General features: G+C 46.8%; 1 protein-coding gene and 1 long non-coding RNA gene across 4 annotated transcripts; one reads left to right on the top strand and one right to left on the bottom strand.

Moving 5' to 3' along the window:
* Nucleotides 1–23,049: 23,049 nt before the first annotated feature.
* Nucleotides 23,050–47,335, bottom strand: TRIB2 (tribbles pseudokinase 2). The gene is made up of 4 exons (XM_032497050.1): nucleotides 46,682–47,335; nucleotides 45,790–46,522; nucleotides 40,621–40,913; nucleotides 23,050–25,551 (listed from the first exon to the last, which is right to left on the bottom strand). Exons 2-4 carry the CDS (start codon nucleotides 46,057–46,059, stop codon nucleotides 25,083–25,085), a joined length of 1,032 nt encoding a protein of 343 aa, XP_032352941.1. The 5' UTR covers nucleotides 46,060–46,522; nucleotides 46,682–47,335; the 3' UTR covers nucleotides 23,050–25,082.
* On the top strand, nucleotides 47,096–58,093 carry LOC116668891. 3 transcript variants are annotated; one of them, XR_004326121.1, is made up of 4 exons: nucleotides 47,096–47,232; nucleotides 52,017–52,102; nucleotides 55,463–55,673; nucleotides 55,914–58,093. It is a non-coding gene; the product is annotated as an uncharacterized LOC116668891 (long non-coding RNA). The 3 variants fall into 3 exon arrangements; XR_004326122.1 differs by lacking the exon at nucleotides 47,096–47,232 and adding an exon at nucleotides 47,345–47,838; XR_004326123.1 differs by lacking the exon at nucleotides 55,463–55,673.
* The last annotated feature ends 13,481 nt before the right edge of the window (nucleotides 58,094–71,574 follow it).

The following is a 71,574-nucleotide window of genomic DNA, read 5'->3' as shown; positions in this document are numbered from 1 at the left end:
CTCTTTTCGAATCCATACTTGGAGCTCTTGGTTTGGGGATCAAGAAGGCTGAATGTGAATACTGGCTGGGTTTTATAAGAGAAATGTGATCCTGAGCAAAACATCACGACGCTGTGCCTCAGTGTTCTCATCTGTGAAATCGGAATAATAGGATCTGCGTTGTAGGCTTAGGGGATGGTTCTAAGGTCGCGTGGCAAGATGGTGGCCGAGTGTGAGCCCCTCCCTCCTGGCCTGTTGTCTATTCTGTGTGTGTGTGTGTGTGTGTGTCCACATCCATGTGTGCAGTTGTGTGAAACCCCCTTCAGACAACTCTCCCATATGAAACAGCAGCTTCACACCCCGGATGACGGGTGAGAGTTTTGTTCTCCAGATCTCCATCCCTGCCTGCTTACCTGAGCACGTAAAACATGAAATTTCTTATCACAAAGCACTCTCTTCTACTTCTTAAGACTAGGGCCAGATGGTAGGAACAGCTGAATCTCCCCAGAGAAATGGTTAAGAAAAGGCAGGAAATAGACGAATACAAAAATACATTTCTAACTTTCAGAGAGGAAACAAAAATTGGGCAAAAGAGAGTGAAAATGCTGCATTCGGGAGACAAATGATTGGAGTTCAGCTTGATGGGGATGTGGCTGAGAAGCTGTCAGGGACACTGCCTGGGGTACCAGGGCAAGTGACAAAGCTGGCACCAGGGCTGGTACACGGTACTGAGATCCCGTCAGCCTCTTTGTGGGTGAGGGAACATGATGGCGACGCCTCGGTTCCTGAGTATCACCGTTTCCTTCTGAATATATTTGCCGTATAGAATCTCCTTCCACTATTTAAATAAATGACCGTTTTTCTAGCAATTCCCATGTTTGGGTGCCCATAATGGGATGGAAATATGAAGAAGGAAGTGCAGTCAGACGCTTGAAGGGCTTGGGAGCCAGCATTTGCCAAACACCTGCTGAATGCCAGGCCACACACCAGGAAGCAATCAGAACTTCTCTCATCCTCTCATTCTCACAAATTCAACAGGTACCACCTCCATTGTACAGATAGGAAGACTGAGCCTCTGAAAGGTAAATGACAGGCTCAAGATACAAAGATGAAGTAGAACTTGTCTCTGGGGTCATATGATGCCACAGCTCAGGATTCATTTATTTCAAAAGAGGTTGATTTCATCATTTTAAACACAGTTGATAAAGATGATTCCGAGGGAACGATGCCCAGGGCTCTGCTTTCTTCCTTCTCAAAACTGTCTCCACCTCACCGTTTCACTGCTTTGCTTAGTCTCTTCGGGCTCCTCACAGCCGTGGGAAGTCTGCCTGGAGGGCCCACTTCCAGCATCATCCTCCCATGTCACTTCCACCTTTGCTGAGAAGTTCAAATGCACAGACAAGCCCTCAGGTGGTACACCAGGTCAGCAATCCATCAGCCAAACTGTATTCCAGCAGCCTGTTTCCCTGGTACAGCACTGGCACGGGAACAAGTGCTAATTATTCCACTTCCAGCATCCTTCAGAAACAGTGACGGTGCTGAAAACCAGCCAGGGCAGCCTGATCAGCCCCATGGCTACAGCAGCGCCTTCTCAGAGGAAGTCACGGCGGGCGGATGCCTGTGTGTGTGGTGGGCGGCAGGACTGCCGCCTGGAAACGCGTCCTCTAGGGGCACATCCGGCTCTCTGATTTCCTTTCTTCTCTCTCTGCTCTTGTCCCTTTTTTCCCTCTTTGTTTTCTCTTTTCTCTTCCCTCTTTCTCCTCTTTGCATCTTTTATTTACAGCTTCCTTATATCCCTCTCCACAAGCTTCTCTTTCTCCCTACTTCCCTCCCTCCCCATCCCCACTTCCTGCCTTCCTTCCTTCCCTCTTTCCTCCTTTTCTACCTTTATGCTTGCTTTCTTGCCTTCTGAATCCCCACAACTAGAGTGTTCTGCACAACACATTATATGGTTTTACAAAGAAAAAACAAACAAACAAAAACAGAAGACTCAACCGTGTATGTATTTTTTTATATCCTAAGATCTTGGTTTCTTAGATGCCATGTCCTGCTCTCTCTCCTGATTCTGGAAAACATTTAGATCTCTCCATCTCAGAATTAGGGGAGGTCTCCAAGAACATCTGGTTCAATTCCCAATGGATGCAGGAGGAGTCACATCGGCAACACACTCAACAGACGTTCTCCCAGTAGTGGTCAGGACCTCCCATCTGGTAGAAAAGAATGGAGAAGTGAGGGGCCAGGCAGCTCAGCACAGCACCCAGGTCATCCTGGAAGAGTGGAGATTCTCCCGAAAGCAGCCAGCTCCAAGATGGGCACCATTGGTCAACAGCTACGGGTGGGTGGGGGGGTCCGTGGGGCAAGCTGGGGTCTGGAAGTCAGCATGTAGAGTGAGCTGTGCACATTGAGTGGTCCGGGGCTTCTGCAGGATGCCGTGGGGGTTGGACAAGACTCCAGCCGCCCTCGTGTGAAGTGGTGAGACATTTGATAACTCACAGTTATTGCAGGAGGAGGCATCTGCATCTCAAGATGTCTAGGCCTGGATGGATGCTTAGAGGTCATCTACCCCAGTACACGTTTCAGTGGAGAACCAGAGCCCAGAGTGGGAAGTGACCTGCCCAACGCCACACATCGTTTAATGGTGAATCTGAACTAAAAACGAAGCCTGTCTCTCATGCTGGGCTCAGAGCGCCGACCACTGGGTGAGGCACGTACATCTCAGACGTCATGGTGCTTAGGAATTGCCCGGGGATCTTATTAAAATATAGATTCGACTTGGGTAGGTGTGGGTGGGACCTGAAATTCTGCCATTTTAACCAGCTCCTCAGTGCTCCCAGGTCCACGGACTGAACTTCAAGCAGTGAGGCCTTAGACCATGACTTCCCTCCGTGTTTAGTAAATGCTGGTTTCCTGTAGTCATTTCCCCTCCTCCCCGCCTTGCTCCCTCCTTTTCTTCCTTCTCATCAGATTAAAATAATTTATAAGCAGTTAATGCTCATTTTCCTGGGATTTTTTCCAAATTTGGCTAGATTTATAGATCTATAATTTTCTCTTTCCATTCATGTCTATAAATGCACTTGAAGGGGTTCTGAGATCCTTTCTCTGGCTCTCTTTCCTGCCCGCCCCAGACGGGGTGGGGGAGAACCTAAACAAATGACTTCTGAGGTCTTCTTCAAACCCTGACGGGCTCCCCAGGGCTCCCCGCAGGCTGGAAGGAGCTCAAAGGAGCCAGACACCCCTGCAACTGCTGCAGCCCCCCGCGCCGCTGGCATGGTGTGGATGTGCTTCTGAGGAAGAACAGGGCAGGCAGAGAGGGGCCAAGGAGGCTGGAGGAGGCAGGAAGAGAAGTTCCCCGTCCTCAGTGTCTCCGTCGTGCTGTGTGACTAGGAAATGTGCATTGCATCTGTCAAAGACAAAGCAGTAACATCTACCTACAAATTCCAGAGTATTGAAGCCGTGTAAACCTCAGTGCTGGACCAAGGAGAGCAACCATCTTCTTGTCTCCCTCTGGAGATGACATCTGGAGGATCTTTTCCTCTGGGGACTCGGGGAGGGGAGCGGGAAGGAAATAGCAAGTAGGGGGGTCCAGAGAGTGAAACACAGGGCCTTGAGGTCAGGAAGACCCGATTCCCACCCAACTCTGTCACCCACCGGCTGAGTGACTCTAGCATCGGCAGTCAACTGGCTTTAGTGCCCCAGGTCCTCTGCTCACAACTAGGTGGCCCTGGGTAAGCTGCTTAATCGTGGTGACCCTCCATTTCTTCACAGATGTCATAAGCAGCGTTGTGATGGATATTCAAAACGATTGGCACAGAGAACAGAATCAGTGCAGCTGTCCCGGCTCTGACTGTGCTCACCGGAGAAGAGAAAGGCAGGGCGATTTCAAACAGTCCTCAGCTTCAGTGGGATTCCTCTGGGCAGGACTCTCTTGCAGGCCAGTCAGCAATGGCAGAGTGAGATCTTAGCTGCAGCCTCAGAGCTCGCTGTGTTTGAGTTGTGTGTCTGGAGTGAAGCACGCAGAATGCTCACCAGATGGGTGTTGTATAAATAGCACATTTACCGAGCTGTTGTTACCGCCCAGATTCCCTTACCAAGGACGAGATTGTGTCTGCACGTCTTGGTGCCCCTGCCTCTCCCCCTGGCTGGCATCGTCCCTGGTCATCCTTGGACATGTCCCTGCCTAGGGGTCTGGGGACCCCATGAGCAGTGGCAGCTCCTGGAAGCTGCCTCCTCAGCCATCAATTCAATCAAAAGAGAGCAGCACCCAGGGTCCGGCAGCAACCAGAGCGCCGTCCAGGCTCCCAGGCGCGTCTCCATCTGGTCGAGTGTCTTCTGTCTGGGACGCGACCACCCACGCCATCTCTTTGCATCCAACAGACGGGCTCGCAGTGATTCAGCTCCTGTGTCTGCTCTGCGGGGTCCATGCTGCTCTGAGGGCTGGACGGCCTGTGCGATGAGTGAGCAGGAAGTGGGGGCCGGGCAGCACGCCCACCTGAGGCTCCGGGAGCGCCTACTCACATCCGGGATGCTGAGGGAGCTTCTCTCCTGTCATTATTTTTAGCCTTATTAGCTTTGCATTATCTTTGGGAGACGAAGCGCAGGGAGGCACAGAAAGAGGGAGTCACACAGCTTGGCTTCTGGTTCTGATTTGTCCCTAGGAACTGTGTGAACTCGGTTCATTTTTCCCTCTCGGGACTCAGTTTCCTCATAGGCACAAAGAAATGTAGCTCCTCCTCAGCTTCTGATGGGGTCACATCCTGACAAGCCTACCATAAGCTGAAAATATCCTAAGTCAAAAATGCATTAAGGGGGGTTGAGTATAGCTCAGTGGTAGAGCACGTGCTTAGCATGCACGAGGTCCTGGGTTCAATCCCCAGCACCGCCATTAAACAAACAAACAAACCTAATTACCCCCCAAGAAAATAAGAAAAAATGCATTTAATACACCTGACCTAGGAAACATCACAGCATCACCTAGCCTACCTTACTTGTGCTCAGACATTTACCTTCACCGACAATTGGGTAAAATCGTCTAGCACAAAGCCTATTTTGTACTAAAGTGCTGAGCACCTCACATAATTTATTGACCACTGTACTGAAAGCGAGAAACACGATGGTCGTCTGGATACAGAACAGTTGGGAGGGTACCGGTCGCTGACCTCCGTGATGGCGTGGTGCCTGGGAACCGGGGCTCACTGCCGCTGCCCAGCATTATGAGAGCGACACAGCACAGATTACCAGCCTAGGAAAGATCAACATTCAAAATTCGAAGTTCTGTTTCTACTGAAGGAGTATCACTTTTGCACCAGGTAAGGTTGAATACCACTGTCAGTCAGGGACTCTGTCTGTAACACTGTCCGCCCATCCTCTGTAGAGGGCTGTTACCAGCCTCAAAAGAGGTGATAGTGGAAGTTAAAGAGTACTGTCAACTGTAAACCAAAGTCTAATTATTATAAACTGACTAGCCTCCCACCGTCTGCAGGTTTTTATCCCCAAACTTTTCCTTTTAGACTTCACCTGCCCATGAGTTGGGGGCAGAATTGGGACAAGGGCTCAGAAGAAGAGAGAAGGCTGAAGGTCTCAGAGTAAATGGGGGATGTATTCTAAATTTGGGCAGTTTGCTAAACTAAGCCCCTTCTCTCCCATCCTTCCTGCTTCCTACTCACCCAGCATTCTTCTTCGAGGAGACACCGTGAGTGGGTCCTCTGCCAGATACGGATGCTGGAGACAATGATGTGGAATCACCAAGGAGCTGAGAGAGTGAAAGGGGAAACAGAGGCAAAAAAGGAACGGAGAATATGGTGTGTGGAGCTGTAACAGACATGGGGCAGGTGCAGGGGGCCCACGGAGGGAGTGCACTCAGCAGCTCTAAGCGAAACGATCTCCAGGCAGCCTGCTGAGAGAGATAATGCCCCCTTTATTCTACAGATGTGGAAACTGGTCCGCAGGAAGGGCTGGATGCCTTGCCTCAGGTCAAAGATCATTAAGTGGCGTAGACTGGATTCAACGCAACTGCATGTGTTTCCAAAGATCATTCTGTTTTCTTTACTCCATTTTGAGCAACTTTGGCTGCACTGGAGGAAGTGTGATGCTATTAAAACACAAACTTTTTCTTGCATCAAAATTCTTGGAGTAAGGAGGTAATGATCCTCATAACCCTCTGATTCACCATCAAAGGCCTTTTATTCCAAGACCTCCTCCCTGGTCTAAGCCTCTCTCTTCTTACATTAAGACTCTGTTACTGAGACAGCCTTCCTGATTCACCTCTTCTCTTCCTGTCCAGATAGTCTAACGCCTCCATCAGGTCGGTATCTCCAGGACACAAGGCAAGTTTTTAAGCCCCTTTCAGACTCGATCGCCCTCATTCCATTCTGCCTAACCTACCCCACCACCGCAACTTTTTCCCAAGTTCATCCAAGCAAACTTCATCTGTGCTCTTATTCACAGAGTAGCTACTAGTGCGGGGAGGAAAAAGAACACGACTTTTGGGATCACAAGATCTGGGTTCAGCTCCCAGCTCTGCCAGGAATAGTCTGCGAACTTTAGCAGGGTTTGAGCCTATGTTCCTTTGTCTCTAAAATGAGAACATTAACACTGACCCCAAAAGCTTGATGGAGGCTTAGATGATGTGATTTAGCACTGAGAGCCCAGGGAAGCGTGCTGCCTTTGACTGTTATCAACACAGAGGGCAATCTGCAGATAGGCGTCTGGTGTGGAATAAGCTCTTTTTTATAATTATGCCTTTCCAGCTTTACTGAGATATGATTGACATAGAACATTGTGTAAGTATATATTGCAAAATGATTACCACAAGAAGGTTAGTTAACGTGTCCATCACTCACTCAGTTACCGTGTGTGTGTGTGGTGAGAAATGTTAAGTTCTACTCTCTTCGTAACTTTGAAGTGCGCAACACATGACTGTTAACTGTAGTCACCATGCTGTACATTAGATCCACATAAACTTCCAATAATAAGCTCTTCTTCTGTAAAGGAAGGGCCACGTTAAATGCTTTCAGTTCTCCAGTCCTCAAATCATCTCTCTGGAAATGATCATCTTTCAGGCAGATGCTCGCGGTCCCTTGCCCTCTGAAAGTATCAATCAGTTCAGTCTCAGACCTGTCTGCTTGCAATCAGTGCATCATTTTCCTTCTCCTCCTCCTCTTTTCCCGTACAATGTGTTTCTCTTTTCTCATGAAGGTTCCCTCCTGATATTAGCTGTTTAAAGCCCAAGAATACAACATTTGGAATGAGATTCTGTGAATACATGCTGGGAAATGTGGGCCCGGGATCAAGAATGCCTCCTGCACAGTCTAGACTGTAGACCGAGGCTCCAAGGGGGAGCGCTGGAGCAAAGCTGCCTGAGTCATGACGCTCCTGGGCCGGGACCCAGGCTCGGAGCAGGCGGCTTGCGGGGAGTCAGCGATGCTCTCCAGCTGGCAGGGCCCGGCGCCGGGTGGCTCGACCAAGGCCAGCTTCCATCTCCTGTGTCTTCGAATCTTTCACCTGTATGACTTTGCAGCGAGCCATGGTTTTCTCTGCGCAGCTCCCCTGGAAGATTTAAACAAAGAGAGGGAAGCCATTTCCAGATTCTTCGTCTCACCTGCTTAGTCTTTAAGTTCTCAGCTTATAGGGAAACCTGGGAAAGAGGGAAGACACACGTCCACTCTCCTGCTAGGAGTCTGATGTCTGGCCCAGTTCACCGAACCCATCCTGGCTCCATTGTGCATCTTGGGGAGAAAGTCTGTGTAATTTCTTTTCAACATGAAGGAGTAGAGGGTCAGGAAGACAGCTTTAATTACAGTGTCTACCACCTTAGGCTTGAGACCAGACTTCCCTGAGGAAATCCATAATAATGTTGCATTTAATTGAAGCCAGCATGACATTATTTAAACACTTCTAATAAAGAAAAAAAAATGCTGCCAATTAGACTGACACTCTATTGACAATAAAATACATCCTGCGATCAGAGATGTTAAAGTGTTAAAAAGGAAAAAAAAGTGTCTTAGAACAAATGAAATGTAGCATCTATCTCAGAAGGTGCCTGTGACGATTAATTAAGATCATGCATCTAAAAGTGTTTTGAAAACTGTCAAGTACCGGAGATGCGCTGTTATGTTTAATAAAGGCAGCACGCTGCCGTGGAGAAGGCATGGGTTTTGAGGTCAGCTTCCCCTGCTTCGAATCCCAGCGACATCGCTTCCTGGCTGCGTCATCTCGGACCATTGCTTTACCCTCGTGGACCTCAGTTTCCTCTGCAGAGTGGAAGTAGTGATGCCAGCTCTGCTTCTCTCATGAGTGTAACATCACAAGTAAATACAGGACATGCTCATTCCGAAATTTTTTATCTATCTGAAATTCACATTGAACAGGGTAGCCTGCATCTTTGTTTGCTAAATCTGGCAACCCTATGGAATCTACAGGCATCAACAAATGTAAAGGGTAGAGCACTCCGGGTCAGGGGACTAAGACTTGGGAATTTTTAAAGGGTAACATTAAAGGTGAATGAATGATGATCTGAGGCTATGGAGCCTTGTAAGCGTCCTCCGGGGCTGGAGACAGCAGGAGGGGTGTTCTGAGAGATGGTGTGTGTGTTACGGGTGGGGAGCACCTGGGAGACAGCGGGAGCAAACAGACAATGTCTCTGAGGGCTGAAGGCTTGGGTGGCAAGAACATCCAGGTGGTGCTCAGATGGTGTCCTATGAAAAGCCAGGAGCAACAGTCACCAAATAAATGTCATCAAAAAAAAAAAAAAAAAAAAAAGGAAAGAAATGAAGCTAAGTGAGTAACAGCTGTAGAAAGAGAACCCGAGTTGCATTGAGTAAGAACACGGTCCAATGTTTTTCAATAAATGAAGGGAAAGCTGTAAATTATTCATTTGTTATTTTTGTCAGATTTTCAAATCTATGATTTTTTTTTTCCTGTTTTGTCTCCACAAAAATGTTTCTCCTCCTTCGTAAGTAACTTCTTTTTGCAAACGGAGTCTCAAAGCCACACCAAAATTGCAAATGCAAAGTTTGTTTCTGCTGTCTCGGGTCCCACTGGAGAGAATCCCAGGTCAGCTCTGGGCTGAATACTACCACCTTGTTCCGAGGAGAAGGCAGAGTTTGTGTGGTGCGTGGTTTATTTTGACTTTAGGAGTTGCTAAATTCAGGTCTTTGATATTTGACCATGTTTCTGAGCTATTGAAATAGACTGGGGCTTCAGTCAGTGAGGAATGAAGGGCATTTGTGTTTTCTCAGAACACACTCAGACCTGTGAATTAGGTGGACTGGGGTTGCGGTTCCTGGTTTACCAGTGGGGAGACTGAGTCCCAGGGCTGTCAAGCGGTACCCCACGCTCTCCCACTGGGCGGTGAGAGCTGAAACCAAGCCCTGTTCCCCTCCCTGCCCGCTAGCTGTCTGGTCACTTCAGTTAAACCATATGGCCCTCCATCACCTCATCTAGGAAACACGGTGAATGTTGCTCATCTGCAGGATCATTTGTGAAGCTCTTATGAAATAACATGCATGAAAGGGTACTGTAAATTGCAAAACGTATCGGTGTTAGCAATTCTTACATATTTAGTTTACTGGCAGAGCTGGGAGATTCTCACTCTTCTTAGACGGAATCTTGATTCTACATTTTCAATTTATGACCCTCATGTAGGTAAGAAGGACCAATTTTCCAATGTTAAGTCTCGCTCTTATAACAGGAATCTCTAGCCCTTTCTCTGGAGACAGGAAAAGCTAACCTTGACTTTGGGAATCCCTCTTACAAGGCACCGAACAGGTCTCTTCGGTGACTGGCAGGTCCTAGCGCATGTCATGCAGAGAAGCCACGGAGCAAAAGGGGCTCTAAGGAAACTGAGTCTTTCATTGTTTTCTGTATATTGAGGAAGAGAGTTGTTTATCAAGAGCAAAGTACTAAGAGCAAGAGAGATTCAAAATCTTTCTCTGCAACATGTAAGTTTTGTTCAGAAAAACAAGAGTGTTTTGGCAACCGGAGAGTTTACCGCCAATTAACAAGACCAGTTTTCCAAAAGCTACGTGTGGAAAACCATATTGTCACCTTATAATCAAACAGGCATCGTTTTCTGGAATCTAGAAATTACAATGCCATCTAGATATGGACATTTAGAGCCACAAGAAATCTTAGTAATCACATACACCCGTTCTTATATTTTGTAGATTTTGGAAGTGAAGCCCAAATAGGAAGGCGTTCTGACAGGGCCACATAGCAAAAAGGGACAGAGCCAGGAACGGGATCTAGATTGCAGTGGCCCTCGGGATCATTAATTTACAGGTGCGCCAAGCTCTCTTTGCCTTTCCGTAGAATCTGCATGCATCCTTCTACCTGGAAAATAGAGAGACTGCTTCTTATTTGCACCTTTGGTCCATGTAACCCGAGTGCAGCAATAAAGCCCCCAGCATCGCCACTGTAGACGTCAAAACGGAAGTGACTCCTTTGCAATGACTTTCTCAAGAGAACTGACCTAATTTACAATACTTCTCATCATTCCCATCTTCTTATTGAGACAGAAAGGAAATAATTCCCTCTGAAGAGAAGGTGATTATAGCTGATCCTTCCTGTGGCTCCGAAACATCTCAGTTGATCACTTGAACCTCAGCACAGCTATCCTTCCTCAACACTCTCCGGCTGTCTTAGTAGCAGGCTGCTCTCATTTGAATAACATCTTTAAAAGATGCTGGCTGTATGCATTTTTCACAAAAGGCTTAAAAAAAGAACCATCTAGGATTGTAGAGATTGGGTAGAAGGATTATCTGCTGTCTTGAAAAAAATGAAAAATTAACTACATGAATGTCTTACAGACAAAAGTGTCTATGACAAACCAAACTCAGATCTCAGTATCAGAAAAAAGTGTGTAACCCCTTGGCAACCAGATTCTAACATTAGATGATGAGAGTTATGCACCCACTCTTACTTTTTTTTTTCCTTATTTGCCTTGAGTGCTAGAAACTCAAAGCTAGACTTTGTTCTTAATGCATATGTCCTCTCCCAGCTAGAGCATCTAGGAATAGGGCTGCAATCACTCCATTTTGCCTTTTTCCTTGAGCTTCAAGGGTTCGAGTTTCATCTTTCCTACACATGCTTTGAATTTCCTAGAATCATCTTTATAAGTAGTAGTATTAAAAAGAAAACACCATAAGTAGAATAAAGCCATAGGTTATCAAAGAATGGATCTGTATCAACTTAAAGAGAAAGAAAAGATGTAACAGACCATGGCACCTTATTCTTGGTCTTCTCACCTGCACACCCTCATCCTTCTCTTCTAGAGACTTTTCTGCCGTTCCCTTTGATGCTGGTAGGACTGTCAGTCATAGTTCCCAGCCCTCCTCTCGGGGGTTCTCTCCTTGGAGGTTGGCGCCTGAGCGCTGGTTGACCAGTAAGATTATCCTTCTGCTCCCGGCTCCACTGATTTGTTGGACCCAAACAGAACCAATAATATTCTTTGCTGGGATGGCTCTATGGTGGAAGAAAGAGAGGAAATGTTTCTTTCTGCTAGAAGATGATAGACTGGGGCTTTCAACAGCTGTATTATCACTATTTGGAGGTAGCTTATGACTAATGAAGCCAGGCAGAGAGTGGAAAGAGAAGGAGAGAAAGGAAGGGAGAGCAGATTCTGACATTCTTATTGAAGTTCTTGGATCTGAATTTATCTGAAGCCAGACGAAGGGAGGTCACCCTGCCAATGTCTGAGCTCCCCAACCAGCTGAATCTACAACTTGATGTATCCAAAGAGTTCCAATAAATTCTATTGTTCCTGTTCTCGAGGTGATTTGAGTTGAGGTTTTGCATTTACAGCTGAAGATTTTCTGAACAAGTGAAGGACATAGTGTGAGTCAGCTGAGTGGATGCAAAGGAAGCCTATCCTGAATTGAAATCTTAGATGAAGTCCCAGTGTAGAAATAGACAAGATGGCCTCCCTAGCTGACACGGGGATGGGTGGGAGGAGGGACGTGGAGCCTAGCTTGACCTCTGTGCATCTTCGAGGAAACCTCGAGCCACCTCTGCGGGACCCCAGGGCTTCAAGTGACCAATTTTAAAACCACCTGTGTAGCAGAGAATCCAGAGAGTCCCTAGACCATAATCGCAGTGACAGCAGGAACAGTGTCCGTCTTATTCCCTTCACTATCTCAGTGTCTAGCAGTGCCTGGGGAGTAAGTGCACAGATTTTTTTATGTACACAAATAATTTTTCTTTTTTATGTAGAATGAATGATGCAATCATTTTCTGTATCTCCTCAGCTAAGTGCCGTAATCTCTTCTTAAATATGAATTTCTTCCAGGGCTGCTGAGAGGTTGGATTGAAACACCGTATGTATGGTTCTAGCATGATCCCCTTTCCCCTTATTCCCTCCAAAAATCTCTGAACGTCTGTTGCATTAAGTAGAACACACACCAGACTTGGAATCGGGAGCCCTGTGTTTTAAGCCCGGGTTCCTTATGGGGTGATTCTGTGCAAGCCCCCCCCTCCTCTTTGGGCCTCGATTTCCCCCTCAGTAAAGTGAGGGGGCTGAGCTAGCCGAGCCCTCAGCTCCCTTCCAAGTCTCCCATACCACGGCTGAGTATCGCGCAGGACACTGATGACTCACTTAGCACGATAAACAAGTTCTCTCAATGTGCCGTCTGCTAAAGTAATGAGCAATGTGCGGAACTCTTTCTAAACAGAAAAAAATTTTCACACCAGACAGAGTCCAAAACCTCTGAGGGTTAAATGAGGGGAACTATAATACTAAGCAGATGAATCCTCTAAAATAATATTGCAACACATCCTGGCATCTCTACCCCTGTTTCCATAGGATCTCTCCTGAGTGATTTAGCGGCTACGCCTGGGGACACCTGAGGTCACCTCCAGCCCTGGCCCCGCCCCACCCAGCCCAGCACACCCTTTGCACTGGGCTGCAGAAAGGCCTTCAGTATATGGAACATGTGGACTCCCTTCCAAAGGCCTCCCAGGGAGACCGTGGCCGTGGATGGACTCATCCACCACCGGTTGGTAATCACACACCCTTTCTCTCTCCTCTAAGCAAATGTTTATCCCAAAGATTCCTAAGGTTCAGAGGAAGCAAATTAAGATAGAGAGACGGAAACTGGCCACCTAATCAGAAGAAGGAGCCATTATTGCATCGTTTTGCATGTGCCATGCCAGGTGAGTATCACCACAGACGTACGAAATAGGTGACAGCATCCTCAAATTACAGATGAAGAAACTGAATCACAAAAAGTTAAGTAACTTGCTCAATGTCACATGGCTTCAAAGAGGTAGAACCCAAATTCAGACCCAAAGCCTCTTCATTTCTATGTTTTCAACCCCTGTTTGATCTATAGGCATGTGAAAGCTATGCTTTCCTTTAGTAAATGTGAGAAGATAAGCTTTGTAAAAACGAGATGAAACCATGTTCTCCAACCAGTACAGCACTGGCGGTGTCACCTGTGAGTGACGGTGAAAGCAGGTCATTTACTGTGTGAGACCTGAGACCCTGAAGGACAAAGGGCCAAGTGTGCGAAGTTCTGTTTAACAATCTGAGCAGACGGCCTGGGATGGCGTCTGCTGTATACACTCTTGCATCCATTCAGCCGGATGCGGGCTGTCCTCTGGGGTCCTTCTACAATGCAAGCATCCCAAAGCTAGAGGCAGAGGCCCACTCTCAGCAAACCTGGTAGTGAGAGTCAGTCTTAACCCCTTTTGGCAGAAATTTTAATCCAAGGAAGTCAATCAAGACTCACATCTAAAGGCATCTTTCCTGAGAGTCTTCCTAGATGAACTCCATCCCCTTGGAACTCTCTCCCTTCACTGAGCCTGTATGTTCTCTGGAGGTTGTGCCACCATTTGGACCAGCACATACTCCTTGGGACCTTCAGGGAGTAAAAATGCAATTAGGCAAAGTCTGTTATCTATGTCTGTGATAAAATTAATCCTGAAGACATTGCTTACATGGCTGTCTGCTCTTTATAACACCCAAGAAAAAAAAATTTCAGTGTCTGATGACAGAAAAAGTATGTTTTTGCTGATCAGTTCATGCATTTTATTTACACAGACATGGTGCATTTCACAACCGATAGCGTGTAGCTTTGGACAGTGGTAGTCAGAAATACACCATCGTCTCATTCCAGCGGGCTTCCTGATACTCGACCTAAAAATTCTTATCCACATTTTTGCCTCACAGATTTGTACCCATCCTTCAGGACTCAGTCTGGCCATATTCTTTCTCAGTGAGTCTTTTTCTTACCTCCCCCAGGACAGGCTCAATCAGTCCGCCAACCCCTCGCGCTTACCTCTGTCAGAGCAGTGCTCACAAAGCATTGTGGTTGTCCCGTCTCATCAGTTTCCCCATTGTGCCCTGAGCTCCTTATGGGCAGGAATTATCTGTCCTGTGAAGTCAGTGTTTCCTGCACAAAGCAGGATGCAGAAAAAGTTACCCGGAATGTTTGCTGATTTAACGTCTAACTGAAGAAATACACAAAAGAAGGGAGGGAGAGAGAGGATGGGAAAGAGGGATGGAAAAATGAAGACAAAAGGAGAGGATAAATTCACATTCAGTCTTAAAGGTGATCACCCCAGATTTTTAAACTATTTACTTTTCCCTCCTTTATTCTTTTGTTCTTTGGTTTCTATCCTTATAGTTGTGTATAATTATTCTAGTCAAGAAAGAAGCAGAGTGACATAAGGACATCTATAAAGATGTGTAAGATCTCTGTGGAGTGACTCAGCTGTGCTAATACCAAGATGACTGATAATTCTGCAAAGCCCGGCACTCCCCGCAGCACCAGACTCGGAGGGCAGTGAATTGTCAGGGCATCTGTGCAGCGGGAGGCAAATGGACCACAGGGAAACTGAGGCAACAGTCTCCATGGATCCGAACTGCCAAACTCTCTTACATCAGAGATGCAACTGAGAGCAGAGACGCCCTTCTTCCTGGGAAAGGCATTTGTAAGCCAGTGGGAATGTTGACGCCTTTGAGACAGTCCCTCGGGATAATCTGCAGCTAAGCAGCTCAAACTGAACTAAAGGCAAGGCTAGGCCATGTGTCGACCTGGCCCCCCCACCCCCCGCCCTCGGCCTCTGCAGCTTCCACCCCAACTCCTACCCAGCTAGCTCTTTCCACGGGGCGTTGGAGAAATCAGCAAGCAGCTGTCAATATTTCAGCTTTATAAATCACAGTTAGTCTCAGAGTCTAAGTGATTCAGCCAAATTCACATATTGAAAGAGTATCAGCCTTGGAAATTGGGCCATGATTTTCTCATTTCTCATTCGTCATATCACCGTTTGATTACCCAGGGTCACTGACACCCCCATGGGACTCAGTGATTCAGGTTACTGAGTCCAGGGTCTGCCCTGGTGATCTGGTGGGTGAAGGCTCACGGGAGCATTTCCCCTGGGGAATGGTGGCATCTTATTTGGGGTAGATGAAATATGCCTGGCTTAAAAAAGCGTATTTAATAACAAAGCAAGTTTATATTTAGAAAATCAGAGATACGCATTCTAAAAAATATATATTAACTACAGAAAATAAAGTTTAACAAAATTAGTCTCCTCATCATGAAATCAGCTGAATATAAGCTCTTGGGGAAAGTACCAGAAAATCCCGCTTGATGGGTGGGATGCAGAGATTTCCAAACTTATCCCCCAAAGCACACGCTATCCTTTAAAAGGTTTATCTTACCAGGATTGGCCTTGTATTTACACTGGGCTGAACAGCCAAAGGCTGTTTCTCTATGTGCCTCCGTAGATTTCATCCTGACACTGGTGACCATTGTTGAAATAATATAAAATAATCTAACTCACACTGAGACATCTAAATTACTCTCCCGAATAGCATGCCTGCCAAACGATATCAAGTTGTATTGCCTTCATGCAGATTCAACAGCCTGCTACACCTGTTACTCGTTCTTGCTGCAAATCTTTGGTGACGGCCAGATCCTATAGGAAGGTTCAAGAATACAGGTAATAAAGAAATATTTAATAATGTGTTATAATGTTAATAATATAGAATAGCATGGAATAATAATGTAATAACGAAGCAGTACCTGCTCAAGAAGTCCTATACACTAGATTTCAGTCCATTAAATGGTACAAAGAATTTAAACACTCCACCAGGTCATGGCTGTAGGACCTTGCACACTGCCCCAGCTGCCCCTGGATTCGGGATATTGAAAAGTACAAAGCCTTCTATGTAATAAAGAAAATCGTTGGTCATTGTTAGAAAGGCTGCTTCTTGAGCTCACCAGCTGTTTCTTGCTGTCCTCTTCCCCGACTCTCCTCCCAGCCTTGGCATAACCGTCTCGGCTGTGAGAGTCACATCAGACTCCTGTGCTCTGGATCACTGTGTTAGACGTGTCTCTGTGGTTTGACCCTGAGAGCAGCTCTGGTCTGTCTTCATTCAGTCAACACACATTTGATGACTCGTGACTGCCCTAGGGCCCATGTGGGCCACTGGGAACAGAGAAACAAAGCAGATGAAACCCTGCCCTCAAGGAGACCACAGTCCAGAGATGGAGCAGGGCCCCCGGGCAGTGTGGACATTCAAGCACAGGTTTCTGGAACAGATGATGTCATGAGAGCAGCTAGAACATAAAACTACATGAGGGTGACTTGACTGACTTAGGGGCACTCTCCTTGGGTGCAGGATTTACAGTCTGCTGTCAGCAGAGTAATGCCCCCCACCACAAGGTGTCCAAATCTTAATCCCTGGAATTTATGACTATGTCAGTTTACATGACAAAAGGGAATTAAGGTTGCAGATGGAATTAACATTGCTCATCAGCTGACCTTGAAATACGATGATGATCCTGGATGAGCCAAGTGGGCTCAATGTTGTTATTGACGTCTTTAAAAAGCAGAAGAGGGAGGCAAGAAAGGGTCAGAGAAAGAGAGGTGATGACGGAAGCAGAGAGATCATGTGATGCTGGAGGAAGGAAGCAACCAGCTAAGGAATGTGACTGGTCTCTAAAAGCTGGAAAAGGCAAAGAAATGGATTCACCCCAGAGTCTCCAGCAAAAGCAGCAGCGCTGCTGGCACCTTGATTTTAACCTCAGCGGGACCTGCGTTTGATGTCTAACCTCCAGAACTGTGAGATAACGAAGTTGTACAGTTGTAGAGCATTACGTTTATGATCACTTGTTACACAGCCAGAGACAACTGGGACACCACCTGAGCAAGGATCTGGGGCTGATGCACACGTGCTGTTAAGGGTACTTCCTCGAAACCTGGAGAAAGCCACGGCCAACACCGAGCCACGCCACCATGTCCGAATTAGCAGGGAAACAGCGGAGCTGCAGGGAAGACAACATGCTGGAACGGATATATTATGCGAGGCCAGGAGAGCCACCAGAGGATTGTGTCACGGTGGCTTAAAAGCCACCAAGGCCACCAAGGCCATGAGCAAAGTGCTGGTGATAGACATCACAAAGTTCAGCGGTGGCTCTTGTCAGAGGCCACAGCTAAGGAAGAGGGGCTGCCATGGAGATGACCTGCAGATAACAACGGGGGTGACGATGCCCCGAAGCAACAGAGATACGCTGTTGACAACTAATTGCCAGAAACCAAAAGGCCACAATTACCGCGATGTCTGTAATGCCCTGAAAAGGAAGCCGGAATGATAATCAAGAAACTAATGGCAATAAAAAGACTCTAAGAAAATATATATGCTTTGTCCAGTTCCAGACAGAGTAAGGAAACTGGAAATACGTTTTTGGACCCAGACCCACCGGCATTGAGGCAGCTGGTTTTGCAGGAGAAGGGGCCCTGCGGCGCCCCAGAGCCTCCCACACGGGCAGACCTCATTTTATTGTTCTTTGCTTGCTTGTGCTTCACAGATGTTGCTTTTTTTTTTTTTTTTTAACAAGCTGAAGTTTTGTGGCAAACTTGCATCAAGAAAAGTCTATTTGTGTCATTTTTTCCCAATAACACATGGTCACTTTGTGTCCCTGTGCCGTATTTTGCTAATTTTTGCAGTATTTCAAACTGTTTTATGATTATTCTATTTGCTAGGTTGATCTGTGATCAGTGAACTTCAACGATAGTACTATGACTTGCTGAAGGCTCAGGTGATGGTTAGCATATTTTAGCAATAAAGTATTTTTTAACTAAGGTAGGTACATTGGTTTTTTTAGACATAAGGCTATTGCATACTGAACAGACTACAGTATAGTGTCAACATAACTTCTATACGCACTGGGAAACCAAAAGCTGTCTGTGACTCATTTTATTATGACATTTGCTTAATTGCAGTGGTTGGGAACGGAACCCGCGCTATCTCCAAGGAATGGCTGCAGTGGTTCCTCTGTCCTTCCCTAAAGGAAACCAGAGTTCATTACTTGGATGACCGTCGCTGAGGAAATAGGACTATCTAGACAGTTCAAAGGCCTTCGGACACAGGGTAGGACTGACACTGATACCCACAAACCTTAAGAGCTGTATTAGAGTGAAGACATAGGGGTCGCGTAGTGTACAGAGCCTTTCCCCACCTCCTACTGGACCTGCTGGGTCTGCAGGCACACCTGACCGTCATCTCTCCATCCCTTAAATGTATAACTGAGTTTGATATACTCAGCACACATAACAGCCCCCACATTGGGTCTTGACCCATGGGGTAAGAGCCAGCAGAGCTGAGGAAAGCTCAGTGAGTCCCCTGAAACTGGTTCCCCACCTACCCTCCCCCCGTCAGGGAAGTAAATGAAAAACAACATCTCCTCCGCGGGCAGATGGTGGTAATTAGTGCCACCCAGAAGAGCCTTAAGGATGGAGAGGTGATGGTCCCTCTCACACGTGCATTTAGTATGGATGTTTGCTTCCTGCCCAACCAGAGGGATCCTGGAGAACGCCTGCAAACCACCACAAGCTCAGCCAACCATCAGCCTCAATCAAAGATGCTTCACTCGATGTGGTGTTACTGCTGGGGCAGATTAAAAGGGCCTCAGGTACAGGCCGTGCGGCCACCAATTTGATGAATGCCTTCTTTTTTATCCAAATCATGGAAGAAGATAAAAACCAGCTTGTACCACATGGAAGGGACAGCAATACGTATTCACAGCGGGCCCAGAGCTGTATTAATACTAGTGCTTTCTTTCACTAGATAGTCCGAAGAGAGCCGGGCCATCTGGACAGTCCCACAGGGCGTCAGGTTAATCCATGACCTGGGAGACAGTATGCTGGTCAGGAAGCCTGGCTAGCCTTATTCAGATGCCTGTAATTTTAAAGAGTGGGAGATAAACCTTATGAAGATTCAGGGACCTGCCATTTCACCAACATCTTTAAGGGTCCAATGGTCAGGGACACCGTCTTCAAAGTCAAGTATAAATGGCTGCATCTTTCAGTCTCATACTTAGAAAAAGAAAGAACAATGTCTGCTAGGCTTCTAGGTAGAAGTAAGGTTCTGACAGCCCATCACAGGATGGTGAAGAAGGACTGCGATATCTTGGAGGATCCAGCAGGCATGGTCTGGGCTGAGGGTCTGTGAGGTTAAGGTCATAAACAGTGTGGCCGGCGGGGCTCAGCTGATGGTCCAGGCTCTTTTCTCTGGGGTCCTTCCTTCCATCTTTACCTACTTCTCGGCCTCACCTGAGGTCTCAGAGCCTGGGCTGTGGGGTCAGGAGCTATGAAGGGACCTTAGAAGATTAGCCTCACTGGCGTAGCGGCCGTATCTCGGGTCGGGGAACCCCAGGGGCCACCCCCCACTGCTGCAGACTCACCCAGTTGAGTCCTATTTTGCCTGCACTCTTGAATCCAACTTAGTTTTAATTTTAGTACCTAAAAGATGTAGTACTGCTCAGGCCATCTGTCCTTGTAAGAGCATTTGTAGACTACTTTACATAGTGTGGAAACTTACAAGAAGCCAGTTATCCTCACCGTGAGCCTTTGTTTCCAGTTCGTAGATGAGAAAACTTGGATTCAAGAAGTGATTCATCGTAGATCACACAGGAAACACAGGGCAGATCTTGCAGACCAAGACCTTCTCAGGCCAAACCAAGACCCTCTCTTTCCATGAAAATCCAGTGTCTTTTCGTTACATCTAGATGCCCATACTTTAAAAGCCTCAACAGTCAGGGTGAAGAGAAGTTTCTGTTTGGGGGAAACGAGAAATTCCTTCCCAAAGCTCCTGTCCACATCGGGCTGAGTTGTGATCAAGTTCCGGGAAAGGTGCAAACTCCGTGCAGCCTCCGTGATACTCTCAACTGCTTTCTAGTCCCTTGCCTCTGGGAGCTGCAGAAAACCTTCTCAGAATGGGTGGGAGACGGGAGAGGGGCACTGGTCACAGCTCCCAAGTATCCAGCTCTCCGTGCTGAGGCTTCAGGGACAGCAGGGAATGGCTTCGGGGATTGTGAAACCAAGATTCAGTAGAGAATTCAACACCAGCTGGATGGCATCCTTCTATTAATTTAATCTCTTGGAGGCTCACTTGACTCCTTTGTAAAACTTGCTGCCTACCTTGACCAGCTTATGGATAATTTGAACAGGACATGTTGGTTCCTACCTCCTCCTTCCCTTCATCTCTTATTTGTTTCAAAGTTTGGTTTCCTGCAGTTAGAACACGTATATACCCAGGGACTCAAGTGCACAAAAATGACACAGAACCAGCAGGGATCACTCATGGGCTCAGCAAGGGTTTCTGCCTCCCAAGTTGCGTTACCTGGACTTTGTCTGTTGTTGCAACGCTGAACAGTCATCTGACTTGTATCAGTGGAGCATCTGAAGGCGCAGGTGATGCGTAAGAGCACTTCGGATTCGACATTTGATATGTTGATACATAATTCGTAATTATTTCAGATGATCCTCTAACACCCATTAAAGTATCGGCCACTGGGCTAGTCACAGACCAGAATGGACTGGGTCAGGGAAGGAGGCCACAGTGGGAAGGACCGAGGATGACAGTGAGGGAAGTGGGGGGAGGAACAAATCCCCTGACGTCTGTCTGGGACGACGCACTCACAGAGCCCTGGCACAGCTTGGTTCTCCAGTTCACAGCCTAGCATCTCCTCTCTGGGTGGGCTCTGTAGTGCCCTTGACCTCTCTGGACCTTGGCTGCTTTATCAAGGTTGCTTCGTCACCTCTGAATCAAGAGGTAGACTTGATCAATAACTTTCAATCACATTTGGCAGCAGAAGCTTTCGCTTCAGCCCTGTAAGTCAGCTTTAAAACTACACTGCAAAACTGGGAAAGTGGAGCTGCTTTGATTGTGGCCAGGGAGGGCTCTCAGTGGGTCCCTGTCACCTCTCCTTGATGGCGCTTGATAAATTCTCAACTTCGGTGCCATCCCTTTGTCATAGGAGCTCCACCCTCTGATGCCTTTGGCGGATAATACTGACAGTCACTGGTCAGCCTGCTTCAGCACTCAGCCCCTGACATGCCCTGCCTCGTCTCAGTTAATCCTCACAACACCCTTGGTCCTTATAAAAGTGAAGAGATTTGCCCGGTCACAGCTAATAGGAGGGTGAGGATTTGGAGCCTGGGTCTGCTCCTGGCCCAGCCCCTGCCCAGCCCCTGCCCTCACTCCCAGTGGCCCTGGCCCCTGGCCCTGCCCCAGGCCTGGATGAAGTGGCAGGAGGGTGAAGTACGTATCCCCAGAGGGATCATAGAATAAAAGATTTCTGCTGGCTAAGCCTCGAGACATTAAGAAAAAGAGAGCTTGCTGATGTCAGGTCCTGCCAAGGTAGGACGCTCACTGTAGAGACTAGAAGTAAGCGTGCCAGCAAGTTCCCCCACCACAGCAACCACGCATGTGATGGTTTGACAGAACACAACTCAAACAGGCGTTCATTCGGCAGCCGGCCCCTTTCTGCTTAATCACAGGCAGTGAACGAGCAAAGAGACTGGATCGGCCTGTCTGTGTCCTAGCAAAAGCCACCACTGTGGGCTTCAGTCCTCAGAAAGCCTGTTTCCTAGTGGTGCACCTCTCAGAACCCTGGGGTTGGAAGGAAACTTAGCAGCACATGGAGTCCCCGGCATAAAGTCTACATCAATGAACAGTTGTTTACCGAACACCCGCCACGCACCAGGGGCTGGGTCGGGTGCTGCTGGAGATGCAGAGGTGACGTTACTGGATGAGAAACACTTTGTGAATTCAGAAGACGAGGCCAGTCGACTGGAAAACCTCTGCTTCAGCCACGGCCTCCCAGCTGCCACAAACCCCATCTTTGCAAGGACTCTGATGAGCTCTGTCCACAGCCTGGCACCGAGGATGTCCACCTGTTGGGCAAGTCTCTAGATCCTTTTCACACACGGTGCCCTCATTACCCAAAGCCATTTCTTCCCAGACTGATTCAGCCACTACCTCTTCCAGGACAACACCCGACAGAGCCAGTCAGTGGAGTGCCCATTCCGCGGGATTCCAAGAACGTGTGTTTACCCCACCACTCGATTCTGCCCCGTCTTTGTCAGTTCCCGTGTCTATTTCCCCAAGCTGCATTGCAATGACAGAGGAGGCACGTACTAAACATTTCAGGACTGAATTGACCCTCTCTGGCTGTAGGTATGTCTATTAAATGAGGTGCACGATGGATGGGTTTGCCCATAGAGCCCACCTTGGCCTGATACTTCGTGGATCCCTGACTGGAAGAAGGGCTGCCAGCGGGCATTCATTTCTGGGAGTTGGGTGGACTCCACCTTGGTGGTTCCCAGTCAGGTTTGCAGCAGATAATGCTTTTCCTGGGGAATCGCATGGACTCCTTGATTACTTGAGTCCTAGGCAAGCCTTGCTCCCCTAGAGCTATTATTACATTAGCCCTGAGAACCTCTGGGCTCTCATGATGATAGAAAGAGTACAGACTTGGGGTCCACTCCTGACTCTATCACTTAAGGGTGGTTTCACATCGAACACGTTATGCAACTTTCTAGGCTGATTTCCTAATCTGTAATACGAATATAATTCACAGTTCGAAGGTGGTGGTGACGATCCATTCAGTGAGCTATTACATCTTAACTGGCCAGCATGTGCCCAAACACGGTGGAAGGCGGTTTTGCTTTGTATAGAGTCATAGTGAAGACCTCAGAGAACGTCTGAGTTCCCGGCCAGTGTGAGGTGACCTCCAACCTCAGACGGCAGAGAGAAAATCATCGATTGTCAGACCCCAGACGTTTAGTTAAATTTGCACAATTTTATTGATTGAAGAGATTAGGACAAAAACATTAAACCAAATACAGGACAAAGCACCAGAGGCCACAGATTCCCACCATGCATGTCACCAATCCTTCCTCCTACAGGGCACTTAAAAAATAAGGGAGAGGGAAGAAAAACAGGTCCTTCTTGACTCAGCACCATCTTCAGCATGTAAAAAAAAAAAAAAAAAATCCTCTCTCCTTTTCATCTTCCATCATCAAAATAGAATCGAGAGCCAATCCATGGCCTCCTTGTCTCCTGACGGTGAACGAACGGTTAAGCCGCCCTCCTGGGAACGCGAGGCGGGGCTCCTGCTAAATAGGCATAAAGCATCCAAGGTCTGCACAGACATGCCACGTACTATAATGAAGCACAGATTCAAGTAACATTTACATACTAGAGTCCACGTGTCACCTACCCAGAAACATGACCGTTTCACAAAACGCATACAGGCAGTAAAAACCTAACAACTGAGGTACTGGAAACACAAACATTGATGGAGAAGAGTTCTGTATCATACAGCGATAGAAAAGCCATAATAATAATAATAATAAAGAAAAAAAACCAACCCAACATTTGCCACTCGAAATCAAATAAAGCTAGCTAGAAAAGCCAAATAAAAGGTTATTTCAGGGACAGGAATACTCAAACAAGGAAAAAAAATATATATATATATAAATGTTAACTACAGCATGTAACATATTATCCCAAGTCAACCCGTAATTGAAGTACTGGCTTAATACATCACAATGTGACATTTTCCTTAATAAATAGAAGAGTTCTTGAAAATACAAAGGTGCGTATTGGGATAGAGAGCTGTTTTTATTTATATCATCCTCGCTTTCAGCTTAATTTTCTTTTTCATTCGTCTCTGCTGAGGGTTTCTGTCCAAACCAGAGGGCCTTCCAAGCCAAAAAGAATCATACTCCGTACAGAAAACTAAATAGCTGCCCTGTATTTTATACACGCGGGACAACCTGCTTCGTTTCACTAGTTTCCAACAGAACCAAGACGAAATGTTTAGTTGCGATCAGTACCAGCTTCAGACTGCAAAGAGCTTCCGGTTTCTCACACCATCACTCTCCTCAGCCAAGAGGAGTGCCTGTAACGCAGCCCCCATCGTTCAAACAACCACTGAAAAAGTGTAAGCTGAATTTCCCGTTTCCTTTCTTCTTCCTTTTTTTCCCTCTGTCTTTAAACTATGACAGCAGTAATGCATCTGGAAGTTTGACTTCTAATAGCTTCCTGCCAGAAACCAACTGACACAAAACAGAATAGTGGGTTAAAGGACAGATTTTTTTTTTCCACCTTCAGGGAACAAAGCATTAACATGTCATTTCCTGACCAGGATCTTAAATAGTTTCTTTAGAAGAAATGAGTTGAAGAGCGCAATTAAGAGACACAAACTGGACTTTTATTTTCTTTTAGTTTAGCACCCAGGTTTCATGTCAGTCTGTGTGCACCGAATTTTTTTTTTTTAAATGAACCCCATGAATTATCCGATAGATAGGTGGCTGGCTTGTTTCAAAAGGAAAACAAAAAAACAAAAACAAAAACAAAAACCCTTGGCCAATTGTACCTTCCCTGAATTCATGACAAGAAGTTAGATGCTAACAGTGCGATGCCAAGATGTATGTTTGAGGCAGAGAGTTTTGATTCTATCAGGATCTGCAACTATTTTGGAACAAAATGAAAAGTGGGGTAGGCGGAAGCAGCCCAACCGACAGGGGTGGTCTCCGGTCACTATGCCAGGCAAGAGGAGATCCGGGGGCACCTGCCCACCCAGCAGGACCCCAGAGCCCGCCCCCATCCCACGTCCCTCGCGCCCCCACCCCCTGCTACATGTTCAGTCAGCTCCTGGACCATTTTCCTTCTTTGAACCAAGAAGCTTGTGAGTGTCAGGGTCTTTCTGGCTGCCAAGCCGGGCGACCGATCTGTGTTCCCTGGAAGAACGCCTCTCCGCTCTCCTCTCTCGGTCCTGGTACCTGCTCAGTCTCTGCGCGGCGTGAGCTCAGTTAAAGAAAGGGTCCAAGTTCTCCTCCATGTTGACATCCGGCACCAGCTGATCAGACGCTTCCTTAGCACCATATCCTGAATTCGAGACGCTAAAATCTGTAGAAAACCAAGGATGGTCCAGAATCTCCTGCGAGGTCAGCCGCTCGGAGGGCTCTCGCCGCAGGATGCTTCGGATGAGGCACTTGGCCTTGGGCGACAGAGTCTCTGGAATGTTGAACTGGCCGCGCCGGATCTTGCTGAAGAGGGAACTGGGCTCAATGTCATGGAAAGGGTACCGCCCGACCAACATGGTGTACAGCATCACTCCCAGGCTCCACACGTCGGCCGCTTTGCCGGAGTAGCTGCCGCTGGTGTTCAGGATCTCCGGGCTGACGTACGCCGGGCAGCCGTGCTTGTCGGAGAGCGAGTCGTCATCTCCCCGCAGGATGTAGGCGTCCTCCAGGCTCTCCAGCTTGACCCGGGTCCTGCAAGAAAGGGAGGCAAACATGAGCTCCCGGGGGTGCACCGAGACCCAGGAATCCCATGGTTACATCACAGCTCCCGCTCTGCTGTTTCCAATGACTCTTCACTCTTTCACTGGACCAGCCGCACATTGCTTTCTAGGTGCCAGACCCTATTCCAGGGCTGGGACCCAGGACTGAACAAGACCTGCAAAGGCTCTGCATGAAACTTACCATCTACTGGGAGACCCAAAACTTCAGCAAGGAAGCAGACCACAGATAGCATTATTCTTAGCCCGTCTTAGTGAATAGAGATTAAATAATATGCTCAAAGTCACAGCTAGGTAATGACAGGGAGCCACAAGATTTTGAACTCAGATCCAACCAGCTGGGAAGCTCATGGAAGCCTGCCCACAACTTCTGGCAATCTTGTAGCTAACACAGCACAACACAGGAGGAAGGACCCTTTGCTCAGCTGTATTCTCGCTTCACCACCGTCCTTCTGTTAGACTGGGAGGATTTCACTATCCCATTTTACAGATGAGGACATGGAGGCTCAGAGAGTCTGAGTAACTTCTAGTTGGGAAAGAGGGAAAACCTGACCCCACATCTTCCTGAGTCAACCCTGTTGCTCCTTCCACTACACCAAACTGCCTCTCTGAGGACTCAGGCAGAGCCAGGGAATGTTGGATTGGCGTGTATCCCATCACCTAGTCCTTCCAAGTTCAGCATCCTTATCTTCTTTCCAATCCCATCCTCTTTCCGAGATTTCCTGTTGCATTTGCCTCCCATCCTGCCCATCAAACTCCCAGGATGTGGTCCTTGACCTGGTACTTCTGTGACTTTGGTTACCCGTATCTTCCACCTGTGTCAGCACATATGTGATGTCTCACGTGGGCGCACAGGTGTGTGGGTGAATCTTCCCCCCACCATTTAAGGACCACTGAGCTGGTCCACAGGGATGAAGGACTCTTCTGGGTATGATGGGGAAGAACAGAGGTGGAGAAATCCTGCATTACACTCAGTCCCTGGAACCTAGCACTCATCTTTGCACAGAAGGGCTTGATAGAATCACTGACTGTAAGACAAGTAAGTGCTCAGCGCCCCAAGCTCCTAGCCTGGCGTTCCCTCCTTAGCCCGGGGGCCTCCTGAAAATTCTTGTGTCCCTGCCCTGCCTTTTTTGAGTAGGAAATTAGGCATTACTACATCTCAGTGCTTAAAACTGACATCCTCCTCCCCGTCTCCAGGCCAGAACACCGCCACTGAAAAGTTCCCTAGTTCTCAGGCTGTAACTAAGGTAATCCCATTCCAGCACACTGTGGCGTGAAGGTGACAGGGGACAGGGAGGAGGGGCTGAAGTTGGGGGGCTAGGACCGCACAGATAGTGCCTCCCAGGTCCTGCAAGGTCAGTGTCATTCCTATCAGTTGGTTCCTTCCTCTCAAAAGTGCACATCAAAGCATCTACCCTGTTGCTCTGAGGCGTGAAGAAGCTCAGGCGAGCAGAGAACAGAAAAGTGCTCAGAGACCACGATGAGGCTTTAGTCCTAAATCAGAGCTTGTGACTCAGCTCCGTCCACTGCTGTTTCTTTTTCTCCAACTGCAGGTCTTAGCCTTCAGGGCGGTCACCACGGCTACTCAGAGAGCCACAGAAGGGAGGTGAGGTTCAAGTTAATCAAAGGAGTGTTGCTGGGAGCTCTCTAGAGCAACAGGTCTGATGAAACCTGGGCTGATTCTAAGATCCCGTATTTGGATTACAGGAGTTTCAAAGACCCAGGGTGACTACTTCCCTCTCCCAATTTCCATCAATGCGCAAGAAATCATTGTGATCACTGGAAAAGGTGCAGGGCTAAGAGCTAGGAGAGCAGATTCCATCTCTTACTTGCTGTGTGGCTCTGGGTGAGTCACTTAACCTCTCTGTTCTCAGCCTTCAAGTGGAACAAGTTGAACAAGGTTGTCTTTTTTTTTTCAATATTTCTCATTGTGGTACAGTATACATAAGATATAATGTACCTTTTTAACCATTTGTAAGTGTACAGTTTGGCAGCATTAAGTACACGCACACAGCTGTGCATCCATCTGGACAAGATCGCCTTAAAGTCTCTGCCAGTTTTAACATTCTGGGATTCTGCAGTATACAGCAACGTATCTTTTTTACTTGCTCCCCCACATTCTGTTATAATCTAGAGTGTACACGCCCTTCTCCTCCCCCAGAGTAATGATCTATAAAAATAGGAAGGTCTAGATGTGCTAATCTGGAATTGAGCGGATTAAACACAAATCTCTTCCTCCTCCTGCTTTTCCTAATCTCAGGTGGCAGGCGGAGCTGACCCAAGGTGGGGAGGGGAGGGGGCGCACACCACAGGCACACGTGGGTTCTCTCCACAGCTCCCCTCGCCCTGCCCTCACCAGCAGCACACTCCGGAGCAGCCAGACTCCTCGGCTCCAAAGTTCAAGTCTTGGCAGCAGAACAGCTATGGGAATAATTACAGCAATGGGGATAATAATAATAATAATAATTAAATAATAGTAATAATAATAAGCCATTGCATCTGTGGGACAAGGGGCAATGGTCCAGGGAAAGAAGCATGAGACTTGGAATCAGACGATTCAGGTTCAGGGCTGGGTTTCTCTGCCAATCCCCCTGCCCCCGGTAATGTCTCAGCTCATCCAATTGGGGGCGACTGTCTTGCCGAGCTGCAGGATGACCGCATCTTCAGCGGCGCCGCCCTCTCCTGCCCCGCCCCGGTCCAGCCTCCGCACTGCTCCTCACAGACGCTAACCAGTCAGGTCCTTCCTGGGGCCTCTGCTCAGGTCCCCCCGCTGGGAATGTCCTCCCAGACACGTGCAGCTCGCAGTCCCCGCAGCTAGCGTTCGCTCACTCTTTTCAGGTCTCTGCCCAGATGCCCTTGATTAAAGGGACGTAGTCCGACCCTCCTACATAAAGTAGCACCCTCGCCCACCCCAGAATCCCGCACCACCCTCCTCACCGCTGGACACTATGCGTTTGCATTTACACACTTGTGCGTTTAAATCTACTATATCTTATGCTGGTGGTCATTGCAGGGTCATCGCCTCATTCCCACCTCCAGGGGCTCGTGGGCAGGTGCCCGAGATCACTTTGGGTGTCAAGAACACCGCCTGCGTGTCCTGCCGCACCTCCGGCACCCAGACCAGGACCCGGCGTAGGGCGGACGCGCAATCCAAGAGCGAAAGGGCCAGGCACACTGCTGACCCCTCGGAGCGTCTGTGTGCTCGCCTTTAAAGAAATCCGGCCCCGCTCTGGGTACCTGGCCGCGATTAAGTGGAGGGCAGGTGAAGGCTCCTGGGAGGGCAGGCTTTGTAAACGGCCAAACCTCAGGTACCTGTCGGGGTGGGGGCGGGAGGGAGATGTGATTACAGGGACTTCGCTCCTGGCTCAGTCCTTTCTGGGAACAGACTTCACCGCCTCTAGCTCTTCGTGGTAAGTCAAGTCTAAAGTCCCTTTTTCATTCCTGTCCCCTTCCGGGTCATAATCCTGGATTCTGACTTTCTCCTTCACCCAGTTGCCATCACTCCCTCCCACCCACACGCAGCAGGGACCCCACTGTCATCCCATCCCTCTTCCGGAGCCCTTCTCCAGATCGTAGGCAAGGGCTTTAGAAAACGGACAAGGTCCTTATCTCGTCAATGAACCCCCTTCACCTGAGTTCACCTCTCTTCTCCTTCAAGTCAAGACAAGGACTCAGCGGCTCGGTAAATACCTAATGAATCTGCGAATGAGAATTAAAAATAAAGCCGTCCACGTGCTGCTGACCTGGGCTGCCCCTAAGCTGACCCACCTGCCGCTACATCCTCCTCCTGTCAGAAGCTGAGCTCCCGGGGCAGGGGCTGGGTCTGCTGGTCCCTCCGGGTCCAGTGTCTGCTGCGGCAGAGCCGTCACGCAGGGACCAGTCCAGCTCGGGGTCTTGACGTCAGAGGCTCGGGGTCTTGACGTCAGAGGCCTGGGTTCAAATTTCAGTTTGACAATCACCAAGCACCAAGCATCCAACACCACCTACGGACTAAAGCACCCACCAAGCGTCCACATACATTTCCTCTTTAAAATTTTAAATTCAACTTCCAAGGCAAGAGTGGTTATTCCTGGACGTAGACACTGAGCCTAACGCTCAGAGAGGGTAGGCAGCTCAGGTACACGGAAAGGCTAATGGAAGGCCGAGGCCGCACCTGTCTCCGGGCTGTGAGCTGAGCTGGAGCGCCAGGGAGCTGGCCCCTGGGGCAGCAGCCTGCCCTTGTGCTCAGGCGCCCACACCTCCCAAGCAGGCGATGGGGGCAGGGGGAGAGAAGCCTAGAAAAGGATGGGGAGGAAATGCCGCGCTCCAGGCATCTTCTGACCTCGCCTCCCTCTGGGAACATCCTGAACTTGTTTACATCACTCCCAGGCCAGGCTGGAGGCACGAGGTCTGGATTACGTCTTTAAACGAGGACCTTCCGGGGTGCACACACGTCGGGGGCCGGACGTGCTCCACAACCGCGGGGCCCTGGGAAGGTCTCTGGGGCTCCGCTTCTCCCCTGGGGGTGGGGCCTGGCCCTCCCTTCCCAGGACTGTGTGTGGGGAGTGCCTGGCGGAGCACCGGCTTGTGTCAGAAGGGGAGGAAATGAAGGAACCGGCTTTCAGCTTCTGATGTCCCCTGAACAGTGCCGGGATCAGGAATTTCCAGGCAGGGGAATCGGTTTTCATAAAAATCGACAGAAGCATCGGCAGCCATAGTAATTCAAATGTCCCGCTGATCACTCGGGCATTTAAACTACGCACAGACCCAAGTCACGCCCTTCCGCTTGCTTTCTGTGAAGATTACGTGAAACAACGCTAGCACAGAGAGCCTGGCATAGTAAACCTGCAAAAACGGAGGAAACTCCAATTGATCTGACTATTAAGATAAGGCTCTCACATTCAACCCCGAAGCCTGCACAGGGAGACAGATGGACAAGCCTCAGGCAGACTGAAATGGACGTGGATTCTGGGCCCGGTTCCTTCCTGGGTCATTTGCACTTGTTTTTGTTTTGTTCTGTTTCCGGCCCCTGCCTAGAATGTTCTTCCTCCAAATGAGCACCGGCTCACTCCTGCTCACTTTATTCGGTCTGGACTAAGGTAGTCAAGATGGGCTTCCTGGAGGTGGTAGGACTAGAGACAGCACATGAAGGAGAGAGATTCCTGAACGTGACAAGGGAGGATGGTAGAGGTTTGCGTCAGCAAAAAGCTGTGAATGACAGTGGTGATCTCCTGCCGCTTCTTGGAGGAGAGAGCTCAGAGCCACGAGGCCTGGGCAGGGTTGATTTGGCCGGCAAGCTGCACCCCGGCGTGTGTTCTGTAACCTGTCCCTGGCACAGGCAGGGAGCGGCCTGCTTTGCTTTCAGCCTCTGAATGAACAAGGCTGACACAGGGGCAGCCTGTGCCCAGGTGCAGGCTGAGCCCAGTGCCAGGCCTCCTGCCATCGGATCCGAGCCCAATGAGGAGGCCAGAACCAGCAGGATGCCCTTCCACTCCCCGCCCCGACAGAGCAGCCACACCGCCTTGAGAGCCGGGACCCCAGGTCCTGCTCACTCTCGGCAGAGGCTTGAGTGGCTCCCTATGGGCCGCTGAGTGAACCGAGTGGTGTGACCACAGGCTCTTTTAGCCTCAGTTTCCCTTCTGTAAAATGGGAACCAATGGCCTGAAAGGGCTCTTCTAGCTTCAAATTTCCCTGTCTTACGTTTTCTTTAACTCTTACGCTTTAGGGACTGCGACACTTCCCATGTAACGTCCTGACGTTAATGTGGTAATTATAGGAACAACGGCCATAAATGAAACATCTACGAAATGCTGGGATTTTTTTCATTCTACGTCACTGTTTCTCATAACAAAACGGAAAGGAAAATGTTCTGATATGTGCAACCTTCTTAAAAAATAAGGAAACTGAGGCACAGAGAATACACATTTTAGGTCATACACAGAGTAACTGAAAAAACCGAGCTCTGACCCACATCAGGAGGATTCTGATGTGTCATCCCCAAATGCATCCTGCATCACATCACTGATTCACTTGGTGTCAAAGACAGAGGAACTGTTAAAGGAAGATCTTGGGTTTATGGAGACAAATATGGTCCCAGGTTTATTCAGCGCCAGATCACATATAAAACCAACACAAACATGATCTAATTGCTATAGTTCATGAGGTAGATGCTGGTGGGTGGTCCTGCCCATTTACTAGGTGGAGAAACTGAGGTGCAGAAAGCAGATGTAATGAGTCCAAGGCCACCTGGCCAGTGAGTGGCAGAGCTGGGATGTAAACCCAGGCTTTCCACCTCCACATTCGGTGCTCTGTCCAAAATGGAAGACATTGCATACACAAGCAAATCATGTTTTGCTTTTAAATCTCAAACCCCACCCTGGTCTCTCAGCAGGAAGAGATCAGGACAGGGTGGGCCAGGGAGGGGCCAGGCTGGGAGTTCAGCCAGAAGAAGTGGGCTTGGTCTGGACGGGAAGTCGGGTGGCCTGAGGTCAGTGGAATTTGAAGTCTCTGAAGACTATCCCACGGGGTGGACCCAAGCAGGCAAGGGGTCTAGCGAGAAAGGGCAGCTGCAGCCAGGTCTGGCCTTGCTTTGTCCGCTACAGCAAAGCTACCTTGGCTGCCAGTCCGCTTGTCCAGCAAGTGTCCCAGCTGGGCTACTGCTGGGGAGGGCCCGAGGAAGGACCATCCCAGCATCAGGGGCTGCATCATGCTGACCGGGCAGCCACCACTGGGACTCCACCGGCTGCTAACTGCCCAATAAATCCTCACACCTTTAATTCTGTTTCCTGTCTGCATAGATTTTCCAACAGTCACCTCGGAGAGCCACGATGCGCCAGGTCCTGTAGATTCAGGGAACAGACCCAACACAGAGGTCACGCTGCTCACAAATTGACTAGAGAGCAGCAGGTAAAGCAGTGAGGGAACCACTTCAGGGCTGGTGGGGGGACACAGGGGAGGGCTGGTTAGTTCTACAGGGCGGTGTGTCCTCTCACTGCCTTACACCACCCACAATCTGGGAGGCTGGGGTTCCTGCACAGGTTTGATGCATGAGAAAACGCAGCTTGAAGTTGCTGGCTTGGAAGCAGCACAGCTGGGATGAGAGACGCAAGCCGACTCCAGCACCCTGGTGTTTCCCAGCACCGGTTGCCTGGCCGTGAGGGCAGGTGCACGTCCGTGCCCCCCTCACCAGGGCCACGGTCGGAACGGGGAAGTCGTTCCACCTACGAGGCCTTCTGCCCACTTGGGAGGACCTCCCACACATGCAGCCTGCCTCCCATCTCCATAAACAGACCCGGGAAACTAAGGGAGGCAATGAAGCTCCAGACTCCTTATCAATACTCCATCCACCTCTAGCTCCCCTGCATTTAGACCTGGATCCCCGATGATCCCCAGACCCCAAATCCATCCATTCAGCCTCTCAGAAAAGCTTCTGCAAACAATCACCTCCGCTCCACACTGGACGGCGCTGCCCCGAGGGCCCACTCAGCCCTGAACCTTCCAGGGAGAGCCAGGCGCACCCTGAGGGGCTGCCCGCACCTTGCTGCATAGACTGACTTGATGCCCAGAACATTTCTACCCATGCCCCATGGGCGGGGTAGGAGCCGGGCCATCCCTCCAACCTCGCCACCCCCAGGAGCTCTGTAAGCAGTTGTTCCACACACTGGGCCAGACAGGGGTGCCCCACTTGGCAGAGCTCTGAACAGGGGCTCGCCCAGGTGGCCTCGGCACATACTGAACCAGTTCAGGAGGTCAGAGCTGGGTTCTGATCTTGGCCGTGTCAATAATATGTTTTTGCACTTTGGGGAAGGAACTTCCCTTCTGGATTTCTGTATCTGTTAACATAAAAGAATTGGGTTTAAATCCCCCCTTACCCCTCCCCGCCTCAGTCCCACTGCCGGGGTCCTGGCTCAGCCCCAGCATTCAGAAGCCGATATCCATCCCCAGTCCATCCTTCACACACACTTCCAGAATCCCAGCCTGACCCTGTCCCTGCACCGTCTAGAACAAAGCCTTCACTGGATCGTCCTGAACTTCAGGTCAAGGTCAAGGTCTCAGGCAGGAAGCCAAGGCCCTAGACCTCTGCTCCCCTCCTCGGCCCCGTCTCTGTCCCCGCACAGTGCCCGCCCTCCCCACACACTGCTCGCACTTTCTGGACCCCCTCCCCTTCCCTCCCACGTCACTCGGAACAGCCCTGTGAAGAAGCCCATCTCCTGCCTGATGCAGGCATTCTCTACACCCCACTCCATCGTGGGGATACCCTCTTCCTGCTTCCAGACAGCTCTCTAACGCACACCCTTCCTCTGTGACACGGTGTTAGCAATAACCATTGCACTGCGTCTTCCATTAGGCGAGGGCTCTCTGGTATTGATTCTTGCACCCCCGGTGCTTAACAAATGTTTGTGAGATGGTGTGATTCCCAGGGCTAAGACGCCCGCAGCTCCAACTTGCTGCCAAGCACTCAGGGCATCTAGGTACAACTGTGCTTAAGAACCGCAATGTCTAGAACCCAAAGAAATTTCAAATAGGCTGGATTCTAGTTCATGGTTTAGAGAAATTCCAAAGACGGCTGGGTAAGAGACATTAAAGTGTGTTTCCAACCACTGACTTCTGCTATCAATATATTTAGGGGATTTTTCTTACAACATTTATGCCTTCAGGACATATGGGTCTATTCATCACTCACTGAGTCAACTGTCGTACATACACTGAGCGCTTACAATGCTGGGTCCTGTGGGAGGCATCAGGGACAGAAAGTTAAAAGGATCTCGGCTTATAGTTCTGCAGAGGAAACAAAGCTCACTCCATAAAATGGAACAACAGGATATAGCAGGATTGCCCTTCGGGTTGGGTACCTGGTAGCCCAGTCTACGTCCGCCATGACTGCTCAGAGAAATCTGACCACCGGGCTTCACCCAGACCCCAGTCGGCCAGGTCCTCGTGGTTGCCTAACTGCACCAGAAAGTTCTTTCTACAGGTTGAGCCCAAGGGTGGGCTTTTACTTGGTGGCAACTTCCTGGAGCTAACGTAGCATTTGAAGATCTAAGCTCGGGAGCCAGGTCTCCTGGGTACCACCCGCAGGTCTGCTGCTGATTCACTGTAAGACCCTGAGCCTCAGTTTCTTCATCTGTAAAATGGTGATAACAGTAGCAGTCCCTCACTTATTGGGTTTAAATTTCTCTATTTAAATGTAGTGACTGCTTAGGATTAAAGCAGTTAATTTAAATGTTGTAGTTAGAACAGGGTCTGGTATGGTGGACCCGAGATACAGTTTCACTAAAATGTAAGTCCCATGAGAGCAGGGTTTCTGTTTCATATGCCAGTGGAGTACCTCCAGCACCTAGAATAGTGCCAGGCACATACTGGGTCCTCCACAAACATTTGTTAAGCAAATACACGAATTTCTAGATTGTTGGGGTATGAGGCTCAAAGCCTCAGATGCCGCCCGAGGGCAGTCATGACAGCTATTCTTTCTAAGTCCCTGTAGGGTGCCAGGCTGTGCACTGGATACTTTTAAGTTCATTATCTCCAACCCACGTCAGAGAAGGCAGGCCAAGGTCAAATGGTTAAGCAGAGGACTCAAAACTCTCACCTCATCTGCCCAGCGTCTGGGGGCAGTCTATCCCATCAGCTAACAGAGTAAGCCCAAACAGTAAACAGGCTAGCCAGAAATCCTGCTGAAGAAAACCCACTATTAATGATTCATAATGTTGTGTTAGGTTCTGGTGTACAGCATAGTGAATCAACTATAATTCAATTTAAAAAAAAAAAAAGGAACACCTACTATTTCGTCTATTTCTAAGCACAGAATTTTGAGGAAGTTCGCCCCTAATGGTGACTTGAAGCCCTTCATAAATAAAATGGTGTCTTAAATAAATGTCACTTTTGCATAAATCACTAAATCAAATGGGAATGATGGGACATGTGTTCCTCGATGCGGAACTTTGAGAACAGTTCTCTTTAAAAAGGTGCCTCCGTGGGGGATTCCTAAGGGCTGGTCTTTCCGGGCTCCCATTCTGAGCCATGACACAGATGATCAATGTATCAGCACTTTCCCTGCCTCTCCCACTCCATTAGACTCCAATCTGAGCTTCTCCAACTCAAGAGAAGAGATTTTCATCTATTCAGTGACCACCATGTTCTGGGAATAGCACACACGGCACAGCCTCTGCCCCCCAGGAGCTCCCGGTCCAGCAGATGAAGACAGACTCAAGATGCACACGGAACATAAGAACAGAGTGGGGGCAGAGTGCAAGTGTTGGGGTGGAGGGTGGGCAGGTCACCCACACATCCTGGGAAGAAGGCTGGGGGGAGGGGAGCTTTCTCTAAGGATGGGCAGTGTCTGAGGTGAATAAAAGTCATCAACATAAATAAGAGAATCCCAGGAGCCCTGTTTCCTTAGAAGCAAAAAGGTAAGGTGTTTTCCTAAAGTATGACGAGCCTACAGCTTAACCTGAATGGCTATTAATAAAAGAAAGCGGAGTCTGGGCTCCAGGGCTCCAGCGCCTGCCCTCCGCACTTCTTAGTGTGGGAGGGAAAGGCCTGCACCCGACAGGGAGCTGCAGGTCCCGAGCCCGGGCCACGGGGTTCCTCCCAAGGGTCCCGGCTTCCCTCCTGCAGAAGCGGGCACTGACTGGCTTCCACAAAGCAGAGGAAATGAAACCTGTGACATCAAGAGATACAGATCTTCTAACCGAAGAAGAAACACACACAGAAGCAGTCTTCTCCGTTCACATGGGTATTTCTGTGCCAAGAAATGTCAGCACTGAACTGTGCTTGGGGGCATGGAAGAGAGGGGGGTCAGGTGGCCAGGAGCCTGGTCCTAAAGGGAAGGAGGAATCCAGCTGGTAAACAAGGATGGTGGTGGGAACGATGCCCCCCGCTTTCTTTAGGTGGCCCCCCTGCAGCGCCAGCTCGCACCGGCGTCCAGAGCGCTTCACGTCTGACTCAACATGCTGGCCCTGTGTCACCAGGAGGGCCAGACACCAAGTGCAGAGGAGGCTGAAAACAGCAGGGGCAAGCACATGCTGGTGGCTGACTGTGCGCCAAGCATCAGGTTCACTGCAGTTAATTCATTTAATTTCATGAGGGAAGCCTTCTTGTTATGATGAGGCACCGGGGCAGAAGAGGTTAGGTAACTTGTCAAAATTAAGTTCGTGAAGAAGTGCAAGAGGCCAGATTGGAATCCAGACAGCAAGCGACTCCCCACGGGAGTAACCCGCCTTGCCCCTTAGAGGCTGGGACTGAAGCCTGGTGCCTCAAGGCACAGGCTGCCTGGCAGACGGCTACCCAGGGCAGCACGAGCGGCGCTGGAGGGCATGGGCACACCCTTTGGGGATTTGGGCACTGACTTTTCTCAGATCCAGGGCCCCCATCCACGGGAGCCCCTCCTACTCGCACAGAACATCTCAAGATTTTACTACAGGAACTGTGGATGCAAAAGGTGTGTCCAAAGTGACTTCAACTCTGGGAGGGGTTTAACTTCCTCAAAACACAGATATGACGGAGGCTCTGCCCTGCAGAAACTTCCCGGCAGGGGCAGAAGCGCAGTGGACGGTCCAGGCCTGGTGGGGCGGATCCCACACTCCCTGCCTGTACTTCTGGTTGCCTTCCCTTTTGTACATCTTGTTGACCTTCTTGTCCCTCTTCTGGCCCTTCTGCGCTGCAGTTCCACACGCCATGCACTTGACCTGCCAGTCTCCCTCTTAACACGGATCCAGTGATTATAATTAAACAAAAAAGCAAGGAGGATGTGACTTAAAGCTGAACCCTTACATCACCAGGGCTCGACTCTTCACAGGAAATGGCTGCCACCTTCTCCGTGAACCTCCAGAGCCCTGGGAACTGCTCCCCAGGACGGTGCTACTTGATCAGCGACTCTAGGACTGGCTGTTGACTAGCGAATGCCTGCCCTGCTCCGTGAGTCACAGAATCATCCAACTCTCACATCCACCCTACAGAGATGCAATTATTATTCCTGCTTAGAGGAAACTGCAGCTCAGAAGCATTAACTGACTTAATCGAGTAGCTAATAATTAGTACAGCCAGAATTGGAATCTGGCTCCAATAAAACAGAATAAATACATAAACATAAACAAATAAAACAGGGGCAGAAGAATCTGAGCTGCTGCAGACTCAACACAGAGGCAGCAGGCACAAGAGCACCAGGTCCTAACAGAACACTGGGTGCCGTCTGTGTACAATGTCTGAAAAGCTACTTGTGGGCAACTGACAGTTCCAGTAAGAACGTTTTCATGGATGGCCATGGACTCAAAAGTTATAGATGGCCCAGAATTGAAAATCTATGCATAAGAAGTCAACGCAAAGGCAGGCCTCTTTCTGGACCAGGTGGGGCACAGCCAATTTCACTACGCAATGCTTTCACCTTCGATCACTTTCAAGCTCCGCAAGGATGGAGAAGCACATCCTTGAGAGGGAGAAGACTGATGTGCAAAAGAGGTGTCTGGTGATGTGAAGCTAATAAAGCAGTGTTTCCAAAAATTTCTCCTATGCTCTACGCCACCCCCCCCCAACCCCCCGCCCAGGACCAATGCCTCAAGGATCAGAAAACAGACACAAGACTCCATCGTTTAACTCTTAAAGTCTCTCAAATTCAACCCATTGTTTCTCACACTTAGATGCCATCAGGAAAGAAGGAAGCTTTAGTCCTGTTGGACTGCCTATTGATTAGGACCAAAACTGAGGGCTGTCAGCAGCACAGCCCCAAACAGGTCCAGGGCCCCTGACTCCTGTTCCCCTCGGGAGGTGCAGAAGAGATGCACCGGGAAGCCACTGTGCAGAGCAACCAAGAGAGACTCTAGCATGAAACTCAGTGGCTTTTGGGAGACACAGAGTGTGCTGAGTGACAAAACCAGTCTCGCAGTGAGAAGTCGAGAGCTTAAAAACCAAACAGCGAGAAGAAAGAAGGCTATTAAACATCAGTCATCTTTTACAAAATGTTGATAGCTGGGTGGGAAAAAAAAGGTCCTATCAGCTACTGATAAAATTTAGGATGTTCTCAAAAAAAAAAGCAACCTTCTCAGAGATGCCCAGACAGAGGCACTGGTCGTGTTTGGAAAAGCAAGTCCCCTGGGACCTTGGCGTGGTTTGGGGCAGAGAAAGAGCTCTGGAGGGAAATGATAGGATTTCTAGACTAGCTCCGTTGTCAGACCGGCTGTGTGACCTTGAGCAAGGTCACCGTCACCTCCCTGATCACATGGGGAGCTCTCTTTCCCCCGATGGTCCCTTGGGAGGCAGGGCTGCCTGGGCTCAGGTGTTCAGACACGCCAGGATGGCTGATGACCAGCTTCCTACCTACCTGTCACTTACATTTTCTTTTTCAGGAGGAAAATGCTCTTTGAAGTTAAAAAAGATTGCGCTTTGACATGCTTGCTCCAGTGGAGTGTCCTGGTTTCACAGTCACATGAGATACCTCTTTCTAGCTCTTTCTAGAAAGGGTCACACCCTTCTGCCTATGTCAAACTTAACTCCAGACTGAAATAAGAGAAAGGTAACCAGGGCCCCACACTCTAGATCTTAGAATAGCACCCCCCACCTTCTTTAGTTTGTTAATAAAAGTAAAAGCCATCCGCTATCAGAGCCTGAGATAGTAGCAACCGTGGATGCATATGATTCTCCTTTATGGGTAAAAATATGGAACAGTAACTAACACCCAGGAAATCCAGCGGTCCTCTGCACCTTGCAAACTCAGCTGGATTATAAATGTTATCCATTGGGGTTAAGTAACCGCACGCCCTCTCACCTGTGCTAATCCCAAAATGCTTCCCAGACACTTGGTGCCTGATTAGCTCAAACCACGAAGATGGAAAAACCAAAGAACACACCACTAGATTCCTCTCATTTGGATGCCATCAGACTTCTAGAAGCAGGAGCCTAAAAATATCACAGGCCACTAGCATGGATGGCAAACTAACTGGAAGACAGACAGATTTGACAGCAAGATCTGTGCCAGTCACATAAAAGGTACTCCAGGAATGTTTGCTGAGTGACTGAATGATGTGCGCCAGCCTTGTATTCAGCTGGTCCTTAATAGCTTTGTGACAATGGAACCTCCACTTCACTAAGTACTTTCCTCATGGGAGATGAGGATGCCCAAGACAGTCACGCACATTCCATGACATCATGTACCCAGAGCCCCTAGAACATTCTTGGAATAGTCAGCAATGAATATAAATCGGTTGCCTCCACTCCTTTAACAAAGCACATTGTTAAAAAGAAAAAAGTCACTTGAAAGAGTTTTTACAATCAAAGTCAGCTGGAGGAAAAAGCAGAGCCCCCGTGGGGTCTGCTAAATAGAATGTAATGAGTTAATGGAAGAGCCATGAATGGGGCCCAGATGCCCAGCATCCTGTCTGGCCGTGTCCTAAAATAACCGAGACCTTCCGACTGCCGAGCATGCACCCTGGTGGTTTCTTCACCTGGAATGCCAGTCCTTCTCATGGGGCCTGTAAGCTCCTCACCTTTCAAGCCTTGGCTCCAAAATCACCTCTCCTATAAAACCTTTCTTGATTCTCCAAGTCTTCGTTAGAACTGACATCCCAGCCCCCAGCCCCCCTCTGACCTGTACATACCTGCACGCAGGGCCTGTAACACGTCTTTCTAGGTCAGGTGACTAGCTAATCCTGGTTTTCATAGTACTGAGACTTGTGATTCACTCTTAGGAGTAGACTCAGGGAATATCTATGGAATGAGTGAATGCATGCATGAATGAATGAATGATAAATGACTGAGGCCAGGCGCTGAACATTCTGAAGGCAGGATTTTCAAAATCTTGCCTTATTCACTCTGAAAATGCCACACAGGCTTGCAGCCACCTTCAGAGCTCACAGCACCAAAATAAATATGATTACCGGGTCACAGAATATCCTGGCACTTGTGAGCATTTGATAACATCTTTAAAACACTGCAGTATTCATCTCTCTTAGCCCTTCTGCGCTGCTGTCTCACCTGGACCGCAGGCAGCAAAAAATGCCAGGCCCCAGAGGTCCAGCAAGATGCTCTGAGCAGCCTATAATGGTGCCTGGGTCTGGACAGGAAGGAGACTCACCTCTCTTCGTCCTTAAAGATAAATTTCCGCAGCTTGAGATCCCGCAGCACCAGCCCCCCGTCGTGGCAGTGGGCCACTGCCGAGGCGATCTGGTAGAACAGTCTGGCCGCCTCCTCCTCCCTCAGCTTCTTGCAGGTGCGGACGAAAGAATGCATGTCCCCATAGCTTCGCTCAAAGAACACATAGGCTTTGGTCTCCCCCAGGATAATTTCGGTGATCTGGTTGATGTTGCTGTGGGCAGACAGGCAAAAGCAGGGGGCCAGGGACTCCTGGTAGCAGCTGATATCAAACACCTGGAACAGGATTCACAACAAGACCAAGAGTCAGAGGTGCCCCTTATACCACCAAACCGCGGGACGCGGACCCCTCCCACAGACACAGGCCTTTGAGACGGCAGAAGGCATGCTGAACCTGGACCCAGGTCACACAGCACCTGCCTCCTGCCTGCTGTGTGGCAATGAATAAGTCACTTGACCTCTCTGAGCCTCCAAATGTTCATGTGTAAAATGAGTAAATGATACCTGACTCACAGTGTTGGGAGGATTACAGGAGAAAGTGAAGGTAAGAGTGCTTTGCAAGATGTAATACAATTCCCAGATGGTAAGGTGGATTATTTTTTCTCTCTATCCCAAATGCTTCTGTTTATAGAAGAATTAAGGCAAAAAGCGGAGAGAAAGTGATCCATCCCATCCTACAAAGACAATACTTTATTTATCTTCCCCCCAAAAAACAGTACACTCACACCATACAACTATATACAACCTATTTTGTGCTACACAGTTGGATTATAAGCAATACACAACATGCTAGCAATTCATAGATTAAATATGTAGACTTTGCCTACAGGTTACCAAATTCAGTACCTTCATTTCACAGATGTGGACACTGAAGCTCAGACAACATGTCAAATCAGGCCCCCAGTGGCAGAGCTGGGAAAGGACTCAGCCCTTCCTACGAGGAAGGCAGACACACTCCTTTCTCTCTTCTCTCCAAGATATCTAGCTCAATGAATCAGTTATGCAATGATTTTTCTATGAATCAAAGTTAGCTGGTGAAATGCCACCTCATTGTGGGGTTCCTTAGAAAGAAAATCCACCCTCAGTACCTTCTGGAAACAGACCTAAAAGGAATTAATTCTGCAGAGATTTTTTTGAGGTTATAAGAAAATGCTGTCAATCATTTCAAGCCCTCCACTACACCAGGAATACAAATCTCTGGGTTTGGAATGTGGTTTTACTATCTGCCTGGGAATGTGGGTGCGATGAGTCTATTCGGTGACTGCAGGAGTCGGGGCGGGGGTGGGGGTGCTGTGCTGAGAGCATCCAAGGCCAGGACTGCTCTAACAACAAGGCACTGAATGTTATCCGTTCACCATCATTTAGTTTCTTAAATCTCTTTTTCATTAGTTAGAACATACTCTCCTTGACCAGCATTTTGCATTGTGGTGGGGGGAAATACTGGCCTAGAAGTCATCAAATTTGAGCATCTAATCCTGGCTTGGCTACCAACAATCTGGATGAGGTGGATAAAACACTCAGAATCCCTGGGCTTCCCTCCTCTTCCTAAAGTGAAGATGTTGATTTACAGCACTGTTGACCGGTTTGGGGTCCAGACCCCCCCTACCCCGAAAATCTGATTAAAGGTCTGTCCCTTCTTAGCTGACAATGCCCATCCTCAAATGCATGCACGAGGCTGGATTTGTTTTCAGGGGATTCACAGGCTTTCCAAAACCCATCCCAGGCCCCAGGCTGCCATTTGAAATCCGTGAGTTAAGTCACTCTTAGCTTCAAAAAAACAAAAACAAAAAAATCGGTGAGTCAAACAGGGCTAGTAAGAATGTCAGGAGGTCTGGTGCTAACCCTGGGCAAGGAAGCAAAGGAACGTTGTGAATGAATCGTCATGAAGCATCTCAGGAAGGCGGCAAGCTGCTGCCACTATAACCTAGAATTTAAGAATGAATTCTTCAATGTCTCCAGAAACCACAAATCACACCCCTGATACTGTCAAATGATGACCTGGAAGCAGTGACCTCAGAGGTCCGTTCAATTTGGAATCTGAAATGCCTGAGTCAACTTTAACACCCAGACTGCAGGCAGCAGAAACCCAGGAAAGCCTCAAAAATTTCAGAGTTATAAACGCTTTGCAGTGGCTACTGTAAATACTTTGCGTTACATAACGGGGATGTTGTGTTCTGAAGCACCAGACGGCAGGCTCTGTCGCCAATGCTCATGGAGTTAGGATTATTTATAACATACTTCCTGTTTCAAGCTGCATTTTTTAAATAAATAAAAGGTGATTTTTTTTTTTTTTTTTGCTCAGCACCTTTAGTCTATTATCCTATCCCACTGCTGAAAAACTGGATGGATACTGAAATTTAAAGAAAAAAAATCAAACATATTCATGGCAGCTTCAAAATGTAGCCTTACCCTTTGTAGATGAGATCAAATTCCAAGATGGTGGACAGAGCATGAAAAATAAAGCAAGTACTTACGTTTTCCCAAATGGGTAGGAACCAAACTTTTATTAGTAGCTATAACAGGCATTTATGGGCTTGGATTGGTATTTAAAGTATCACCTTCAAGTGCAAAATCAAGCCATAAGCCTGGTTGACTGCTTTTTTTAATGTTTAATTTAGAGCCATGTTATATAATGTGACAGTTCAGATAAGGCAGTGAGATTAGGCCATCATTAATAGCATTTGCAAAAAAAAAAAAATGCCCATTTTGCCAAGATAGTAATTACGTCAATCTGCACAGTAGCCACAAGCATTTCCATGAAAACGATAAATCAAGAGCCCTCTAAAGCCCCCTTCCTTCGTTTGCCTAGATTATAGTAGGCACATGGAGACAATAAACAGGCTTGATTATTTGGGTTAAATGACTGTCCAGTCTCTCTCCTCCAAAATAGTGTCCTCTAGAATTCTCTACAGTTCTCTGTACATGGCATCTTTGCATTGGATCTGTTTTTGCAGACTTTTTCCTTGGGTCAACACAGAGGCAGGAGATAGGAACTCTATATTCCAAGACTTCAAAAGAAACTGGATACTATGTGCAGATTGCACTGAGTCTTGCAGTAAACTAGGTCCACAGTGTCTATTTGAGAGTAGTTCATAGAAGAAGCCTTATAAAACCGCTGGGAGCTTCCAGGGATGTATACAACTATTGCTTGCATAAGAAGCCTCCCACATCACCTCTGGTAAAAAGGCAGGGAAACAGAAGCTGCTCTGTCTTAAAGGGATGACCTCTGTCAAGCACAACAATGATACTGCACTTAAATCCACTTGCAGCCACACAGTAATTGGTGAGGGGCTGATTCAATCTCTACAATAACTAAACCAGCAGATTTAAGTACAGTTTCAGGCCAGAGAGCAAGTCTACTAATGACACTGTAAGGTCAACCCAAAGTTAAATATGTCTTGAAAAATCTAAAGGGAGAAAGAAACGGCAGGGGCCAGAGTCACCTCTGCCTTTAAACAAAGAAATAACGGGCGAGATGCTCCTGCAGAATTTGGCGGCAGAGTTCCTTTACTTAAAAGCGTCTCCAGCCTTTGAAAAATATTAAAATGCGGCACTGAAGTTGAGCAAAAAGAGTGAAAACACTCACTGCTGGGTGACTGTGGCTATTTCATATGAGAGTGGCAGTTCTGTGGAATTCATTCATTTCAAAGGATGACTACCCTATTGTACAACATTGTAGGTCTTCTGAGAATTTAGTCTGGCTCTGAATAGCCTACTGAATTTTAGTTAACTGGGAAGAGCTGCTCTGAGTCTCAATAACTTGGAGAAGATGCAAAATATCAAATGCTCAGTACAAGCAGAGAGCAATATTTACAGAGTCTCTGATTCTCCCCTGAGGTCTGAACTGAACAATTGCAAAACCTTGGAGACCTTCACAAAATCCATTTTTCACAGTGCAATACTCCAGTCCTCTATGAAAGAAAGCAAGTTCACAAAGCAGTCTGGGGTTGATGGTGAAAGTGTGATGCATTATTTGGAGCATGGCTGTGCAGAGTGCCCATTCCAAAGACAGCAGGAGTCCACACTCCTTACCACCTCCTCTCCCAGCACCCCCCCCCCAAAAAAACCCAACTGCGTGCAAATCTAAAATTAAGTGACAATGAATTCTTGATCTATGTCCAATTCCTGGGTATGCTCTACCGTATGTATGTATGTATGTATGTATTTTTAATTAATTAATTTATTTTATTTATTTGCAACTATTCCCCGGCTCATCCCCTAATCCGGAGTCCTGTGGGCGCACGCACACAAAGACACACAGACACACTCAACACAGACACAAACCAGTCCCTGTTCAGGGTCAAAGACGAAAAGGAAACTGAAGTGCCCATTTCTGGATCAGCACTGTGGATCCCCCCCCAACACCCCCGAGGCTCCAAATTCTGGCCTCTAAACCGCATTAGCAAAGGTGTGCGTGTGCGGAGGGGGCGGTGAGGGGGTTTCAAGCACGAAGGTCTGGAGATAAGAAACCGAGACAAGAGCAAACGACCCAAAGGATTCACTATTTCCTACACCCAAAGGTGCGCCGGCGGCTTTGATTTCCACCCCCAGCCCTCCTTTCAAGGCTCCGGGCTGAAGAAAGCTCTTTGTAAACTCCTTCCCCGCGCTGGGCCCCTGGGCTCAGCCAGAGGGGACACCTTTGTGTGTCTCCTTTAAAGAACACTTACGGAACAAAGGTTCAACACCTGCACGCTGCTAGGAACAATGGCTGCAAAAGGAACCCAGTCATCAGTGCCTTAAAATTAGCGGGGGATTCCCTCCTCGATGTTGGCAGGGGAGGGGGCTAGACCGAGGGAGACCCCCGCTGGCAGCGCGACCCCGCGGCGCGCACAGGCGCTCCACGAGCCTCCGGGAGCACGCGTGGCCGTGGCCCCAGCGCAGTCCCGCCGCCCTCCCCGCCGCGGGCTCTCCCCAAAACGCCCCCGCCGCAGCCCGTCCCATTGTCTGCAACGCTCTAAAAACTTCGCAACTAGTCGAACATGAACAAATAAATAAATAACCCCATTTAACGAGACCAAGGCTAATTACCCCGCGAATCTCCCTCCCCCCCGACTGCAGGGCTGGGCGACCTTCCGCCCCCTCCGGCCCCCTCCGAAAGGCCGCGGAGCTTTTTAAAGGACAAAAAAGCAAAAGCCAAGCCCGGGCTCTTTACCTTGCACACCAGCTCCTCTCCACTGTGCAGATGCACGGCACGAAAAACGTGGTCTCCCTCCAGAGGTTCCAACAATAAGTATTTCCCGATGCAAGAAACGCAATGCGACAAGTTCGGAGTCTCAGGCGGGCTCGGGGAGCCGAGGTTCGGGCTGAAACTCTGGCTGGGTTCGGCGGATCTTATAGACGACAACTCTTCGAAATCCTGGGTTTTGTTCCGCGATCTCCCATATCTTGCTATTGTGATGGGGGTAGACCTGTGTATGTTCATGAGTGTGAGGATCGCACTCGCCAAACAAAAAAACCCGCTGGAGAGACGAGTCGCTGGCGAGTGCGGCTGCAGGCGCCTCCGGGTCACGGATTTTAAAAGGGAACGAGAGGGGAGGGAACGGGAAGGGGGCTACGTGGAGAAAGAGTTAGAAGCCCTCAAACGGGCGCCGCCGGGCACCTTGTCTGCTCCGAGCCCGGCTCCCGGGGGTCCTCGGTCGGCAGCAACTCGGGTCCTTTTGTTGCCCCAAAGCAGCCAGCGATTTGCTGAATCTTCGTACTTTTAGTTTCTCTCTCTCTTTCCCTTTTTCCAACGTGGATCTAGACGAGTAACCAGATTGCTAAGGTGGGGAGCTGCAGCGCCGGGTCTCCCGAAGCGATCCCCACGCAGGTTTCCCAATCGCAGACGGGGCGGAGGAGCCCTGCCGTAGTTTGTGTGCAGTCTCCGGGGAGCGCACGGCGGCTGCCTGGTCTCAGCGCGTTAGAAACCAAACAAAAAGAAAAAGGAAATAAGCACGGGTACCGGCTCGCGCCGCACCGCAGACAGAATCCGCGCTGCACCCCCTTTTTTGGTGGAAAGGGTGGGGGGCGTGGAAGGGGGGGTGCCGGAGAAAGTAGTTACCTACGTTTAAACTGTAGATGGCGTCTGAGGCTTTTCCAAGATCGCAAGAGCTCTCCAAAATTTAAACAAACAGACCAAAAAAAAAAAAAAATAGCAAGGGAGCATTTAACTTAGAGCGGTCAGCGCTGCCAACAAAAGACTGCAAAAGCTGGGCACGGAGTTGCTGGCCGGGCGCAGGTACCGCGACAAAGCCCAGGGCTTGGCCCTCCGGGCGGAGGTCAGCAGGGGCTCATGCCGTCGCCGCTCGCTCGCGCTCCAGATTGTCCTCCGAATAAAGAGAGAAGTGCGCGCAGGGACGAGGGTAGATCAATGGTCTCCGATTTCCCCGGCGCAAGCTTCCGGGGGGTCCTGCCGGCGCTGGAAGGGATTGCACCCCCAGCCGAGTCAACCCGCGCCGTTCCTTTCTCGCTCGATAACTGGATCTTGCCTTGGAATAATTTGCAACCACTCCGACTCCCCCTACCCTAAACCCAAATTGCCAGGCGGGGGTTGTTTTGGAGAAGATTGACGGCGTTTCTTCTTCTTCTTTTATTTTTTTTCTTCCCCCACTCGGAGGTAAGAGGAATGTGTATTTAAAATTGAAGGGGACGGCCGACGGTGCCCGAGGCCAATCCCCGAGCTCAGCACGCCCGCATCTCTCGGCGAGGCGGTATTAATAGTTACTTACGTGGCCGGGGATCTCGGAGCGAGCCGGGCCGTGTGTGCGCGCGCGCGCCTCGCTCCCGCTCGGTCTCCCCATTCAATGTCACCGACATATTTCTACGGAGCCTCCGCCCCCCTTTCCCCGGCTCCGCGGCACCAGCGACTGGCTCAGCCCAGAGCCGGCCCCGCCCCGCCCCGGCCCGGGCCCCCCTCATTGAACCCGGGGCCCATCAATCAGCCTTGCCGCTGCCAGTCCCCGGGCGGCTCCCTGCGCCCGCGGGCCCCTGCCACTGCCGCTGCAGCTCCCGGCCCGGGGCGCGGGCGCTAGCCTCCCCGCTCGCTGGCTGGGCCGGGGCGATGTAAACAAAGTGCAGCATCCATCCATGGCCCGGGTCTGGGAGGGAGCGCACCCGCCGCGGGGAAGGAGAGTCCCGGCGCCGCCGCAGGTCGGACTGCGCGCCCTGCTGCAGGCGGCTGGGCAGGAGTCGCCGGGCCACAAGTACCCAAGCAGCTCCAGCGGTGCCGTAATATACTCCTTGCTTCCCAGTTCATCTTCCTGACACTTTTCCCCAGAAAGCCAGACATCCTCTGAGCATCAAGGCACCGCTGCTCAGATGCTGCACTCAGCGAGTAGCTCTCTGTGGAGAATACGCTCGCATCTGTGGTGCCGCAATGAGTTTCAAAAATTAGTTTCATTATCTTTTCCCAACATTCTCCTCCCCTCATTTAAAAAGAAATCGATTGCTTGCTTTTTGTTGGTGTCACCCTCCGGCTCCCGCCCCTCACCAACGCTGTGAGTCGTTTCTGCAGAAGACCAACTGAAGACACTTTTTAACTCAGACCAAATTGACTCACTAATTCAACGCGCCCAGAGGGCCTTGGCCCATTGAAAGACACCCCAGCACCCACACCTCCTTCAAGGCTCCAGCTCCTCCCTCAGCGCCCGCTTCCCAACACACACGTGGACCATAAAGACTTTCAGTACTGAGAATGTGGGGGCCACCGTTCTGCTCTGGTTATTCTCAGCTTCCCCAGGAGGTGCTGGTCCCCTGGATTAGGCAGAAACATACCAGGAAAGGGGCTTGAACTCAGGAAGAGGCCTTAACTTAATGTATCCTGGTAAATCAAGCCAGCTGGTTGGGGGTTAAACTGAAAAAAAAAAAAAAAAAAAAAAAAAAAAAAAAGCCCAGAGACTGGGAGACTGGGAAAGAGGGGTTAGAAGACTCTTGAGGGCCTCTGAGCTTTTACATGCATGTATGCATATTTTCCAGTGGGGGAGAGAAAGGGACCATATAATTTATTGCCCAAAGTAGGGCACTTCTGAGTAAAAAAGAGAGCTCTGTATAATTATGTCCACTCGAGCATATTTACAGTTTATAATGATGCACAAACAAGTTACTCTAGTGATCATGAGTTCCTGGGAGGTTGGCCAGAGAGGACCTGGACCGTTCAGCCGGCTACCACAGTGCCGCAGAATTGGAAAAGAAGGTGGAGAAGTGGTCTCATGCCTCCTGGCACATCTCACCATCCAATTTCTTGCAAAGCTGCCTAGGACTCAGTCCCTGACCTTCAGGGAACTCATCTGTCCCCTCAGGCCATCGCCGTGACTGCTGAGCAGGATCCCTTAATCCGTCTTGTCCCATGAAGGCTCCTGTGCTGGTGCCCGTCTCAGGAACAGACCTGAGGCAGCCTCTGCTGCTGGATCAGAAAGAAAGTGCCAGGCTCCTCTGTTCAGTGGCCACCAACCTTATAACTAGGGGCAGGGAGGCCTTGTTCCAGCCCCATCTGGGCCTCTGATTTCAAATGAAAGTTGAGTCAAGACGTTTTGTTTTTCCTCCCTACGTCCCCTTTCTTCAACTGTAAGATGAGAAGACTAACACCCGCCCTGCTCAGCTCACGTGATTGCTTTAGAATTATATTTTTTCAATTCCAGGAAATCTACGAAGGTTTACTATAAGCCGGGCCCTGTGCTGGGTGTTAAGGATTCAAGTATGAGTCAGATTTGGTCTCTGCCACCCAGGAGCTGAGAGTCCAGCTTCAGAGAAACACGTGGAAATACATCATTTCATTGTGTAACAGTGTGGCAATTAGATATCAAGGCATCAGGGGAGCCTAGAGGAAGAAACAGCTTTTCCTGGGCTTCAGGGAGCTTTCCCAGAAAGTGTGATTTTTTTTTTTTGTTCACCTTGAATTAATCAGCAGCAAATAATATTAAAACCTACTAGGCACCAGACACTGAGTATAGAGAGACAATGATTTTAAGAAATGTATTTCCTGTCTTTGTGGATCTTGAAAAAGTTCTGTGAGTCAGAAAATAACATGAATAAGAGATTGTCATTGGCATTTCAGGCAGAGAGAAAAAAATGTGCAAAAGCAAAGGAGTGGGATGTTCTGAAATTCCTAGTAACTCCCCACGGCTCTGGGATGGCAGCTTGGGAGCAGCGGCCAGGCACGTGGCCGGGAAAGGGTATTGGGATTAGAAAGCGAAGTGGCTGATAGACCAACCAGAGACCATAGTGGTGGAAGAGCTGTAGAGTCAAGGTTGACATTAAATAGGGAAGGTGGCACAGCTGAGTGGGGTTTTAGAAGGATCACACTGGAGGTCACACGGAGTAAATATCAGTGGGCTTCCGGGAAGAGAGAGCCATCGCCTAGAGAGATGAGGAAAATTGCAAGCATACAGTGATGTGTAACTGATGCTCATACACAATTGACAATACATTCATTACTTCCGATGAATCACACATTGGCCACAGTTCTACCCACTTTTGACCTTTGAAAACTACTGTAGGGCAGGATAAATTACATAATTTATACCAAGTGTCTTAAACATTTTTATGTGTATTGACAATAATTCATCTCAGATTGAAAAACACATGTAGTTGGAAGACATGTGTGGGAATCTTTATTCATTCACTTTTTAGCTATAAGACTAGATGAATTTAGAATATCTTAATTATAAAGTGGAATTCTAATCTGAATTTTAACTAACACATGAAAATTTTGTAGATACCTTTATAAAGCAACTTGCACAATGTCTTGCATATAACATAAAGTTATTATTATTATTGGAATATGTTCACAGAAAGCAATCCAACATGTAGTAGTAATAATAATAATAATAATAGATAAGATGCTTACAGTACCAACAAAATGTATGGGAGTTGTTAAATATACAGCTGTAGGCATGGTTAAATATAATTATGTAGCTATGATAAAAGATTATATGGCAATTGAAATAAGGATTATAGGAGGGGAGGCTAGAGCTCAGTGGTAGAGTGTGTGCTTAGCATGCACAAGGTCCTGGTTTCAATCCCCAGTACCTCCATTAAAAGAATAAATAAATAAATGAAACTAATTACCTCCCCCCAAAAAAATTTAAAAGTAAAAATAAATAAGGATAATATAATTACATGGAAATATTAACCAGTCCACTCTGTAGGACAGTCAGATCCAGGTGCCATACATCACTAGCCTGCTGTATATGCTTTCCAGAACATTCTCTATCTTGCAATGTATTTAACTGCTGTTTAAACCACTTCATCACTCATTAGTTCATTCATTTAGCAAACATACAAACATACCTCTAAGTGTGAAGCCCTAAGCTAAGCACTGTATTGGTTAATCAAATAAACGGTTTTGGAGAACAGTTCCTAAGGCTCCACTGCGTCATTTGAAGACTGATAAATACCACAGGTGATGACATTCATCTTTCTTAAACAACTTTTACAGCAAGTCATACCTAGGCTCAAAACTCTGTGACAACCTTCTAGGACAAATTGTAGACAATGTCACCGCATGTTGATGTGCAGGCTGCGGACCACACATGTCCAGAACATTCCATTCCCCAGTGAGGTCGTTGTGAATGGCACCCTTAGAGTTGTGCAAAACCCAATCTCCTAGACCATACATGGAACGTTGGGGGCTAGAATTCAAGAACTTCCCAAGGACTTCACCTCCCAGTCTTCTTGGTTACATGCCCACGAGCTGTTCACCATTCTGTGGACTCCAGACTTCCACCTCTATGCCTAAGACTTGGGTTAGACCCTCCTTGATATTTGATGCCTCTCTTTTTCCCTGAAATTACTCTTTTCCAAGGTGTCCCCTCCACGTCGCTCAACAATTTTCAGCTTAAGTCATGTTTCCCAGTTCTCTTATTTGGCTTTATGGCTGCCTCAGGTTTTAAATGGTATAGTTAGCATCCAGGAGGTATGGGTGTGCTTGGTCAGTGATGAGGTGGTCTGTGGTGTTAACGCATGAGTTGCAATCCAGCTGCTCTGATAAGAGAATCTACAGATTTCTTAACATCAGAGTCAGTAAAAGTCACCAAGAAGATAAGTACTTCTAATGACTCCTCTGTGTTGACTCCAGAAAGACTTTCTGTCCTTCCTGTGTGTAAGGAGGAAGAGGGAGATCCAGGGGAGAGGGTGCTGCAGCCACCAGAGATGCATTTGGCTAAGTTCACTGTGATCCTAAGATTCACACACCCTCATGATGGAGAGATGCATTTCCGGTGGGGACATGGCCTGTGGCCCGCTTCCAAGCTTCATGTCATAAATTGCTCCATCATTCTCTGTTACTAACTTTAAAAATTGTGAAAACATTAATCGTGTCTTTTGAGTGCTACACCAGCACTTTCTTTCTCTCTGGTTCTTATACAACTTATCAAAATAGGTATTATTACCCCCACTTTGCAGATGAAAGAACTAGGACCCGGAGAAACGAATCCACTTTTTCCACAGTCGCTCACTGCTCAGTGGCCGTGCTGCTCACGTGTGTGTTGGTGAGTATATGCCTGTGTGTGTTGAGGAGAAAGGGGGCAGGGGGATGAATTTCCTCTGAAACTATATAATATTCACTGCGTCATGTTGCCAGTCATACTGTTTTACATGTCTAAACCTCTGGCTTGAATGGCCCACTTAAAATCCTTCTGTAACAGTGATTTCTTTTCTCAATCTTTTTTTTTTCCCAAACAGCTGGGGCTTGAAAAGTAGTTGTTTCTGTATAATGTGATTTCTAGCAGTGGCTATTAAAAAGGTGACTTTGGGTTTGTGTGTTTGTTTGACCTTGGCTATGTAGGGGCTATGTTTTTCTCTTTGGCTAAATGGTCCACCAGTCAAAGTTTAGCGTATAAATGCAGCAGCAATAGCCACGTTGGAACCAGTTTTTTTCCCCCCCAGGCCCTGGTGTTGTAGCTCATCCTCCCATACAGGAAAAGAGTTGTTGAGTGCTTACAAGTGAAATGAATACAGGAGAATTTTCATTGTTCTTGCTCTTAGAGGAGAGTGGGAAACCTAACATATGGGAATTTTCTGGGTACGGCCAAGTGTCTGCCATGCTGTCGGGTATTCCTGAGCAGCTAACGAACAGAAATGAAAATGGGTAAAATGATCCAGCTAGTCTAGGACGTGCTACAAACTTACAGGTTACTTAGAGTGCTAGGTTCCTGTAAAAATGAGTTCAGTCTGAAGGGTGTTCTGGAAAATCTTGTATGTGTTTCCATACGTGGCACATAGACCTCGTGGAAGGGGTCCCACCGCTCTGTCTCGTGAGCTTTAGGCCCCCCATTGGCCCCATTTAGGGCCCCCCATGGCACTTCGATCCCTTGCCTTTCATGGAGTGGAGGTACCAGTACCTTCCTTACAAAGGGAATTGGCTGGATCGAATGATCATTTACGTCCCTCTTCAGCTTTTAAAAGCTAACCTTCAGTTTGAGAAAAACAAGCTTGTCAGCAGTAAACTAGTGTCTGAACAACGATGCATTGAGTTTTCGTCCCATTTGGGCCCTGACTTGGCCAATTAACAACATGGCCTCGGATGGCCCTGACTGCTCAGATTAAGGTCTATTAAGAGTTCGTAGGTGCAGTAGGTTTGCCAATTTGCAAAGCATTCTTATGTATTGTGTCCCATTTAATCCCCACAACAGGGCCATAAAGGAGGTTCCATGACTAGCCTCAGTGGAAGAAGCTGAGGCTCAAGGAAGGGAAATCACTACTCAGCGCAAACCCAGTACTTCTGATAGCAAAGCCCGTGTTCGCTGTGTGACATTGTGTCCTTCCCACACTGGCCCCACTGCTGCTGCATCCTTGCTCCTTTGGTCCCCTTTCCTCCTCATTCTCTGTCTTCTCTCTGTTTCCTTCCGCAGATCGTTTTAAATTTAAAACAGTTTGAGGGTCCTACGTTGGGGCTTCCTGCATAGCATTTCATTTGATGGTTTCATCTGACAGTTGCAAATCAGGAAAGCATCTCTAAACAAAAAGGCAACATCTATAGAATAGTAGCTTCTGCCTCATGAGCCCTGGATCCCCCGGTGGGCTTAGAGCAGAGCACATGCATCATGGCGACTCACTGGCTTGCTTTCCGCCAGATGGCTAGCTCCTAGCAATTAACCCAGTGCTTTAGAAAATGTGTCCTGCTGTCCATGTGGACCTGAGCGGTGGTGTAAGATCTTGGATGTGTAAACTGAAGGAAGGTTGAAGAAATGAAGTCCTTGGTTCTAAATATGAGGTATGCATCAAGGCCCGGGCTTCCTTCTCTTCATCTGCATAATAAGAGAGCTTGCTAACAAATACGACTTTTAGAGTATTTTGCTCCAGGGAAGTAAGCCGCTTTCCAAACCACACAGTTGCTCAGTGACCACAGAGCTTGACCCCTGACAGCCTCAGGAACCGCATCTAGAGAACAGTTAAACACAAAAGTCAACTAGCCATCACCCGAGAGGTTGAGAAAATGTCTATTGAGCACTTACCCCGGGGTTCCGTGGCTCTGTGACCTTAGGGCAATTACAGAATATCCTGAAACCTTTGTTTCTGGTTCTTTAAAATGGCACCGGCATAGCACAGACCTTATAGAGTTGTCGTGAGGACTGTGGACGTGTAGGCACAGTGAGGGTTAGCCCTGACCGCAGTGCGGTCAGCACTCCATATCCGAGGGTTCCACATCCATGGAGTCAACCAACCACAGATCAAAAGTATTTGAGAGAAAAAATTCCTGAAAGTTCCAAGAAGCAAAACTTGAATTTGCCTTCATCAGCAACTATTTCCACAGCATTTACATTGTGTTAGGTATTATAAGTAATCTGCAGATGATTCAAAGTATATGGGAGGATGTACATAGGTTATATGCAAATGAAAAATGTTTACGTAAGGGGCTTGAGCATCTGTGGACTTTGGAATCTGACAGGGAGCAGGGGGGTTCCTGGAGCCTCCCCACTGTGGATACGGAGGGCGCCTGAACCGCCAGCACCACCACCGCTTCTCTTAGTATGAGACAGACACTGCTGGGATGCCCCGCCGGGAATTTGGGATCCATCAGGAGCCACAGAGTTTCACCAGGGCAGACCAAGGGTCTCTCCCACTTCCCTCTTTTCAGAGTTCACTAAACTTTCTGGAGGAAACACAGGCAAAGCTGGCCCAAGAGCATATTTTGAAAACTCTTTCCTTAGCTCATCATCTCCCCTCCGACCAGGGCCCTTCCTAGGTCATCTCAGGGGAAAAAAAATAATTTAGCCTAATGCTTATAAGAAGCCCTAAGTCCCCAGATGGTGAGAGAGAATCAGCCCTCATTGTAGACCACAGTGTTCTAGACACAGCGTGCAGGTACGGGGCCATTTCAGAGACAAGCATATTCAAGAAGATACTTCAGGCTTTCTGCTTAAGCCAGAGGAGGTTTTTTTCCCTTTTCCCTTTACTTTTGCTTTTTTAAATTGAAGTATAGTCGATCTACAATGTCGTGTTAATTTCTGGTGTACAGCATAGTGATTCAGTTATACATAGATATATATATTCCTTTTCATATTCCTTTTCATTACAGGCTATTATGAGATATTGAATATAGTTCCCTGCGCTATACAGGAGGACCTTGTTGCTTATCTATTTTATATACAGTAGTGTGTATCTGCAGATCCCAAGGGAGGCTTTCTTGATGCTTTACATAGCCAGGGCCCAAACTAGGGAAGGGAAATAAAGTGCTTACCTTAGGCACAAAGTTTAAAGGGGAACCAAACCCTCAGAAGTCAAGGGAAATAATATTTTAATGCAATAAGTAAAAAACAAAACAAAACAAAAAACCCATGATGAAAACTATATACAGATTTTAAATAAAGAGTAACTCAGTATTTCTGATTATGTTCCTTTTGCCTCAGGCTCCAGATGGCTGGTCAAGCCCCGTTACTGATCCTGTCTTTTCCCAGAGGAGGGGAGAAAAGAAAGAAGGAAATTAGCAGTATTTCTTTTCCGCATTTAGATTATGACAAGCACTTAGCAAACCCTACTTCCCATTTTCTTCGTGGTGGCAGTGAATGATACACAGGATTAATCCCATTTACAGGGGAGAAAAACCAAGGTGCAGCAAAGGTAAGTCACTGTTGTTGGCTTGTACAGGCTGGAGAGAATTCAAACCCAGAGGAAGTGGTGGTGGCTGAGTTCTTTTAAAAGACAGTGTATTAGTCAGCTCAGGCAGCCATAACAAAATACCCCTGACTGGCGAGCTTAAACAACAGGAATTTATGTTCTCACAGTTTTAGAGGCTGGAAATCCAAGATCAAGGTGTTTGTAGGGTTGGTTTCTTCTGAGACCTCTCTCCTTGCCTTGCAGGTGACAACCTTCTCACTGTGTCCTCATATGGCCTCTTCTCAGTGAATACACTCCTGGAGATTTTTTCACCACCTCCAGGCATCTCTGTTCCTCCTCTGCTCTGGAGTCCACACTGCCTCCCTAGTGCCATAGCATCAAATTCAGACTCCTTCCCCTGGTGTCTTCTCTGCAGAAAATGAGCTCATCTGTCTTCTTATAGGGGTAACTAACCCTATTGGATTAGGGCCTCATTCTTAAGCCCTCATTTAACCGTAATTACCTCCTAACTGGCTTTATCTCCAAATGCAGTCACATGGAAGGCTAGGCCTTCAACAAATGAATCTGGGGGTGAGGAGAGACACAATTCAGTCTATAATAGACAGTTACTGTGCTGTGGGACTTTGTTATTACAAATGTCACCGTGATTACTAAGACCATATGTCTGTCCTTAGAATTTATGATTCAGTTGAGTCATGAAAGATTTACATAAAGTAATACTACCATCAAGTCAGCTATAGAAACTCCAATTATAAAATATAAACCAACTAAAAGCAAGCAGGGAATTTTGTTTGCCACTTCATCCTTTAGAGTCATCCTTGGCAAAAAGCAGGGGAGATAGAGATATGCCTAAAATACATTTGGAAGCTCCAGAGAAGAAAAAGAATCTTTCTAACCAGGACATGAAACAAGGAAAGCATTTAGCCTTGATGTCTTCACAGAATATTAGCAGGTCAAGACGGAAGAGTGTGTCCAAGAGAAGATACCATGAAAGTCCTGGGATAAGGTGTGCCTGAGGCAGAAGCAGAGGCTGCAGAGAGGGGGGCCAAGGTCACTGTCAGGCCATAGGGGGATGTTACTGCTGAGCTAAGATGCCAGGATTTCATGCCATGGACGAGCTGTTCCCCTGGCCTCCAGATGGAAGAATCCTTATTGGCCAGAAGTCACATGGTGTAGTGGAAAGTGCACTAGACCCTGTGCTAGCTGAATTTTCTTCTTCTTTTATATTCTTGCATTAGTTATCTGTTGCTGCATAACAGATTTCCCCACACACACAGCTTCCGTTTCCAAGGCCACTCATATAGGTATTGGCAGGGCTCAAGTCGTTAAATGTTGGTAGACTGAGAAAGCTCAGTTCTGAGTCACATGAGCCTGTCCCAAGGGCAGTTTACAGCATGACAACTTGCTTGTTTAGAGCAAACACCCAAGAAGAGCCAGTGACAAACGACAAGCCAGACGGAAGTCACAGGATTTTACAGCTAATCTTGGACATGACATCCCACATCATCTTGCCATAGTCTGCTTGTTAGAAGCAAGCCACCAAGGCCATCCCAAACACAAGAGAGGATTCCACAAGGGTGTGACCACCAGTGATAATCAGAGCCTTGTCAGAAGGTGCCTGCCCCGGCATTCTCTGGGGTGGCCTATTAGAATCTTGGGGTGACAATCACTATGTTTAACAGGAAGGAGTGGAAGCTGGAAGCTGCTGGACTACACCAAGAGAAGTGATACACTTCTGATTTTCTTCAAGAATTCTTCCCTCGGGCATGGTGGCTCCATGGCTGAGCAATGGACTATCTCTGTGTCTCCTCCTCCCATCTTGATGTACCTTGAGATGCCCAAGCCTTTCCCTGGAATCTAAGACCAGGCAGAGAATGCCCCCATTTGGAGACTTGGAGGCCCTGAAGACCTAGCACCACTTTTGAATTTCCCTCTGTACCCACAGTGGCAGGACAGTGATGGATGAATGTTGGTGGTTATCTTGTTTTCTGGATAAATCAATCTGTGAGTGGCCTTCTTCTAGAAGCCTGGTGTTGTGGAAAGAGTCTGGACTTTGGAGTGGGGCAGAGAGACCTGGGATGGATGCAAATCTGCCCATGCCTCTGCACTTCTGTGACACCCCGGGACCCTCCGTCTGGGCTTGAGTGAAAGGGGCTGCATCTTGTCATCCAGTCTTCAAATGCTTCTTGGATGTTTCTAAATGATTACTTTTTATGTCCACATTTCACAACTAAAATGATTTCATTGTGTTCTGAAAATCTACTTAATTGAATGTTCTCTTTGTCAACCCAATAAACTGCTAGTTTTGCAATAAGATTCCCCTGGCTCCTTTCCTGGGAGGTTTTAGTGTGAGACATTCACTCATGTAACTAGAAATATAGCAACAAATGCCTGTCAAAGCTTGGTTCTGTTGATAGTCCACTTTCTAAGCAGCAAGCACCGTGCCAGGTTCTAGGCAGGGCACAGTGGATCGTGCAAGAACTCACAATTTAATGACAGGCACCTCTCACACACTGCCCTGTTTCCTCATTGGAGAGTTTTTTCTTTTTCTCTTTTCCTATTACATTTTCACTTGGGCCATAAATCACCAAGACTTTCTTACACACATGGAGTGACCACAGGAGAGGCATAAATGTACCAGATACAAGACGGCCACAGATTTTTGACACTCCTCCCATTAAGAGGTGGGGTTCAGCCCCCTCCTCTTGAATATAAACTCACGTGGGACTGTTTAGACCAATAAAGAATGGTGGAAGTGATGCATGGCCAGTTCTTGCCATGATCTTGCCTTTGAGAAGACTGGAAGGTTCTTCCTCAGTCTTTTGGAGCCCTGAGCTTCGATGCAATACAGCCATTCACCTACCCTCCAAGAGAAACCACACAGAAAGGCCCAAAAGATGATCTGGAAATGGAGAGGGGCCCAGTGGAGCCAAATCTTCTGGCCAGACCTTGACAAACATCAGGCATGAGAATGAAAGCCATCTCGATCCCTCCAGACCAGACCAGCAGCCAACAGGACACCATTGAGTGAATGGCATTATTCTACCTGCCCAAACTCCTCCCCCACAAAGTCATGGTATAACAACGTGGTAGTTGTTTCCCACCATTCAGTATCAGGTCAGTTTTTGACTCAGTGATAGAAAACTGGAACAGTGCAGATAGTCATCTTACTGGGTCTGCCAGGCAGTTCCCCTAGGAGGTCTCACCCAGAGGAGTAAAAAAATTTCCTAGAGTAAGAAGATACTTGATAAACACGGGTTGAGTGACTCCCAAGCCCTCCTTCTTCTGATGCTCTGGCTAACGGCATGTCCCCACTCCTGATGTGTATAGAATCCTTTGACAATGATTGTATAATGACTTCTGATTAATCTGCCATGATTGTATGCGGTGAACTTGACTTCCTCAATGCATTAGGAGCTCCTTGAAGGAAAGGGTTGCATCTTCTTACTCCTCTCTTCCATGCTCGTCACAGAGCTGGGGACACATGCATGCTGAGAAAATGCAGTTCCATTAAGAATACAGTGATTGCTTTTGACCTAGAAGTTTTAGAATTCATCCAGTCCTTGGAAGAGCCTTGACCATCACTCAGGGCACCTCAGGTCATCTCCTGGTCTGCCACTGAGGTACCAGGTGCCTGTGATCCGGTCAGTTTCCCTCGCTAGAACTCAGCTGCCTCATCTGTAACATAAAGACATTAGATGAAATGATGCTTAATCCCCTTCCATCTCTGAGAGTCAGTTTTCCAAGAAAGGGTCTGTGTACTCATTTATTTTTCAAGCATTGCTAGTCCAGCTGCCATAGACAACATCACTAGATCATGGACAGCAACGCATATTTCTCCAAGAAGGAAGAGAGTGCGCTCCTTTCTTTAGGGAATTACATGTCAAGGATCATCCACGTGGAGTCAAGAGGGTTCCTTTGTCTAATTCTAGGGAGATCAGCACTTTACAGCCAAAACTTTCCCATAAAGATGGGCTCAGTACTTTTCATGGCTGTGGGGAGAGGTACAGCCAGGCCAGGAGGACCCTCCCAGAAACCTTTCTTAATTTTCAAAATAATACCGATGCTTGTAGTAATCATAACAAGTATTTCTTAACCGCTATACACGTGGCCTTATTTCCTACCACTCTGTGCAATGCATTATATGTAATTGATGGTCACACTCCCGACTCTCTGGAATACCTTTCTCAGCTCCATAAATCTGGGCAAGATGCATTGTGAGCACCAGCTTTTGCAAGAATTCTCAGGTTGAGCGGAGAGCCCCTCCACTGTGCAGAGCTCCATCCTAGCCAAGCCATCTATTATTGAAATGATCACTGCATGTTCCTATTTTCAACTTGTTAGTTCACTGAAAGTATGGATCGCATCCTGCTTGTGGCTGCATGTACAAGGCATAAACCGCGCCTGCACATGGTAAATGGCTGAAGAAGCCCTTGTCTGCTGGATTCCAGTTTATAAAAGGTCTTCATTATCATCCCTGCTGACCTATGAAGAGAGGCAAGTGACCTTCTTCAGATTACCTAACCACTGCCCTCCTTCCCCAAAGATGCTTGCTAAAACTCTTCCCCACATCCTGAGAATATAGAGCTTCTCTCTGGTGGGAGGCAGAGATCTCACACCCTCCCCTCCCCATGGATACATATCTTTTGTGTTCTGTGTCTGGGAAATGCCCCAGGATTCCCTGCTGTGTTACCCTGGGAGACTATTGCTCAACCCCAGCAGCTGTTCTGGAGGAAAAGAAAAAGCAGACATTCTGAATGTATCCTACATACAATGCAATATTGAACCAAAGCTCGCTAATGAGTGAGAGCACTTTTATTGTGCCGTCTACTTTCAGTGAGGTCTCGCTCTTAATTTCCAGTGGGCGTAGCAGGAAGTACAAGTATAAAAAAAGTAAAACATATAGATTACTAATACTGTTGCTATATAAAACAATATTTGGCCAAGATGGTTCAGATATGATTCAGTCCTTGTTCATCAAGTTGCTAAATATTATTCAGTGAGCGGAGTCACCATATGGTTATAACTGAGTTTCCTGGGGAGGCTGGGTGAGATATTGTGTTGGATATAGAATCTGGAAGGGTGTGTGTCTCTGGTGGTTGGAGTCTGGAGCGAGCTGCAGACTGCTAATGCCATTAAGCGCTCATGCAAAGACGCAAATGCACACGGCCAACGCGAAAGGCACGATCCAGCGCAGATCGTGCTGGGAGGCTGGTTTCTTTCAGAAATTGTTGAGGAGTGGGAAAAGCCACACATCTAGACCCAGATGTAATCTTTAGAGAAAAATATGTGTAGGCAAGTACAGTACCAGCTGGGAAAGTCTAAATGACTGAAACCTATGACTCAGAAATCTTGAATTGCCTTGAACTTAACGAAGCTCTGTGGGGATGACTCAGTTCATTCATGTCCTTAGCTTGCAGGTTTAAACGCTTGCAGAAGGGGCTGTTGTCCAGAGCTTGGAAGATCAGATCCCACAGAGGAAACATGACTCGTGCCAGGAGGTGGTCTGGGGTGCGTGACGCGGGAGCAGGGGCTGGGGAGGCAGGGGAGCGGGTGAGCATTCTTCCGGCAGGCTGAGCATCCTCAGGCAAGCGCAGTGCTCTCCAGACCCGACTCCTGTCCTCGGAAAATGGGAAGGAGCGAGCAGATGGTTTTTAATATTTTGTCAGCTTTGATACACTGGTTATCTAGGGTCTCCACAAGAAACAGAATTTGCCCTGGATGGTTCAAATAAAGAGATTCTAATACAGGGACTCTTTGAAGATGTCTGTGCCAAGTTAGGAGAACAAATGAGAAAGAGTGAGGCACCTGGAGACCAGTAAAGGCAGGAAGCCATTGTCACTCCATGGCCAAATGGACCAAAGGAAAACAGTGTTACTGGAAGCCAGTAAGAGTTGGAACTCTGGAGAAGCCCACCCAGGGCCCTGGAGCCATAGTCCCCAGGGGACACAGCTCCCCAGTGACAATGATGATGCAAGGAGAGGACGGAAAAGGAAAAACATGGACTGTATCTTCTCCCCCACCACCCTTCAGTTTCTTGCGGGTGCCCTTATCGCCATACCCAACTGGGTGCCATCAGCCAGGTCAGGCTAGGCCACAGGGATTGGAGCAGCGCAGAGAAGGGTAGAGCATGCAACTGAAGTGGGCGAAGACAGAGATGCTGGCACATATTTGATGACATTATTCATGTTATTATGCCTCTACATTAGGGAAAAGGGCAGAACACTTTTTCTTTTTTTTTTCTGGAGTGATTGAAGAATTGGAGAATAAATCTCAAGTAGCAGAGTTCCTGAGGGCAGGGACCAGGTTTTGCTCTTTCTTTAACCCATCAGAATCTATCACAATGTCTGGCACATAGTAGATAATCCGGAAATATTTGGTGAATTAAATATTGATCACAAATCAACATTTATAAACATCTACAAAGTGTCCAGGGTACAACATATGGTGGATGCTCTACTAATATCTGTCAAATGAATAATGAATGTGTAAGTTCAAAGCAAATTATGTAATCTCTTGGACAAAAGGTTCTGCAAACCTCAGGCTAACCCTTAGTATTTTTGCCTTCATAGTTGTTTTGAATATGATCGATGGTTATCATTGCACAATCTGTGTAAATTTCCTGGACTCTGAAAGTGGACCCTGGTCCAATATTATAATAGATGAATAAGCAAGAGGGGCCTTTAAAGAGACATCTTCTGCTTTCTTGAGGGCTGAGTTTTCCCAGCAGGAGTGCTTGCAAAATTGGAATGTTTAGGCACATTGAAATACACATGAAATCACCTCCTGACAGGTAGATGTTCTAATAGAGGGATGTTCCTTAGAGTCAACAAGCGATGGATGGACATCCAGCTCCACCATCACTCAGCTCTCTGGCTTGAGACAAATACTTGACCCAGTGAGCCTCAGGTGTGGTTTAATGCTGCCTTGTAGGGTCAGTGTAAGAAATGAATGAGATGATTGTGCCAAGTTCCTGGTCATGAGCCCAACAAGAAATAGATGATGACTTCTCAGCTCCAGCTTTCTAGCGGAGTCCTTGATGTCCTTAGAGTTGATGTATAGCATGAGATCAATGATGAGAAGACATTTCTTGCATTGCTATCTATGTCACACTTAAAAGAAAGTCACTTTTTATTATGGGAACAATCCTGTGCATAAGAAAAACGTAAGAAATAGTCAAAATTACAGAACACATCTTGCAGTTTGTATCTAGGAACTGATGTGCACATGTGTCACCTCGGGACGCAGAGGATCGTCACAGGTGTGTGTTAGCAATTCTCCTTTTTGGTACTTACTTAGCTCCTGTGATGACACTGTGGCGTGAAGAGCCACCAGCCACTCTCCCACACTTCTTCGAGATGGTCAAGTCCAGTTCCCTCTATAGAGACTGAAATGCCAGATGCCTTTTTTCCCAGCCTTCCTTGCAGCTAAGCCAGGCCATGTGATACAAAGTGACCAATGGATCTGGAGACATTTTTTTTTTTGTTAGAATATTTCTTTTTGTCCTCAGTTCCTGAAATAGCTCCAGAACAATAAATGTGAAACGGGTGTCTTTTGTCATTCATAACCATCCCCTTTCAATTATACCCGAGTTTGTGATAATGAGGTGACTTTTGGCCTTCTGCTGGCCTTCAGAGCCCTGCTCCAGCATCGTGACCTTAAGAAAAATCTTCCTGAGATTCCTACATTCAGCTACATGCCCTTCCTCTGTGCATCCTTAATGGTCAGTCCTTATATCCTTTTTTGGCATCCATCATTTTTAAAATGAAATAAATTGTATATCTGTCCAAATACATTAAATTTTTCCTAAAAGCAGAGGCTAAACAATAGTCTTCCTTCTTCCCTTTTTTCTTTCTTCTTCCCTTTTATCTTCCTCCTCCTCTTTCATCTCCTCTATCTCCTTTCCCTCTTTTTGCTTCTTCTATATGTTCAAGGTACGGTATAGTGAAGTTCTTGACCTTCAGTGAGTATCAAAACTCTTTATAGACCAGGATTAAACTGGGTACTATGGGAAACACAGAAGAATAGCAAAAGGTGGTGATTAAGGGCAGAGACCACTCTGTTCAACTTCGCAATCCTAGTGCATGGTCCAGAGGAAGTGCTCAGGAAATGTTTGCTGAATGAAAAAAAAAAAATTAGACTCGAGCAGAATCAATTTTATTGAAATGACAAACTTGACGTAAGAATCATTTTGGATGTGAATTAACACTGCCTTGCACTGAATTAGGTAATAGTGGTATTTTATAAATATGGATTGAATAAATGATGTATACTGTTAATGCAACCAGAATTTCAAATTTAAAATTCTGTACCTTGTGAAATAGGACTCTATCTTGATAGTTAATGTCTTTGCTTCGTAGTTGATTCTTCTCTGATGATTTGAATTATCAGCTTCAAAATATACTAAGTACTCATATGTAAAATGGATCATTTTCTGTAATCTTTATTTTATTACCTTGCGTCTTACCAGAGGGCCAACACTGTTTTAATCAGCATGTGTGAATGGGTGATATGAGTGTCCCACTTTTGTCTTTCTTTTATTCCCAGTGTTTTTCAATCATTCTTAGACATTTAAGGATCCAGATAAATATTGGGCTCAAATGTTAAGCTCCATAAACATCTCAAAATGATTGCTTAAGGCTGAGATGGTATTAAATTTAGAGATTATGTGATACAATACCGCACAGTGAATAAAAATGCAGTTTTAGGAATTAAATGCCCAGAAACAAAAGAACGACTTTACAATTTTCTGACCTGCCGTCTTTGTCAAGTCAAGTGAATCCATTTCTTCCTTTTATAAAATAATAGTAATAATAATAATATCTACACATAGGTTTCTCAACTAGATAAAATAAGAAAATTCATAGTGAATATTCAGCCCAGTGTCTGGTACTGAAAAGTATTAATAGAGGTTAATTAGCTATTTAATTTCCCAACATTGCTGTCACACCTCCTACATGCCCCTCCACAGCTGATGATAAACTCTCTATCCCAAGAAAACCAGCTCATAGGAAGGGCTGAGCCATCCAGGTTTTCTGTGTTTTTGTGAGACCCTGAGACTACTTCCACAATGATGGCGGACCTGTAACTCTGCAGCCGTGCACAGGGAGTTCGGGGCAGCCTGCCCTGGTGGGTCCTGGAGGAAGTCAATTGAGCCAAACAGGAGATGAAGAAAAGCAGAAATAAGAAATTCAAGGTGACCCTTACAGTAAATTTTCCTTTTAATTGACTAGGTTTTCACAATTTCTAGTATGTATGTATGTATGTATTTGTTTTTGCACGATTTCTTCTTCCTTCCAACTTCAACAGCCTTGGACAGAGAAGGAATCTAATTTTTATGCTGCTTTTCCCTATTAGATTTTTCAGGATCAAATGAAGCAATGTAAAACTTGAAAAGGGGAAAACGTGGCTCTTTTTTTCCCTGCATTTAAGTATAGAAAGAATTGTAACATTGGTCTATCCTCCTCTGAGATAACATTGTAAATTCGGTGAAATGGTGTCTGCAGAAGTGCCACCTAAAATGAGAAGAAGGATGACAGCCACGCAAGAATAATGATTGTAGGGGGCGTGTTGCTGGAACTGCGTCTAGAAGGTACACGTCCTAAGAATTGCATGCATGATCACTATTGGATATTTGACCCTAACATTGCCTTCATTTTGGCTGCAGCGTTCTTGGGAGTATCCAGGACCTTTGGAACGTGTGTGTTTTATACTGAAAAATAGATCCTAGCATCCAAAGACCCACACATGACAACTCATCCATTGTCACGTTAAATTGATCTCAGCATTTTTGTCTGAGTTATTTTTGAAAGGTGTTAACCCTGAAGCATTAATAAATATACAACGAAGATGGAAATGACTCATAGACATATAGAGCAGAAAAGCACACTCTTGTACCACACATGATTCACGGTTTATAGAAAACACTTTGTAACATGTTTGTTTGCTGTGACGCATCTATTCGGTTTGAACAATGAGAAAACCCTGGTATTTGTGCCAGCAGCTCATCATAACGTTCTCTAAAACTCGTGACCATTTCTCTCTGACTTTCCATGGCTGCATGCTGCGGTAAACACCCAGAAACCCATCACTTTCCCCCTAGACCAGTGTAATATAATTAAGAACAGGCATGACACAGACTTGTCATTCAAGATATTACTTTAAAGCTTTCCACTTAGCTGGTAGCTAGCGCATAGGTAATGATACAGCCTTAAAGTAAATTAAAAAAAAAAAAACCTTTTTTGGTTTGCAACAACAAAAGAGCATCTTGTTTCTACCACAGATCATTAACAATTCTCACTGCCTTGCAGAAGTTCTTCTGAGTAAATGGGAATCGTGATTTTTAACGACATTTAAAAGAAGCCAAGTAGTATCTTGTGAACATTCAAAACCCTGCACTACGGCAAATTGCCATTGAAAATCTTTACGCAGAATTGGCTTGACCGATATCCTGGACTTTTTTAAAGAGTTTCAGAAAAAGGGCAAATTTTGAGATAGCGGGGTGTGGGGTGAAACAGAAAGTCCAAAAATACATAAATAGAAGAGAAATTAGAAGCTGCCAGGAGTAGACCTCAGCTTCCTTCTCTAGAAGCATTATTTGGGGTTCCTGGGGCCAGGATGGCTGGACACCCAAACTCTGTTCTGTAATCCTTAGTTCTGCACTATCTAAATAGGAATTTTGAAGCACTCATTGATTGCTGCTGCTTAGAATGAAAAACAAACAATATTGCACTGGAAGGGATCTTAAAATAGAGGTGAGCTTCCAGTTGATTGTTCAAGCCGGGCTATATTTTGAGGCTGAAAGAATTGAAATTTGATATTCTTCGAAACATTTATTTATTGGCTGACAAATTAATTTCATAATATTGACTGCTTATAATATAGTTTTATCCAAAACCATTTTCAAAAATAAAATTCTTTTTAAGATAAAAATAACACACCTGGGAAAAATAATCTATATCCACGTGATATACATCCATATATCCACTAAAGCAAATGTCTTTATATCAAATATCTGAAGCCAAAAACAGCCTAAGCTGAAAAGATAGCTTTTGAGTACATGCATACATTTTAAACAGTTTTTAAAGCTATTTATGTCTCTAGAATTATGTCAACATTTTTCTGAATTTGTGAAATTAGTCTTATTATTTTAATTTTTTCTTATTGAGTTATAGTCAGTTTCCAATGTTGTGTCAATTTCTGGTGTACAGCACAGTTTTCAGTCATACATGAATATACATATATTCATTTTCATATGCTTTCTCACCATGAGCTATTACAAGATCTTGAATATATTTCCCTGTGCTGTACAATATAAACTTGTTTATCTATTCTATATATATACACCTGTAGTTGTGGTATATTTGTAAAATGGAATACTATTCAGCCATAAAAAATCACAACTTATTATTTTAATTTTAATAAAATTGTCTTCAATCCTCTTCAAAGTTTCATTTTAAAATGTAAAACAAATTGAAATTTGATGCTTTAAACTGACTTGTTTATCTAGAGCATGTTTTTAATTGTGAAAGCCCTTGTGGACACTACAGTACTTGGTAGGACCGGAGCAAATTCTGCTCATAAAGAATATCCTTAAACATGTCCTTCATACTGAAGGGTATAAGTATTTCATCTAGATATTTTCCCAGGTTCTAACTTTGCCTCATTCAGAGTACTTTTTCTTTCTCCAATGTATTATTAGACAAGACTCCTCAAATAAGTTATTTCTCATTTCAATTATTTAGAATATTCTGTCAAACACACTGAGGAATTTCAGAGTTCAAACTTGCACATCATTTATACTTTCATCATTTTTTGGCTCGACTCTTCCCTTTGGAGGGATAAACTTTAATGTCTTCTGGTTTGAAAGCTTTGTTTTATTACCTGGAACTTACTCAGGACTTCAACAGCTGCAAGTGTTATTTGGATGTTTATTTGGACGTGTGTGTATTCCATTTGTTGAATACCTTGGTTAAAGATTTCCATCTCCTTTTGAACAAAATATAACCAAAATTTAGAGGCCTGTTTGCAAAAAGTACCCTATCTCACTGTAGGGTAGTTAAGCTCATTGACAGAGTAGTTTTGCAAAAATCAAATCTTTGTAAAATCTGATTAAAGAAAGAGAACAAAAAATGGAGACACACATACACTGACTTTTTTTTAACATTCAACAGGTTTGTCAACAGTTTTGTAGTTCAGTTACTTGGGATATTAATTTGTGTGTATATTTATTTTTATATTTTGACACTACAGCTTTTATTTTGATTGGTAGATTACTGTAGCTTCTCTAGATGGCTTTTTTTTTAATTATTGAGGTATAATTGACATACAATATTATACCAGTTTCAGGGGTACATGAATGGCATTGCTAATTATGTTTGCCTCACAGTTCCAAACCCAGTTCTGTTCCATAGGCTTTGTGTGTGTGTGTGTGTGTGTGTGTATGTATTTTATTGAAGTATAGTCAGTTTCCAATGTTGTGTCAATTTCTGGTGCACAGCACAGTGCTTCAGTCGTACGTGAACATACGTACATTTGTTTCCATGTTCTTTTTCACCGTGAGTTACTACAAGATATTGAGTGTAGTTCCCTGTGCTAAACAGTATAAAAATTTTGTTTTTACATTACATTGTAAAACCAAATAATTTGATCTTTAATGTTGAACTTTTAAACTGAATTTGCAGGAACATTTAAATAGCCCTACTTTGATTTCATGATTTAAAAAAAAAATTCGTTACCAAAATGATCTGCCTTTCCATTTGAATTATCTTTTGATGTAAAACCAGACTCATTTAACTCATTGTGAACTTCCGCTAATAGAGACAATGCATTAACAAGCATAGTTTCACATTTGGTGTGTGTGCAGAAGAAAACTCAGAATCTAGCATGAGCCAACTTCATTGGAATTGTGATTTGATCCAAATTCAAAGTCACACTCCACAAAATACTTACAAATACACCTCCTGCCACTTCGTGTGTTAAATCATAATGAGACACTGAAAAACAGATGTAAACCAAGCCAGTTCTGGGTAAACTGAGATATGCTCAGTAGCCTAAAGCAGCAGCCGTTTGTTCTCATGGTTCTGTGGGTCAGGCGAGGATCTGATTTCTGCTGGGCATCCACTCACTTCTAAGAGTCACCTGGGATCAGCTCACTGCAGCTGGACTGACCACGTTTCTCCTGTCCTCACCCTGGGACAGGAGGGCTAGCCCGAGTGAGTTTTGCTCAAGGCAATAACGAGTCAGAGTTGGGCAAAACCAATTGCTCCTCAAGCCTTAAGTCACATCAATTAGCATCTCACTGGCCAAAGTAAGCCACACGGCCAACTCCAGAGTCAAGGGATGGAGAGATAGTTGGCCATTGAAAGAAGGGAGAAAAAAGTTACTTTGTTTGAGTAGTAACCTAATCTCCAACCTAAGGACTCTCCAGGGAGCCCCAATTAAGAGTTGTCACTTTTCATTTTGTGGCTATGTCTTATGCACCATCTTGTTGTGGTACACTTCACCATATGTGTGATGATATATTTCTCACTCAATCATCACAGTTATATGAGGTGGATCTATTGTGATTTCTAATTTAAAAAAAAAGGAAAACTGAGACTTCAGGGACTTAACCGTTGGCTAGTGGACAACAGAGATAAAGTTCCTCTCTTCACTTTTTTTTTGCTAAAATGCTCTACCTAAATATTTGGCACAGAGAAATTATTTTCCTGATGGTTGTTAGAGGTCCTACTAGCAGCTTGGAACACATAATCATTCTCATCTGAGCAGATTATAATTATTGATATAATTTGGAGCTGCTGTCATTCCATTCTGCTAAAAAAAAAAAATCACAGCATGAATCTGAAATATTAGGAAGACTTTGGGGGCTCAAGAAAATAAAATGTCTGGAAAAAAGGTCCCATATGTGCAGGATTCAAGTGGCATCTGTGTGTGCTCATTATAAGCCCATCACCCTGTATCTGCTCGGTGTGTTCACCAGGTAACTCAAACACCTAATGGGGCTGGAGCTGTATCGTGCTGCAGGCACTCTGCTTGCTTCCAGTTTATGCCTAACAAAGTGGTTTATTATTTTATTTTGTATTATTCAAGGAGACAGTCTGTCTCTTCTCACCCAACTGAATAAATACCTTCCCAAGATGTATTTCCTTTCCCTCAAGAGTGGTGTGTTTATTATAATCCACATCAAGTCTCCCCACACTGTGCCTCTGAGATCCATGGTGTTAGCTAAGTTGGGCACTTAGAGGAATGAGCGGGCTCAGGGAGGGGAACTTGGACAGGAACGATGGTGCAGTAGATGGCTGATGGACAGAAGGGGCCCTGAAGGAAAGGGAGCAATTCAGGACAACCTAGAATCGACATATTATAAACTACAGATTTTTGCACCTGCTGGAATCTTAGAGTTGCTCCAAACTCTTCCTTTTTATGGTTGAGGAAAGGAAAAGCGATGCGAATTAGCAATGAGTCCAAGTAAGTTAACAGCAAAGGCACAAGGTAACCACGACTCTTCGCGCTATGTAATGGTTAATTTCATGTGACAACTTGATTAGGTTTTGATGCCGGTTGTTTGATCAAACAATAGACTAGACGTTGCTGTGAAGGTGTCTAGAAGACGTGATTAACATCTACAATCAGTTGACTTTAAGTAAAGAAGATGACCCTTTATAATGTGGATGGACTTCATCTAATCAGTCCCAGATCTTAGGAGCAAACACTGAGGTTTCCTGGAGAAGAAAAAATTCTGCCTCAAGACTGCAGCATAGAAATCCTGCCTGAGTTTCCAGCCTGCTGGCCTGTGCTACAGACTTCATATTTGCCAGCCCCATAATTGCATGGATCAATTCCTTCAAATAAATATCTATCTATGTATCTGTTTATCTATCTGCATACACAGACACACACACACACACACACACAACCTATCGCTTCTTTTTCTCTTGAGAATCCTGACTGATACAGAGTTTGGTATCAAGAGTGGGGTGCTCTGTAACAAATACCTCAAAATGTGGAAGCAGCTTTGGAGTTGGATAATGGGTAGAGGCTGGAAGACTATTGTGATGCATGCTACAAAAAGCCTAGACTGCCTTACAGAGACTAGTAGAAGTTAGGATACTAAAGGCGATTCTGACTCAGACAGAGGTAGGCACAGAGAGAACACTGTGTGTGACAGGCAGAGATGGAGGCGACGCTGATATAAACCAGGGAATTCCTGGGGCTATTGGGAACTGGAAAAAGCAAGGAAAGATCGTCCCTGAGAGGATTTGAAAAGAGCCTGGCCCTCCTTACTTGAACTTGTAGCCTCTCAAACCGTGAAAGAACAAACCTCTGTTGTTTAAAGCCACCCATCTTGTAGGACTTTAAGGAAGCTCCAGGAAACTAATGCATCTGGGATTCTGCTGTGATTCTGGACCAGCGCTGGACTCTAGGGCTACAGAGAGTAAGATATGGTCCTGCCTCTCAAAAGACGTGTACTGATTCTAGTGTTTGCAAGTCGTGTAGCGGTGGGCTGGTCTAGCATGACAGTGAAGTGGGTGACTTTCAATATCAGCCTGCTGCCATCTTGGATACCAGATATGAGCACCTTTCCCTAATCTTAGAAATGGGCACATTGCCCACAACACATGCCAGGAATTAGAAAGGCCATGTCTGTGTGGACTGAACGGGTAGGGAAGTTTCTTGGAGGGATCAGGGCCTTAATCTGGTCTTGAAAAATAGAGAGCGGACAAGAACACATTCCAGGAGAGCAAACTATACAGGTAAAGACGTAGAGGCTGGGATGAACAAGCCACTATTAAGCTCCTACTGTGTACTGGCAGCCGTAGGTTTTTGCCTCCCTTGCCCCTCCAGCCTCCCAGCAAGGTGGCTATTATTTTCCCCATTTCAAATATGAGGACGTTGAGATTCA

Source organism: Camelus ferus, chromosome 15 (assembly GCF_009834535.1).
Source record: "Camelus ferus isolate YT-003-E chromosome 15, BCGSAC_Cfer_1.0, whole genome shotgun sequence".
Classification (NCBI taxonomy): Eukaryota; Metazoa; Chordata; class Mammalia; order Artiodactyla; family Camelidae; genus Camelus; species Camelus ferus.
This window is presented reverse-complemented; position numbering and strand designations above follow the sequence as displayed.

What these genes read in the sequence shown, in the direction of transcription:
- TRIB2 (XM_032497050.1), bottom strand. Translation starts at nt 46,059, where the DNA reads ATGAACATACACAGGTCTACCCCCATCACAATAGCAAGATATGGGAGA. An exon ending in GAGAGGAGCTGGTGTGCAAG is followed by an intron (nt 40,914 to 45,789) that starts GTAAAGAGCCCG and finishes ATCCTGTTCCAG; the next exon opens with GTGTTTGATATCAGCTGCTA. An exon ending in ATCTTTAAGGACGAAGAGAG is followed by an intron (nt 25,552 to 40,620) that starts GTGAGTCTCCTT and finishes CCTTTCTTGCAG; the next exon opens with GACCCGGGTCAAGCTGGAGA.